A 60,948-nucleotide genomic window follows, 5' to 3' on the forward strand; every position below is an offset into this window, starting at 1 on the left:
CTGAATCAAAATATGTTCTACTGAAAAATGACATTAGGGTATACAAAGCAACATCATAAATCAAGAAATTAAATATGAATATATATGAATATGAAATGTAATTAGAAGAAAATAGACTTCAAAGAAAATTAAAAGTTTTACCATGAAAAAAAAAATGAATGTAGAAAAATAACATTGAGAAGGATACAATAAATTTGTCTTAGTCATATGTTAAAGTATTTAATTTATTTTCTGTACCTCATACCAAACACAATTTATTACATATTGTACTTTATCATATTCCTACATATTGAGTACTTTGTGGTCAGTTAAAGATAAGACTCTTCTGTAGCACAGCACATGATCACCAGGGCTAAGCTAACTTTAGCTGTTGATGGTCATTAAGTATTTATAAATCTTAGAGCGGATTCTTATTAAACCAAAATGTAATGTTTTCTGCAGTGGTGGCAAGTCAGTTTACTCAGTGAATTCCTTAGGTGGTGTGTATGGGCCTTTAAACTATTAGTTTTGGTGACTGTGAATGGGTTGAGGCAGTTTTAGGTTCATTATCCGTTACTGCTTATCCTCTGGGTGGTTGCGGGGGTCTTGAGCCTATCCCTGCTGTCATGGGGCGAAGAGCAGGGTATGTGCTGGATAGGTCGCCAGCCTGTCACAGGGCTAAGGTTACGTTAAGTGCTAAAAGTAAAGAACAGGTAATGTGGCAATTGGTCAGATGCAATCAGCGATGCAAGCAACTGAATTTAACAAACACCAGTTTGACACATATTTCAGCCGAGACAGCGGTAAGAAAAACGGATGATACAAGACCTGAGACAGACCAAACAATGCAAAAACAACAGAAAAATCTTGTCACAGTATTCTTTACCTCAGATGCAACCCGAGATCTTTTGCGGTTCAGCGCAACACAAAAACCACAAGGCAATGTCTATGGTGCATGCAGTGTCACATCTCTACACACACGCTGAAACATGGATTGTGTTGCTGGTGATCCCTTGAACTATGTAAAAATCACAAATGCTGATATAACACCTGGCAGCCGTTCACGCCCCGCAGGCAGAGCCACGGAAAACAGTGTTCATGCCTCAGCTGGAATGTAGGTTCTTCTGCAACGTATTAAAACAACTTCATACACCACTTAGATAGATGTCAACAGCAGCTCAGATTCCTGCACCGGCAAGATTTTTATCACAAATATTACCCGACTTGGGTTCAAGAAGTCCTCCTCTATAATGTACACACTCGCCTTGGATTCTCATGAAGCATACACTATGTGTGACAATATGCAGCCAGGGCTCATTGTTTAGTTCCTTTTAGAAATCTGGACAGTGAGGAATGTATCTTTGCAGAAGCTGAAGGCCCGGCTTCTCAGAAAATCTGCCGTGTCTTTGCTGAATAGATAAGTTGTCGTGAAGGGACAAACTTTACTTGGACTCATCAGAATGATCCTTTTCTATTTGACCTCTGCCAAGTCACTTTAAAAAAGAACCTTTATATCAAGTCAGACTGCAGAGTGAAGGCCAGAGAACCAACGTCCTGGCTTCAAATGGAAGGAAAGTCAGACAGGACAGCTTCTTTTGACTCCACTGAGCTGACAGCTGAACACCTTACAAACTTTCCCTCAAACTCCTAAGCAGGCCTTGCCATTAAAGCTCCAGATTGAATGAGAGGTAGATAATGTAGGTATGAAAGGACACTGAATGGAGTATGATTAAAAATGGGAAAATGTTTAATTTTTTCAATGGGCTTCAGAATATCTTCACAGGAGGAAACTCTGTGACTTTGAAGCTCCCAATCAGTGTTTGAATAGAGGAGCAAATTAAACATTTTCATTATATACCATCAAACGAATTACATTTCTAATTTTTTTTTATGGGTATATAACTAAGATAAGAGCTTTCAATTCTGATAAGTCTGACCCAACAATCATTACATTGTCTGTGCTCCAAGTCACTAAATTGACTTGACAGGTCAAATATTCAATAGGAAGAAGTCATTGTAAAGCTGCAATAAACTTGTATGCATGAAACTTTCACCCAGTGAATGGCAAACTTGACAGAAGTTATTTTTATCTCTTTAATACACATGTTCTAAAATATGACTAAGGTGGGTAGTAGTGAATTTGTCAGTTTATAAAAGGGGATAAGGATTTGTTTTAAAGCCATTCACTTACTGAAAGAAAAGGAACACATGAAGCACCATTTAAGCCAATTCTTTTTGTAAGATTTCCCTCCACACCTCATGTGTGGGTGGCAGATGGTGGCTCTCTGGTTGTCACAGAGATAGTAGACGGAAATACAGGCAACTGATTTAAAGCAAGCAAACAACTCCTCTGTGAAAGACTCTCTTTGCACCATAGCCGCTGTAGATGGGATAGGAGACCTGACACAGAGCCTGGTAATGTATAGATTCACACAGTTTTTTTTTCTTCCCTCTTTTAGCAGTTTGCATCAAAGCATGAATTGTTATTTTCTGAATAATAATGAATGTATACATATCAGTATAAGCAGCAATAGCACAAAAATGGATTTGTTTTGCAAGTTGCAACTGCTGGTGCAACTGCCAATACTTTAATTAAAAAATATATATTTCTGTCACCTCTCAACTTTGTTCACTCAAGAAAGTTGATATCATTTACATTTTTTGTGAAATGACTGTGTTGTGTGCAGTGACAATCCATAGAGAATGGATTCCCACCTTCTTCCAACTCATTTGTTTAATCTTATGACCTGCGACAAGTGTTGCCAAATTTGAAGGATATCCAATAGACTAGACAGCATGGCCAAACATGACAAACATGGCAAATTGTCACAAACTTTTCAAAGGCACCTCCAGATGTTTGTTTTCTCTTGCGATCAGTTGGACCCCTGTGTTGCTTTCAGGACTTTAAACTGCCCTCTCGGGTGCTAAGGACCTTACACAAATGCATCATTGACAAGAAGCATCACATTGTGGAACAACACTAAGCAAGAAAGGCAACTTGTCTGGAGAGTGGTGCAATCTAACTGAGATTACCCACAAAACTGAATTCCTAAGGTCAGTCTACACAGCAAGGGATGCTGGACCAAGACAAGGAAGATAGCAAAGCATCACTTTTCTCTGTTGAGAGATCATGGAACCATTTCCGCTTCTTGAAGGCAAACACAGAGAAAGTGAGGAGGAGCTTCTTCCTGCAGGCCATTTGGACCCAGGGAACACCTGGTACCTGGACTCTTTCTAGACTCGAGATGTAACACTCAATACCTCAGCTGGACTCTTTGCACATCCAATATAATTCTATATTTTTTTACATTTCTTCTATGTCCGTATTATAAATGGTAAAAAACCTTTCACTGCATGTCGTACTGTGTCTGAATGTTGTGTACTTTGACTTTGAAATTCGAATATCTCAGTTAAAATTAGGGTGTTTTGGATAGCAATAATAGTAAGATACAAATCTCCAATGAATGCCCATGGTGCGCTTTTGGTATTTGATGAAGTTTACTTCATTGAAGTATCATTCATTTATTTTATTTTATAGAAGCAAGAAGAATGTACAGCAAGTGGGTTATATATGCTGTGTCAGACCTCCTTGGTGGGTAAATAGACAACCTTTTTCACTGCTGGCAAAAGGCAAATGGCAAAAGCCTCTGTCTAGAGCCAGTATTTGGTGTGTACACCCAGGGCTACCGTGGAAACAGGGTGGTGCAACATGTGGTGGCCTCCACCATCTACAGGTAATTATACACTAATGAAAACATGACAATGGGTACGATAGTGTTATTAGATTCTGCTAAATCCAACACACTGGACCGTCAACATGCCATATCAGTGTTGTGTTTAGATTTTGTTTCCATAGTGCAGTTAGTGCAGTTTAAGATGTCATATAGCCAAGGAGCTCACAGAAAGCATTTTAAATCATCACTTTTTAATAATTTGTTTCAGTGATTGATTAGAATATCCTTTATGTTGTCAAGTTGTGAAAATCCCTCTGGTTGGTTACGTTATCTGTATGCCTATTAAACCACAAGCTTCATTATTAAAATCACAAAAATCACTTATTGATGTTTTAGAAAATGAGAAACCAGTGGAAGAGCAAAGTATTCAAACATAAAGCAGACAATGACATTTCTAATAAATTGACCTGAAATGTGTATTTATATTTGGGTAAATAATAAGGTTGTCTCATTAAAACTTGCCCTCACTTTTTATCCTCTGCACAGTATGAATGTAATGAAGCAGCCTAAATCTGAAGCAGGAGGTAGACAACCTGTGCATTCTTTTCTCTCTGACAGCATGCTGTGGTATAATACGGTAGTAAATCATGCCTCCCCCCGGCTGGCTGATGGGCGGCTCGGCTCGTTGTTGCCCGCCCTGTGGGTGTGTTTAAGGCAAATGGGCCTCTGCATCCACCTGCTAGCGCCCTGCCTCCCTACAGTCAGGAGCTCCCAACTTTCCTGCGGAGCACACGCTGCGCGCCTGGACCTCTCCACACCGCAGGGACTTTTTATTTCCAACTGCTTTAATTTTTTTTTATGTCTCCCACGAGATGTTGATTGCTGTCTGGGACGGCGGCATGTCCTCCTCTCGCGGTTGAATTAGATAAACGTTTTGTCTCATTTTTTGAACTGTGATTTTCTTTATTGTTCACTGGCAACTCCGGGGCCAATACACGCGCAGTGCGCACAGGTACAAACCTCACCCGCCTCACCCGACCCCACTGAGCAGGGACTGTCCGGGATTTTCTATTGTCGTTATTGATTTCAACTTGGAGAGAGAGAGAGTGATCGATCTGTTGGAATTGGTTTGTTCAATGACTTGCAAGGCTGGATCTGAACTTATAATCGGAGAGCTTTAAGGTAAGCCAGATTCTGTTGTTTCTCTTTGATTATAATTTAGCCTGCTTCATCAGTAATATTTTATTAAATGTTTCCTGATTTGGATTCGCGTTTTTATATCTTAATGTATTAATGGCTTTATTGATAAAGGCTTTACTGACAGCGTCATTTTTTAAACATGAAATTACAAATTCGTCAGTTTCATTTTCGAATGATTATAACCGTCCTACATTGCTCATTATTAATGTTTATTTAATGGCAGTTCCGTTTACCGTGCGCTCTAATACCACCCCAGACTGTTTACAGTTCTGTCCTCCATGTGTAGCCAAGACAGCCAGTCTGTTACGCACAGATTTCTATCAACCTATAGCACGTTTCAGCAACACTGAACATCCTTGTATACATTTTGTTTTATTCTTTAATGCTGGCGGACATAGTCATAAATTTATTTCAAATCAGTTTTATGAAGCTTTTATTTTCATATCCCCATACTTAACCATGGCTCTTCATGTGTCTTGATAGTGTAAATGGCTTGTGGTCTCCAAATGCAAGTGGATGTTTTATTGACAGCCAAATTAAGTCATCATTTTATCCACTTGGTCTAGAAGTTTTAATGAAGCATTATATTTGTGCAAATGTGTCAGTTATGAGCATCAGCGGTTCTGACTGGCCTTGGACTAATGTGAAAATGCTTACGGGTTCCTGTAAATGCTCCCACGGTAAACGTTATTCATAATTCCTCCACATGACTATACAGTATATATATTTAACGTCATGGCACTGTATAATGTGAGTGTGTGTCCTTTCACAATCCTCAGTGTCATTTGTGAGCAGTGCCTTGTTTGATTTCATGTGCCAGTGTGAAGGACTTGGCCTCTGTCTCAGAATAAACAGCTGGATGGTTAACAAATTGTCAGTAAACAGCCGAGGTTTAAACAGCTGCTTATGCTCATAAATCCACTCCAGCCAACTTTTCTGAGGCCTGCGTGGATCTGCTGGGGGTTGCGATGGTGTTTTTGAGGTGGAGACCTGGTCCAAAGGTAGAAACGTAAGGGCGAAGAGCTTTGCAGACTGACTGTCCACCCAGATAGTTCAGGGTGCTGCATGGGAATGGAGAGCTGAGAAAAAGTTGAGCAGGAGGTGGCCTGTTAGAGCAGTCTTTCTGATGATCCATGATGTATAATTGGTTGCTCCCTGGTGTCTGTCATTTATTAACTTAGGTCTTAATTGATAGCCAGCATTACTTTGTTTGGGAGACTTGTTAAGCTGCTCCATAGGTTGTCATCATTTGTAACCCCTTTTAGCCTTTTAGCAACACGTAAGTCTTGTGCTTTCAATTGCACCAATCACAATGTTATTTTTGTTTATTCTCTCCAGTCAGACAAGGTAGAACCAGGTATTAGGTGAACCCATAATTACAGAGCAGCAGCACACACGTGTGGTGTCATGACACAGGAATGTGTTCAGTGTGCGTGGAGAGGAGTAGAAGTAAAGCTGCTCTCAGCAGAGTCTAGAGTCGATCTTTCCATCAGTTTGTCGCTCTCTGGAAAACAAACATAATTTTTACCAAATGGAAGTGTGCACACATCTCCGAAAGCTTGGCTCCTCTCCATCGGGACTCATCAGTTTTATGAAGCTCCCACAAATCTGGGTGTAATCTCCACACCTCAGCGCTGCGCCGCCCAAAACTCTCAGGGATGGGGCCCTCGGGAGCCGCAGATTTGACATGTCACATAAATTAATAAATGAAAACAGATTCTTTTAGTTTTCTTTGCAGTGTAAAGTTGAGACAGCATTTTCTCTTCTCACGAGTTTCTCTTTGTCCCTGCAGATCTATTTTTATTTAAAAAAGAAAAATCACTCATTGGTGCTATAAGAGGTTGTTCCACCATGCAGCTGGACGCTCTGTGGACGGTCCATGCCCTCCTGGCACTGTCCAGCTTGGCTTTTGGGAACCAGTTGAGCAACGACCCATTGGCTGCACCCCGCGTCTTCATCTCCTTCAAAGGTAAGAAACTGAACCTCCTCCTCACCTCTGTTCTTTCCTCCCGAGCTTCCCTGTTGGCTTTCTGCTGGTTTTCTTAAATTTCCAACTGTTTAGATTCAGTGCTGGTTTCTTACACCCTGCCATGTGTTTGCTCATCCACTCGCTGATGACATGTCAGTTGTGTAACTGGAGCGATTGCGGCTTTGATAAGTGCTGAAGGGTTTTGCAGAGGAAGAACTTACAGCATCACCAGAGCCGACTGAGCAGACCGCAAACAAATCATGCAGTCCTCATATGCTGCCCCCTCCTCAGACCTCCAGGCCCTGTAATAACCACCAGATGCTTCCACTAGCCTATATTGCAAAAAACAATTAAAAACACAAACGGCGACTGAACCGATGCACATATTGGAGATTGTGCATGTCTTGTTCGTACTCATTTTGAAACAATATACATGATTATTGTTTTAGTTAATCAAATGCAGCCTCGTTATCTTCAATCATCTTTATTGTAGAATCCCTAAATTGGAGCCACAAAGAGAGACGGGATAATAAGGAGCATGTAATAACTCTATGGCCATTATGTGATTATTCCCTGGTGAGGCAGATGTGTACTTTAGGGGGCTACATTTGTGTGCTTCAGCAGCCGTACAGATTTGGTGAGATGGGTTGCCGGGTTCTCCGGGGTGCAGAGTGAGAGAGAGGGTATTATCGAGAGCAAATTGCCAGGATCAGCCAAGCAGAGCGACGTCCCCGGGGCCTGTCCTGCTTGGAGATCCAGCCTTTGATTAGCATCCAGAGAAAAGCCGAGGGAGCGAGCAGCAGCGCCCCTGTTTGCTTTGCTTTCCGTTTCCCAGCGCTCCCTCATAGTACAAGTTGACTTAATTAAGTGGACTGGCACAGTTCATTGTTGAAGGCGTTTTCCTGCTTTAATCAAGTGGGATTTAACACATCACTGAGCACACATCCAGAGCTCAGCAGTTTTTTTTCTCTTTTCATTTTCCAGATATCTTTTTAGTCAAAGGCAGTGTTGTTTTTAGAGAACTGTGCAAATTGTGCATGTGCTTGTTTTTTTTTTCTTTTTTTTTCTCTGAGTAGACAGGCTTGTGTGTTGGTGCATCTCTGGATGGCTGAACTCACTGGAAATCTATCTGAAAGCGGTGGACTACAGACGCCGTTCTTCGGCTGACGAGGAAAAAGCTTGGCTCTGCTGCTTACCTGTGTGTGTTTGCCTCTCTAGTCAATATGAATTTCACAGTCTACTGCTGCTGCCTCTCTCGGAGGAATGCATCCCCCTCTCCATTCAATATTATGACTCTCGCTGCCTTAATTGCTTTTTGAGAGGCCCATGTAGTCCTTACCTTGGCAAGCTGGCTGCACTTCCCCTGGCGCAACGTGATGTGTTAAGTTTGTGCCCGAGCTGTTAGGGAGGGCATTTTGCCTCTGAGCAGCAGCTTTAATGGAACACAGCACGGAGACAAGTGTGGACAATATGCAGCTTTTTATTGTGCAGGAATGAATGGGTTAATTATCAGGTCCCACTTTTTAATTATTGATCATTACGCCAGCGAATCACACTGTGAAGAAAAACTTAAAATGCGGCTATAAAGCTCCATGTTTCCCTCAGTGTTGAACCAAACACATGTTCCACACTGATTAACTCGGTAGCTGAGGAGTGAGGTTAAGAACCATGACCTCCATCTGGGAGGCCCGCATTTCCCTATTAAAGCAGGTAGAGTAAATCATGGGACCTAATTGCATTGCTTTTACTCCATGTCGTGTGCACGGCTTTTATGACAGGAAAGCACATTCTGTTATGTTGAAAAAAAAAAAAAAAGTCTCCAAATACTCAGAGCACAGGAAGCTGAAAATGCACTTGGCTAAAACACATTTCAATAAGATTTGTGTTTGTAAAGTCTTGATGGGTAGGCCTTGGAAGCAGACTTTGTTCAGGCTTATCGTGTCTTCTGTGCTAGTAAGCTGAGGAGAAAGGGCAGCGTGAGCAAAACAAAAGGAGCATGCGTCCGTTTAAACAGCAAGCTGTTGTAATCACTGTCAGATGAGCAAACGGAGTGTTTCAAAGAATGAGGAGAGGGAGCAAAGTAAATCCACCGTACATAATCAATTGACATTTTAAGGTTAGCTCAGACAAGACCGGTGTCGCCAGCAACCCCCAAGAGACGCTCACATCAGACAGTCTACCTGGAGCTGCTGTGAAGAAGTTAGTTCACAGTTTTCTGCAGTGAGACATTTCATGTAAAATGTTTCTGTTTGCTGACAGACTCATTTATGTTTTTCTTCAAGGTTTTGCCCAAGGCATTACTTTGCAAAATTGCAGCATTTAATAAGAACACCTTTTGACAGTGATTCCATTGAAAATAAAAAGACTCAAGTGGAAATAAAGAAAAACAATATCTCAAAATATCACAAAGAGCGGAGGAAACATAACAATACACTGTAGGACTTAAATGTCTACTGAAGCTTCCAAGTGAGTGTGGAGTGATGAAGATACCTTTCTCAAATAAATGCTGGAAGCTCTGGAAGCTCACATAAATATCATATTTCTTTCATGTTTTTTGTTTTACATCGTTTTCCACTTGGGCTATTTTAATGATATTATTTCCATATGCAATGAACAGTTTAATGGCAGCTTAGACGGCACATTGTCCTGTATTGTGAAGCTGTCCATCGATGAAGGGAAACACTGAATTAACATGTGAAAGGCTTGTGTGAGTGCTTATCCGTGAGAAGTCACGCAGGCGCCATTGTAGCATGAATCCATCAAGAGGTCAACCGATTTACATGTGTGGTAGATTTTCCAACATTTCTGTATCACACATTTTCTAAATAGACGACACTCATGGGAAGTTTCATGTCTTGCCATGTTTTGTTAAAAGTGTAACGTTACTGCTGTTGGCTCACAATCTCGGAATGGCATAGCCTATTTGAGTTCATGCATTAAGCAGATCCAAATCTAAATCCATACTTACGGCCCTGCTATTTCAAGCCTTATACCTCACATGAAGCTCTGCCTCGACTGAGCTGCCGTGACTTCATTCACTTAAAATAATGACAGAACATCACTGTCTTTGCTATGTCCTGTCAATGCCTCATACGCAGTTGTTTACGATGGGTGTGACTGGTCACTAAAAGCCTTTAGCGTGGAGTTTGCCTGGGTACACAGGTAAAGTTCAGAATAAACCAAGGCACATGGTCAGGATTGTCCATAACTGTAAATTTCCACTTTGAAAAGCCTTTAAGACACAATGTACAGCTGAGGGTGGAGACATTTCTTGCATATCCTGTGAGAATTAACACATTACACTTCTCACCTTTTCTCAGTTTGGCGTCAATGAAATTTGACGACGGTGGCTTTGACAACTACAGCTGCAGACTTATGGTGTGTCAGTACAAAGGAAAAGTCCTAAATGCCATAACATCGCCAGGATTACAGCACGCTCCTCCCTCCTCCCTCTGAGTAACGCACGAGGCCAAATCCACAGGGATGACACCAGAATGTGGGTCAGCTTTGCTACAGTGCAGGTGGCAGTAAGAGAAAGCTGCTCTGGCCCATCATTATTCCAAATATTTCTCATCTGCACGCCCTCGTGTGAATGGCTAACAGCAGGCTACTATTTTTACTCCTCGGTGAAGTCTTTCGTCTATATCGGGTGTGAGTGTGTTTGCGTGGGTGGATGGCGGTGCAGAGGGTCAGAAAGTCCCCTTTGGGGTTAAATGCCGTGCATTCTAGGGCGTCGGACCTTATTATGTTGGGTTTTTGAAGTGTGTGTTTGTGTCTTTTAATTCCTTGGAATAACAAGGATTAAATCTGAAAATATGATGTAAAAAAAAGAGGATTAGGAAGGAGGAGGTTTTGTTTTGAAAAGTCAACTTTGTAGTTCAGCTCTGGGCTTGCCCTTTCACTGCCACCCTGTCACTTCTACTAGTAAATGTTTAAACTGTTATTACTGTTGTTCACACTATGCGTTCAAGTGGTCACTGTCTTCTTTGCACTCCAGAGGTACATAACCATTAGCAGTCAGAATTTATCTTTTGCTCTTATCACTGCTGACCTGATCGGCTATGACAGAAAGACTTTTTTTAGGTTGGAGCCTTGAGTATTTACACTGTATTGACTGCATGAGTGAGCAACCTCATTGGCTAATTTACATTCAGACTCCTTTTGCCGCTCTGTGAGGTAAATATAAAGTGTGTTGTATATTAGCTCGAAGCGATCATACTTGATAATCCGAAGCTCTGCCACATCATTCCAGTTTCTAGCTGCTGGTCTAATTTACCTCAAGCGCACTGGCATCCCTTCACCCTAACCCTAACTCGTATTATTGCAGTGTTCTCCAACCACGTGTAGAAACCACGAAACCACTGCTCCAGTAGTCTGGCACCACTGCTGATGTTCGGCTGTAATCTCTAATTACTGTTTGTGTGAGTCGAGTCCATATATCCCCTCAGCAGCAAAGTAATGACCGACAAAGCATTGAAAACCACTATTTCTTGGCCATGCCCCAGACCTCAGCTTGTCTGCACAGCAGCTAAGCCCAGTTATATTTAGTGTAAAACTCTCTTCTCCTTTAGCGGGCACACTCAAGTCATTTGTAGCGCCACGGTTAACCACTGAACGCAATCGGCACGGTGGTGATGGTTGTTTAAGAGCAAACGCCATTAGGTCCAGAGCAACTTGCACTCTGCTGCGATCCAGCTGTCAAGACAGTCACAGGTCATGGTTGCCCAGAAGCTCTTCTTAACTGTGTGAAACATCTTAAATTTGATTGAATGCGTGTAGTGTAGAGCCTGCATATTAAAGCAAAGTGAGGCTGCGGTATGAGGTCTAGGCTGAGCCCAGTGTTAATCCTCCTTTGTAGCGCATATGGTTCAAGAATGGACATTTTACATAATGAATGTGGAGATGTGCATTTGTATCTGTAACAGCGACTCTCTCGATGCAGAACCACAACTACGCAACATTTAAATCCATACATTGACGTGGAAGAAATAAAAAAGTTCATGCATGCAACACAGGATTTTACTTGAGTTTATTGGAAAATAATAAAACAGTTTCTTACATAAATGCTGTTGCTTTATCACAACAACAAGTGGGAATTTATTTAGAATTAAACGCTGAATTCATGTTGGAATGCGATGCTGCCCATCAAAAAGCGCATTTATCTCTTTGACAAGGCTAATTCCTGTGTATTTTCGCCTCGTTGAATTTCACTGAAGGCCATAGCAATCAAAAATGAAATGTGATTGCTGGAAGGGTACAGTCGTCGTCCCACTTAATGACTATCTAGTCTAGGCAATCACTGAACGGTATATATGTCCAATAGGCTCAGACCGACAGGTCAGGACTCAGATCGATTACCTGTCTGTCTCTGAGCCCCTGTACCCTTAACTCTGGCTCCTGTTAGGTGGATGACTGATAGCACCATGATTACATTTTATTTCCAGACCGGTTAGTCTTATTTCCAGAAAACTTTCTGTGTCAAATGTGTTCTCTCTACTAGAAATACTGGTCAATTTAGGCAGCGAATAGTGCCTGGGTAGAACTTGCACGAAACAGGATGTGATTCTAAAACACAATGTGGAAATTGTTGTTTTGTTTACAGCCTGGAACCAGTTGGGAATTTGTTCAGAAACCGTCAGGTCTCTTGCTGTTGAATGTGACTGACTATTTTGGTGTGGACCCATGGCAACAGAAGTTCCTGAATCTTGATGCTTCTCCTGAATCTTCTCCTTCACCCACAGATATTTCTACCCCTCCAGTTTTGCACCAGTCTCATGACAGAAACATCATCAACATTCACACTTTTCTGCTGTAAGTTCCCTGGAAAATAAGCTGCTCTATTGGACACACAGATTTTGTACTAAGGGAGTTGTCAGGCTGTCAGATGTTTGTGTTGTCTAATACAGCTCCTCTGGGTGATCTCTTTTTTTTTTTTTTTTTTTTTAGTTTTTGCTTTATTGGTTTAGAAATTACTCATAATAAAGACAGCAAGTTTTGACATTTTATTTATGTATAGTTTGTTGTGGCACAAATTCATATGCATAAATCTTTGCAATTAAATGTTAAATATGTTACTCTGTTGCTCAACAGCAGCATTACTGAAGACAATACTGCTGCCATTCTCGCCCCTCTGCCTGTCAGGTATACTGTCTGTGTGGGACAGACGTGTGATATTCCCTGAGAAGACGAGTATGTTGGCACCTCTCCACACACTGCCCCTGAATCCAGCAGTAATCTCATGTCCCGTCACTAATAGTGCCAATTTCCCTCTGCAAATAAAATGGCGGTCACAGTGTCATTTCATAGCTGTGTCAGCCAACCATCAGCCTGCGCCTCCCACCCAGTTTCTGGAATATCGTTTTTTTTTCTCTTCTTGCCACAGTTGTTAAATGCACACAAGCCTTTCTTTATGATGCTCCATGAATTGAGTCATTGTCCTTCACTGTTATAGAATATAGCCACTTGGCACCTTGCTCTATTTGATTCTCATGCCATATGGCTGAAAGGTTGTAAAGTGTATCGTGTGCTGCTTGGGTGGTCCTAGTGTTTGATAAAAGAGGAAGTAGCATCAATGCTCAGATTCTCTTTCTCCAACATATGGCGTACGGTTCCTGGATATATTGCGTGTGTGCAGGTGCAGAAATGTGAGTAGATGTCAAGGTTCTGTCTAAACATAGTCTAACTAGAGCTGCAACTAAAAAGGATTAATCAATTTGTCCTCTGATTATTAATATTTAAAATAAATTATGAAAATATTCTTTCTCTGTCAACTGATGGTCTAACACACCAAAGTAAAGCTGATTTCTGTCATATAAGACAAATAAAGGCATTGGATTCTTTGATTTTAGAAGTCGGAGTTATTACAATTACTGGATTATCAGAAAACTTGCAGATTAATTTTGGTATGATGACTAATGACTAATTACAGTTTTGTCTATCTTCCCTCTTCTACTAATTTCTCTTCCTCTGACATGGGAACAGCAGTAAATGTATGGGGACAAGGCTGTTTGGGATTCCTGGCGTGGCAGCGTCGCTCTCTTTTAGCATCTGCAGAAAGAGGGATATGTTATGTCCAGAGCGTGGCGTTCCCACTTTAGTCAGGGTTTCACCCTTGGAGCAGCCTCCTGAGTCGGGTTACGGGCTCTGTGAGTGGCCTCCCAGCAAAAGCGAGATTGCCTATCAAAAAGACCGAAGGCCCAGTGTTGTCTCTGCGTCTTCTCTTTCACAGGCATCTGTTGCTCCTGCCTTGAAACCCCTCTACTCATCAGACTGGAAAATACCAACCAAAGTGTCCAGACAGTGTGAATGACTTTCTCTTCACCAGTGCAGCATATTTTTTTGCATGTTTTTATTCATATTTGTAGGATTTTTTTCCAGCTTTACGAGACATAGCCAAAAATACAGTTAGATGCTGATGCTGTTATGTCTTTTATGCCAGAATATGGGCAAACCTGACAGAGACGTAAATGATTCCATATGTTACTGCTAAGTAACATACAGTACTAGGTTGTTTTCTGAATTTGAAAAGCTGCTAGGCTGCTTTTTTTCTCACTATAATAGCTGGAGACCATGTCAGTCACACCGTGGGAGCCTTGTCAGATGTGATTGTTTTTCTCAATGATGTGGAGAATACTACTATCTTTTGTTATCGCACTACCTCTTCAGGAATCTCTTTATAGATAATGATGTTGTTTGACTTGACATACTGGCACATACTAGCACACCTGCTGAGCTTCAAGGTTGGTCTTTTATCTAGGTGGCACAATTAAGACTTCCTTTGGGACTTTGTGTCTTTTCTAACCTGTGAAAACAGGGCATTAGTGTAGACTGGATGAACAGGTTGAGGACCCAGGCTAGCTTTGTCTCTACACCACCACTCTGGCATTGTGTATTCTTAGCACTAGTGTTTCTCTTGAGGCAGATTAAGGTGTCAGGTAGAATAATGGTCCAGACGGATTAGACGACTTCTTGGATCCAGCTCAAACCTGCGCCCAAATTTCACAAAAGGTTTATTCTTCAGAATGTGATGCTGTGTGATTTCTTTTATCAGAGCGTTACTCAAGAGAAATGGGATGTATTAGTGGAAAAGAAAAGAAGCAGTGTGTAAATGTGTGGGGTAAGAATATATGAAGGTGAGAATACAGTGGCTGCAGGTGAATGACTTTGAATTGAGCCCTAACAATGAAGTGCTTCTTTGTCTTGTCATCTGGCTGACAAGGTCTCTGTTATGATTCAGAAACTCTCGAAGAAGTTGTGTCTTCTTAGATCATTCCAAAAGAACTTGCTCAGGCTTTTTGGTGCATGAAATTAGGATGATATCCAAGTTTTGGTCATTTTCTTTCTGGGTTTCAACACTTCCCCAGCCTGTCATAGCACTCCCTTCAGCCACTGCACAACTCAGAACACTGCAAGACACCTTGTCTCCAACCTCCGCAAATTTGGCTCCCTCTTTGCTACAAAAAGCCAAGTCATCACTTGTTCTCTCTTGTTCCTTCCTTCCGGCTCTCGGATGGTTACCTTGCTCCAGTCTGAACAGAGGAGTCACTCCCTTTTTTGTGGTTGTAGGCTTAAAGTCATCAGTTGAAGAAGAACTCATATCACGCTCATATCTCTGAATCATATCCACTCTCAGTTCTTTTGCCCACACTAACTCTTTCTTTGTGTAGTTAGATTGGATTTATTTATCTTGTATCACTCTGTGGTCACATGGTGATCGTTTGATCCTACTGGTTGGTTGTAAGTTTGTTGATTTTAAAAGAAAGGTTATTGTATCACCCTGCCTTTCTGGATGAGTTGATTTAAATTGTCTATAGGTTCTCAGTAATAAGGCTTTGTCAGTTTCAGGTCTTGTGCCTGGGGCTGGTGTACTTCCTGGCCAATAAGAGTGTTCATAGAGCTTTGTTCAAAGTCTGTATCCATGCGTTGATCCCTGAAGACGTTAAGTATGTGGGAGCTTCTCAGAAAAGGTCAAGTGGGAGGGCGTAACCCTGACTGGGGGGGTCAAGGCCACTGCTCCCCTCTGATCTACAACCTCAACATAATTTCTCACTCTCTGTCAGTGGGATTGCATTTCAGATGAGTCTTGCTGCCTGCACTTCTCAGACCAACTGATATGACCTCTTGTCTTTGAGCTCTACAGTAAACACACCATTGCAGAGATGCTGTAATGTACTGCAACCTCAGAATGAAGCAGAACATAATTGTGATGAACAAATCACTTATTTACTGTAACTAATGGGATCCTTGAATGGTTGGTTGCTGCAATTGGCATGTGAGTGTCTGTGAATGGATGGCGAATAGTTAAGTACTTTAGATACAAGCACTATATAAATGCAGCATTTAGATGGAAAATTTTTGCGTAACCAGACACAAGTTAGTACTTTAATAAAAGTGTCAACTCATGATCAGGAAAATCTACTATAAACATTCAGAAAAATGGTTTGTTATATTATTAATATTATATACTACAATAATACAATAATACATATATGTTTGTGTTTAAGCAGCATTTTACTCTCATAGCTGGTTGAGAAGAAGCAGACAGTAATAATAGTTGACACCTTTACACTGCTTGTTTTATGTCAAAAATCTTTGCATTTGTTTGACGTGTTTATTCCTTTCAATTGATTCTTAACTGACAAGCAGCTCGATTTGGAAAGTCATTTAAATGTAAAACAACGCATTATATAATGCATGGTTGTCATATGTTTTGTGTGTAAGTGATGTGGTCTGTGATGCCAGCTAAAGAACAGTAATTTGCATCTTCACTCCAGTAGAAACTACCTCATGTTCCTACTCACCACCAATTAGTGTTATAATAAATCTCTGCAACATGTTTATTCCATCATATCAGGAGAGGTTTGAAAAAGGAAAAAGCTTGGAAACATAGAAAATGGAAAAGTAACAGTATTTACCGGATAAAATAGCTTATAAATAAATGACTACAGTTAAGTGCTGCTTAATCTTTGTCCTGATAGAGTCTTCAAAACATAATTATTACAAAAGTTACACAAACATTATGTCATGCGAGTGACGGTGAAGTCATTTGTGGACGTGTGGATTAAGTATTGAAAACACAGAGCTATGAATGCATGAAAGAATGGGAGCTGTGCCTAAATAAAGCTTTCAGCTGCAGCTTACCCTCCATGTATGGCTGCGGTTCATCAGTGGTTAATCAGTGCTGTTGGTTGCATTGATTAGGTTGGATTACGGATCAGTTCAAGAAGTAAAACTGAGACTAACTGGAGTCAGGCTTAGTGGAATTTGTCTTTATGCTATACTTTCTGATAAGTTAAGTGCTTATGATTACAGACACAGAGCAACATTTGCCCTCTACCGCATGGGAAGAGTTTACTGATTTAGTGTTGTGATTTACACCAGGCTCAAGAGCACCCATGAGGTTTTATTGGAAAGTCAGAGCGAAGGCAGTTTTAGAACAGAGAAACTGCTATACAGATCATTGTTTTAGGATTCACTGAAGCACTTTAAGAGTAAACTGCGTTCAGTGTTTCACATCCCATCCAAATCATTCAGCATGTTTGCTCCCTGCTTCCCACCTCCTCATCTGGTCACTGATGAGGTCATACATTATTCCACTTTGGTGAGGGGAAATGAGGCTGTTTAGAAGACACACTGAAGAGTTTTAGCCCATAAGAGCACTCAGGCATAATACAATGCATGCACTTTGATGCCTTTGTAGTGGCGTGGTTTTGAAATGCTGATTTGGAGATTTTTCTATTGGTGCCTCCTACATGTTGGTGGAGTAGGTGTTAATTGCAGTGTGTGGGGATGGACTCTTGATCACACCCATTGAGGCCTGGCCGAGGCCAGCCATGACCCCCAACTGGCTGTTTTTGTCAACGACCCATCCTTTCAGGACCCCTCCTGCGGTGGTGCCTCCTCTTGACTGGAGAAGGAGTAAAAAAAAAAGGGAACCCTGGCATGCAATTCCACTTGTTGTTGTTGTTGTTTGGCGTCGCCCACACACACTTCCCCCTGTGAAGGTCCTATAGCTACTGGGGCGTTTGTGTAGGTTTGCCTCTTATTCACAGAAGTTCATTCACATTCTGGGAGACCTGGGGGTGGGAGTCAAACTCACATCAGACCTTTTTTTGTCAATGAATGCAGCGCACAGCATCCCGCAGGCCTTTCTCTGTGCTGCCTATAGATTCCACAGCCCAGGTCCAAGGAGCACCGCTGTGGAACTGCAAAGGGAGGACAGCAGTTTAGAGTGGAGGTGAAAAATGAGGTCCTCGGATGGAGGGAAAATGAAAAGTCAAGAAGAGCAAAGGGGACTGTTTACATCCTCCATTCAAGCCTGGCATGCTGCCACACCAATAGTGGGCCATGTGTTGCAATATGAAAGCCCTGAGGATTATGGGCATCAGGGGGAATGTTTTGTTAAACTATTTGGTAATGCATTATGTTGCTTACTTTGTTCAATAACTCACATCCCTTCTTTGATTCCCTGATCTCCCTGCTTGTCTGAGCGAGATGTACATGCTCGTGAGCTCTCTGCCTTTCATTGTTTTGTAAATCTTCAGATGAGAGGGGGCGTTGTTACTATGTGTGCTAAGTCCCTGTTTGACTTCTTAACTCAGTTGCTTGTTTTCCTGCTTAGCTCTTCAATGGAGGGTTAATGAATACTTTATTGCCACTTTACTGTGTGGATCTTAGTGGCTGTATTTAATTTTCCCCCCTTAGGGACGTCCCGTGGCGTTTCCCAGAGTTTCGGCACAGACTACTTTGCATTTCCTTTCTGTGAGAAGACAAACGAAGCCAGGGTCCAAGATGAAGCGCTCTGACAGAAGGAGGGTGAGACAGAGAAAGTTGGACGGAGAGAGAAAGACAGGCAGCCAGAGTGCAGTGTAGAATTTCACTCCTACTTCTTTCCCTCCAAGCTCTGCATCAGTCCAAAGTCTTTCTCATGGGCTATAGTGTAGACACCCCCCCCCCCCCCCCCCATCTCCCCACGTTTCGACATGTTTCATCTTCCATGGTGCAAATAAAAGACAGGAAGAGAGGGTGCACATTGCAAAAAAAGTGAAAGAAGTGTGAAAGTTTGTTGGAGGAGCTTTGCAGTGCAAGTACACTCAGTTTTGCACACAGAAAGTCCTCTCAGTAACTTCCCACTTTTGGACACATCCATACTCCGTCACTTAACTGGAGTTTGGCTCCACTTGTGTGTAATCAGGCAGCCATCCATATATTTGTCACCATTGTGGTTGTAATGCTGCAAGAACAAACTTCCCAACTCTACCTCTACCTGGGTAATGACTGATATAGTCACCCAAAGCCCTTTTCCTTCTCTTCTGCTCATAACTCTGTCAGACAGAGCTCAGTAATGCAGCTCAACTGTGACGAGTGTTTGCTGTTTTAAGGCCTGTAATTAAGTCAGTTAAGCTCCCCTTTTTCCGTCACAGCGCACAACCAGAGAGAGGTTCCAGGGGGTCCCAGCGCCCACCTCTGTCACGTGCTGGACCTCATAGTGAGCGATGGCTTTTTAATAGAGGCCTCCCAGCAAAAAAAAAAAAAAAAAAAAGCCAGTGGAACCAACCCGAGGGAATATTTAAAAGATCGGCCAAAAGAGCAGTAATGAATAAGCAGCCCTTCCTGTTTTCTTAAATGTGGAAGCCACATTGAGTAAAGGTAATTGATCGGAACTAATTAGCGATGGAGAGATAAACGATGGTTAGGTGAGATGCTGCGCTTTTAATGACACGCTGTGGGGATGAAGGCCCTGTGGATTTAACTCTTGAGCGACTGCGTTGACGTTGCTAGACTATGGCAAAGCTTGGTCACGTGTTTGTGGTTTAATCTCTAAGGCACTGGCAGCGATGGAGTGTGTGGATGTCGTCATAATTCCATATTATTTGAGAGTTGCAGTTAGATTTTTATTGTAGTAGTATCAGAATTAAACCTACTGTTGTGTAATGTTGGAGGTTTGGTGCAGTGTAGCAGAAGGTGCTGTCTGTTTAAATTCAGACACATGTTGCATGTGACAGTTTATGATCCTGCAGGCTGAAGTATCAGTATTTACACAGGGTCCATGGTCTGGCATCAGCAAGAATGCGCATTCATTTGTTCTACCATGTTAGAACAATTACTTCATTTATCATGTATCGCATGGTTGAATGAGAAGCAGGAGTGTTTTGGGGCTGGAATTATACCCAGTTTGCGTTGCACGATATCAGTTTGCTATTTTCACCTTGTCAAAACATGACAGAAGGAAGATAATCTTTTGTAGAATCCAGCAACCAAGTTGTGTCAAGTCTTGAAATAGCTTTTAACATGCTGACACCGGAGTCGCTGATAGATGCAGCGATGAGTCTTTTCACAGCTGGGGCCAACCTCTGTCTCTACATCATTCCAGGTTTAACACATCCGCAGCTCGCTCTCTTAGCAACGTGCCTTAGCTGTGTGGCAAGGGTTGCCTCTTGAGATGTCAAGAAAATTCACTTTCATAAGTTAATCAGAGGGCAAAGACTGAGCTTGCGCTGAAAAGAGCTGTCACGACCCAGGACAGTCTCTGACACACCTAATCGTTTAACCATCAAAGAGTTTCCTCTACTTTTTAATTCTCCTTTAGGATTTCTGAGTTTATCGTTACAAAGCACTGTCACGAATTGAATGTTATGAAGGGATGTGTTCCTGTTAAATGTTCTATTTCAACATGATTCCACGGCCTTGGTTCCGACTCATTCCCTCGTATGCTTGTTAAGAAATAAAAAGGCCTTGAGGTTGATTGTGATAAATATCTTGTGAAAAAAAAAAACGAGTCCCTGCCAGCAATACATCATTGTTATCCTCAGTGGGCCGAGGAGTGAGGAGATATTTATGGCTTATCTCTCCATGGTGTCAGGAAATCCACTTGGAAAAACCACTGCCATAAAATACATGTCCTATCTTATCTTGGGAATATAAAGCAAAACGAATATGTAAAAATATGCAGAATTTTTTTTTTTAACTCAATGTCTGCAAGTATGGTTTACTCGGAGAGTGAAATGGATATTACGCTGCTATCAGTGTTTTCGATATTGCATGACTGAGTGTCCTAAATGACAAATATCATGCACTTTACTGCAGATCACAGATTGTCGTTGTATTTGTCAGACTGTACTATACCAGACAATGTATTGCCTGTAGTAGTGAAAGTTAACTTGCAGAGACGTAAGTTTATTAAGATCATGTCAGTTTCAATTATTGCAGTGTGTAAATGCATTTGCAAGTAAAGAATTAACTTCTGAATAACAACTTATTGTCTAAAAGTTTCAAATTTTCTAAAACTAAACAGAACATGTTGATTTAAAGTTACTTAAGTTACTGAAAATCTTTTTTTAGAGGACAAAACAACAACAAAAAACCTGTTTGTTAATTTGGACAAATTGCCAGTTATGTGACACGCAGTATACGTCATTTGTTTTAAACCGGTTAAAATAACGCATGACCCTTTAATGGGGATGCACCCTAATTAATCTCCTGCTACTCCCAGTGGTGATGTACTGCAGTTAATCACGCATTAATCCCCAAATATTTTCTCTGCAGTGAACTCTCTCTGGCTGAGATACAAGCCATACATCTCAGATGAATGCCCCACATTCTCAAGATAAACTTGCCTGGGGAAGCTGATTACTCTTTCCTCACACGGAGGTTCTAGAAGAGCTCTGTTTTGACTTGTCTGCCTTAATTGCTGTGTCAATTAAAATGTGGCAGGGCAGGGCAGGGAGAACGGCAAGAGGCTCCAGCTTGTTCACAGCTGTGCATTGCCTGCAGTGTTGATGAAGAGAGAAAGTGAGGTTGGGTTGCTGGGGAGCTAATACAGTGCGCCAAACAAAAGCAAGGTGTGTGTTCCTGTCCACTTGGTGACAGCAATAAACAAGGGGCATCTTTATCTTGATATATAAAGAGAGTAGATCTCCACTCGCGACAGCCTTTTTGGGAAAATATCTGAGAGTGAGCAATTTGGAATTCATTTATAATGTAATGAATGGAGGCAGTGCCGTAAACACAAGGAAAGCATGTGTCTGTTTCTTTTACAATCAACTAACTGTGAGGCCTCTGATGGAAAGGGATGTCAAGTTACATTAATATTATTGCCCTGAATTTATTAGACATTAGTGGGGCCAACGATAACATGCCAGATTAACCGCTTTCACATTGGAGCTGAGTTTTGTTCTCTTTGGCAAGGTACAATCTACAGTATTACTGTGGACCCTTTGGGACATGAGGGGACATGGTTGGTTTCATACCAAACTGGTGGTTAATTGCTGGGTGCTGCTGGGCCACGGGAGAGTGTGAGAACAAGGCATCTGCTTCCACAGATGATTGTCCTGCTGCAACAGAATCGGTTGTATCAGCAAGACTTCCAAAAAAAGTAAAAAAAAAAAAGGCCTCCAGTGGTCATATTAATTATGACTGAAGCAGTGAAGAACGTCTGGTTACGTTATTGAAGAGAGATTACATTTGTGTAGGAAGGAGGTCAAGGCGGATTGATGGGCCAGTTTTAAGTCTTGGTTCATCCATTCAAGGTTTGTTCATTTCCTGGATCCAGCAGCGAGTGTGTTTTTTTTTTTTTTTTTTTTTTTAAAAGCTTGACTGAGATCATTCCCTAATCTTAACCACATGTTTATTATTGCAACCACAATGATAAAGGTCCCAAGACCTTAACAAAGTACTCATTTTAATGTAAACCAAGATGTTAACCAAGACAAAGTGAATTCTGCCTTGGGGGATAACATGATAGCTGTTCTTCTGCTGATGAGCTTTCAGACTCTTACATCTATCACTCATACTGAATCCGGGATCATATTGAACTTTGCCCATACCCATAGTCCCCACCAACACAGACATTTTAACACTCTACTGAACACTTACTAAGGTCCTAGCTCCCAAGAAGAGCCCTCAAGCACTGTCAAAGCAGATATTGCCTCAAACTGGGATAAGCTACAATTATTGCAGTTACGTGGGGCCCCAAAAGGCTTCCTTTCACCTGAACATTTTTTTCAATTTCCTCTTCCGACACTTGTTTGTCTGTTATTTGTGTCTCAGCGCTTTTTAAAAAATTACTTAAGCTCAGTCCTGCGGTCTTTCTCATGGTAAGAAAGTGAATACCTTCTCACTTGGGTGCCTCCTCCCCTCTGGTTTCTTGTCTGCACCATCTAGGAATTCTCTCCGAACAAAAGCTGTATTTTAGCCACTTTGCAATCTATACTTCCGACCTCTCCTGTAGCTCATTACCTGCTGCCAGAACTGCTCAAGAGGAGGGCTGCAGGGTCATAGAGTAGGATATCCTGCCTGTCAGTCAAACGTCAGCTCTGTCAGGTGTGTCGGATTTAAACCCAAGCGGGGGAAGACTGACTGGTCATTAAAATCTCTCAGGGAGGCCGAGTTTTGATTTTTGCCAAAGCTCGGTCTGTTTCCACTGCTGTCAGTGTGTCTGTGTGTCTGCTGCCGTGTGTGAATGTCACCTGAGGCATGAGAGAGACAGGTTCCACTAGATTAATGAGGAATGGAGATAATGACGGGGGGCAGAGATGAGGAGTTGTGGTGGGATTGGGTGTTGGGCTCTTGTTTTTGTGTTTTTTTTTTTTTCCTTTTCTCTGTCTCTCTCGGGCTTGTGTCCCAGTGCTGATCTTTGGTCACATGGGACGGATATATCCACTGACCTGTGTATGGACGCAGAGAAATTTGACTAAAGGAGCTCCTTGACCAGAGATGCACAACAGGATTTATTGATCGTAAAGGGAAGGAATTCTGGAGTTATACTAATATTCCTCCCAGTCAAGTGACACTGGAGGAATATGGTATGGAAATGAAAGAATCAAACAAATGAACACTTATTTCAGCAGATTGAAAAAAATCTATGACAATTTATATATGGATATCTCTAGTCATTGTTTTTTGATAAAGAAAATCTAGTCTCAGTAGTACAGTGGGCTTGTTTGCTCCATGAAGACCTTTCATTTACTCTCCTCCTCCCCTCACACCTACTCCCTGCTGCGTTCTGCTGTCATGCCAGCCTCTGAAGCTATAAATCACAGTGGATTTCGGGGCCTTTTCATGGTTTTGTGTAGGCGAGTCCCATTGTAAGCTTCAAATGTTTGGGGTCAGAGGCAGGCTATCATGCACCCAGAAGAATTATGGATGTGCGAAGTGCGAGTTTGTTATTGAAATGATAAAAGGAAGTCCTATAGGGATAGTATATCAACCCTAACCCCCACAAAAAGACAACAGAATGGTTGTCAGAAGGAGTGTGGACTTGTCAAATAAGGAGGGCAGAAAGATACACAATTTTTTCTCCACCTGGTCATAGTGCAACTCTACAGAAGAGCAACAGTGTTGACCCCTACATGCACTCTGTCTCTTAGAGAGATTGCAGCCCGTGACAGACCATGATGCCAAACCATTAGCTGAGTTAAGGCGGCCAGGGATTGAGAAGCTCAGATCAATGAATCATTATGGGGAGTGTTCGCAGCCCGAGCGGGTTGCTTACAGTCGTAGCTAAGCGGCAACGCAGCAATCCCTCAGCCACTTCCCACCAACACACAGAGAGGCCGTCCTGGTAGAATAACCCAGCAGGATTTTCTCCGGATTAACAGCTGAGTCCATGTCAAATACGCTATCCAGGAATCATGAGGCAGGGCACGACCTTTTCACTTGACACTTTTTAGATTTCCGCAGTGGGCAGGTTTATTAACATTGTGTGGTTTACAATATTTCCCATTTATGGATTCTACTTTCTGCGGAATGAAAGATTGGCTTTCTGTTCTGCTAAATGGTCTCAGGTGTTCTTTCACGTGAAGAGGATTTAGCTTCGGTTGAAAAGAAAACTGGCTGATACTTAACAGGTGTTTTCAGACGGCGGAGACTGAAGGAGATTTTACCAGTAACTACAACCACAGCTCTATTTTTGTATTTCTGGCCATTAAGTGATCATTATCATTAAGTGATTACATTATCTGACAGTAAAACCCAAGGTGAACACACCCATGGTTTTGCACAGAAGACCCTCCCATAAGCTTTGGCTGTCCAGGAGGTTTGGTTGAAGCCTGTATTACTGTGATTGCCACCTTTACTTGCTATACTCTTCCAACAAAACTCTTATACCATTTAGAGACACTAAATCTGCCACAAAATTCAGAAGATCTGTATCAGACACAATTATTGCTGAAGTTAAGAGGTATCCTTGTGTTGGCAGATGACAGCAAGGCAGATGCAGTAAACACTCTTATAATAACTCTCTTTTTGTCCATCTGTACTGTGAACTGAGACCCTCACCGCTCCCATTCTCCTGCATAGCCCTCCGCATTTAAAATGCCCAGCCTTTCCTGAGGCACAGTGTTCCCTTAATAGCCACCCATCCTGTGTTACTCTCTGACTACATTTCGGGTGATATTGATCAATCTTGAAAGAGGAGCCCTTAAGTGAAAGTGTAAAAAGTCCTGGTAATCAATGATTGACAGTTGGCATTTCTCTCATCAAGGTCACCTCGCCAATTTCAGCGTGTAGCAGAGCTCCAGGGCAATCAAGTGATGAGCGAGAAAGAGGGTTTGTTTTGTCTCTTCAGATTTGGCTCTACTAGAGGGAGGTTGAACTGAGAGAACAACTTTCAATCACAGCAGTACTTCAGCTCCAAGACCTCGATAGAACATGGCTGAATGGAAAAAAAAGGGGAAATCGATCTTTCTGCCACTAGTGTATTTGCACCCGGCCTGTCAGGCTTTTTCGGTCTGCAATCACAGCTGCAGCTAATTCAACTGGGACACAACCACAGGGCCACTTTACTGTTAAATTTAGTCAGAATTAGTAAATTACTCTGTTGGAGTATGGTTTTCTCAGCCATTTGATTCTTGTAATATACACGAGTTGTTGAAAAGAAGATGTATGACCATGTAGTTTGAGCTCAGCCAAGACAACCTTTGGACTTGAATTTCTCCCCCAATAAGTTGCTGCATGTCACTGTTTAACCTGGCTGCACCTGAATTCACTAAATACATTTTGACAAGCACATTTCCGCCTCACACATTTAAATCAGGTCCTGCTGGGCTGTGAGCGTAGACCCGTCATGTTAACCACTTAGAGTTCTGTTCATAAACATCCCATATCTTCAAATGAATTCTCTTTGGCTGTGAGAAAAACACAAGAAGGCTCTCCTGATTTAGAAAGCATGTTTCCTCAATTGAGAAGTGTTCATGGTGGGGCAAAAAGAGGCCATACCGAAGGGGCTATAATGGAGGAGAATGAGGATGCTTTGGCTGCGTGTCTCTCTGTTCTCCTCTGTGGACTGAGGTTTTGATCCATGCTGCCAAAGCAAACACCTCCATATTCCACCTCAGAGAAAGCAATATGAACCTTTCACATGCTTCTTTCTTTCACCTTTTCTGTATTTTCCATCATTTCTACTAGGTTTGCATGGTAGTTTTACACATGTAGAGGCACTGCTGTTACGCACACTTCCAGTTTTGTCTTTATTCTGGCATTGTTTTATTTTTCTACTGCTATGTCTGACCCATTACACTTGTATTTGAGGTAATTCACTTGCATGTGTACAGAACATGAGTGATGTGCATGTTATCTAAGTGTGTGAGAGAGACAGAGGGATGAGATCTAAAAAGGCATGCACCCAAACACATCTCTGTCTCACCCACTCTGTCCATCGCCTGCCCTTATCATCCTGATTTTATCACCCTGTTAGCTGCCGGGAGATTACCAGTGACAAACTGGGATGGCTAAATCGGCTTCGTAAACTCGCTGACCCTTCAAACCACCACCCACCCCCTGAGCCGCTATCTCCTTAACACCACCTTACATGGGCATAGAGCATGGTCTGCCAAAATAACAGTCTTAACTCAGATAAAGCTCTGATTTCCTATCTAGGAGAAGACGTGGACAAACAAATCAGGCCCAATGACAGAACTAATTAATTTGTTGCAAAGAGGAAATTAAATGGGCAGTAAAACATTAAAAACAAAAAATACCATGCGATTAGAATCATCAACTTTTAAACACCTGTAAGTTCTCAGTTTTTTCTTTTGTCTTCGTTTACACATTTTTTTTTTTTTTTCAAACCCTCACCTTTAAACAAAACCTTGAAAAGACTCAAAACAATCAGTCAGTTTGGGACAGTTTATCTTCCAAGATTGATTCTTAGGTTCTTAAGAGAACCTATTATCTCGTTCGGACTCAGAAAGAGGATAAGATTGCACAGACTTAGAAGGCCCTTTAAAACAACCGTGGTTTAAGAGCAGCAGGCTTACAGCATCAGAGAACACGATGGAATCAGTGACTTTGCTCTTCGCTGTCTTCCAGATGTCTTTCCTTTAGTAACAACAGAACTGTATTAGTTAAGTTCAGGAGGAGTTAGCCCCGTGACCCTTGATTCCCATGGGTGGATGTGTTAGGCCTGAAGCCCATTTTGGGTTTACCCTGGCTGACAGGCTGAGCAAGGCAGCAGCAGCCGAAAATACAAAGCTGTTTATAAAAGGCTAATCGCCTTCATTTCAGATGAGTGAGCTCTGAATAGAGAAAGTAAGTGATGAAGCAAAATGCAAAGAAGTTGCTGACATACACAGGAAAAATGGGATTTGCATTCTAATCCCACTTCCTGTCCACAAGGCCTGGGAAACAGAGGTGCATCGGAACTCAGCTGATGAGCGGCCTGCGTTCAAAGAGGGAATGTAGAGAATGGGGATCTCCCACCAGCCTTCTGTTTCTATCTACATCATCTGTCTCATGTGGAACTGACAACCACTTTGGGTCCACACAGCAAAACAAACTAAACAACTAAAACAGTAAAGGCTCTTCCTCTCGCAACTTTTCCCTAACCCTGCCCACCCATGGAACAGGGAGATGAGCGCTGAGGTGGCACCGTGTGCACTTACCCAGGATGAGGGAGCAGCGGGAGACTGGTGGGAGGAAGGGACCTGGAGCAGAGCCACAATGGTTGCTGTCACAATCTGTCCAGCCTCCGTGTCATTCTCAGGAAGGGGCTGGAACAACTGGCCTCCCACACTGTGACCCCACACTGGCATAACAAATAAGGCATTCATAACCATGGGGCATGATAGTGGGCCACTGGTGTCAGATACCTAACTTGCTGTATCCTGTGTCTGTTCAACTGTAAATCTTCCTGCCTGTCAGGATGTACCTGAGAGACACAAAGATATATTGTAGCAAAGAGACATTGTCTGACATAGTTTTCTCAGTGGTCTATTCATGCTGCCAAGAAAGCTCTTCTCAGTAAATTCACTACTTTTAAGAGAAAGATGTTGCCCTATTGATACGAATAAAATAATCAGTTACCTTTCTTCACTGGATAGAAACTACTTGGAAATACTTATTTGTAAGACTGCAGAGGACAAAGACTCACTTCCTCAGAGCACAGCATGGAAAACAGTCAACATGCAGTTACTAACACATACAGTATAAGAAAACTGAAACCCTGAGCTGAAGTCAGCCCGAGGCTGCTTCAATCTGATCTGTCTTCTAGATGCCCTTTGAGGCAATTGTTTGTGTTTATCGTACCAGAAATACCACAAAGATAAGAATTTAGTAATATTTATGAGCGTCATTCATGATGAGAAGTAAATACTTTTCACGGGAAGCCCTGAGCACAAATGACAGATCCAGCTATTAAAAGTCACTTTCTTCCAAAAATTTGACAACCACTTTCTGTAAGTTTGAATAAAACTGAACTTAGGCACTAAATGTGTGCAACTGTGTCGTTGACTCATTTATGGTGTATTTCTTCACCTTTAAAAGGGTACCTGGTTTTAACAAGCTTTCGATCCGTCTCTTGTATCTGTTCTTGTTCTGTTTCTGTAAAAGTACAGCCCAGTCTCAGTAAACAAAAGTCTTCCAGCATTCTCGCAGAGAGCGAGACTGAGAGGGATCCATCTTCATTACAATAAGTCTTCTGGCCTGGTTTGGCCTGTTTCTCCCTGTTGCACAAACCTTCAGGAGTGAGACAGCAGAACCAGAGATGCTGGAGCGTGTTTCTGACTGTGTCCAGTATGAGGGGATTATTGTCTGACATGAAGCTGAGGCATGCCAGGTTAAGATATGGGAAGCTAGCAGGGCTCCTTCAGTTAAGGTTTTATGTTTAGTCTTTATGGCATGGCTGCTGCTCCTCAAAGCACCTCTGGAAAGTGCTCTGTCATTGTTGCTCTGATATAAGTGTTCTGTTGCCTCCTCCTAGGACTCTGTGCTAAATCAGCATTGAAATGAATTGACCACACTAAATGTACTCAGGAAACCAGAAGGTATGCACATAACTGCGTCGAGACAGATACCATATACTAGTGATTCATTGGTTCTCGGGGTGTAGTAATTCATGGTCTTAGTGTATTCTCATCTGCAATGAGCTGAAACTCTGGGCTGGGAAGTGTTAGACTGATGGCAGAGAGGTTACAACCCTGAACCCAGTGAGGCATGTTTGTCACACACTCCCTTTTTATTTACCCCTGCTTGCTCATTGCGATTCTGGACAGGCCATCCAGTAATGCCACTTTACCCCAGGCAATCCCTGTTTCTTGATTCCTCTCAGGCTGAGGAGAGATAACCCTGACCCTGAGCTAATCCCAGATTAAACCAGAAAATAAAGCACTGCCACTGGTGCCCAGTGACCTCTGACCTCCCTGTGTCTGCTGGCTGAGGCTGCAGCAACCCTGTTGACAAGCCCTCGCAAAGGCAGGTTTTATCCAAGAGTTGTCCAGAGAAGGTTACTCCATCTGAGAGCTCAGGTTACTTTATACAACAGCAACAACCAGTTTCGACTAGGTTCTCCTGTGACTGACAATGCAGTTGATTCACAACAACAGTAGGTATAAAAAGATTGCCAGGGGATTGCAGGAGCTGACACGTGCAATGGGAACAGGGCAAGACGTGTCAGTGCTGAGGTGGAGACTGTTAATAAAACACATGTTGGTTAAAACAGAGCCATGTTTGTGCAGATGTGTAAGATTAGATCAAGACTCTCATGGGAGGATCTCCTTCCCTACTTGGTCTCCATGTTTCACATCCTCCTCAGCTGGCTCTCTACTTTCATATGTTTTCTACTAGATCGAGGGGAGAGAATGTCCATCTGTTTGGAGAGAGATTGCAGGTCCGACAGGTTATTGACTTAAAATATGTTGAGGGGTTCTAGTTTTGGAGGGATGCAGCAATGCAAAGATTAATACATTTTCTACTTTGGTCATGGATTCTTTATCACCTCTTGTACTGGAGCATATCTGTGCTGTTATGAGAGTTTACATGAAAGTGGAGATAAATATGTACCTCCCCCTACCTCTCACTCTCTCCGCCTGTCCATCAGTGTGCTGGGTTTGGCAGGCAACAGGAGAGGGGCTTAGGTGATGGGAGCCAGAGGCCCTGTGATAAGGCCGTCTCTCCGCATGAGAGCTCATCAGAGCTGACAGTGAATACAAATTGGTGCCATTAGTGAGGAGGGGGAGTGGATGTTGGAGGGGTGGGGCACTACAGTGGCTCCTAATTATAGAGCGGGTGAGCCCCCAGGTCGGCAAGGGGGAGTGGCAGGGTGCAGAGTGCAGTAGTAACGAGGTGGCGACGCGGTAAACAGCAAGGTGTCACGTCTCCCGCTGACACAGAGCATCATTCTGGATACTGCGAGGACAGACGCGGTGGTTAATGATGTGTGATATCGGAGCGCTTTTAGCGCGTATCCATTATGACGGATCACATTCAACGTGTGTCGAGACAAGAGAGGGTCAGAGCTTTTCCCCAGAGAGGGATTGCACAGCAACAGAACACAAACAGCATGCCATGAAAAGCCAAGCAGATTCTCTTTATTGCGGTTTAATGGCTGGTAAAGCCTTACAGGGAATCACATGAAATTTCTTGTCTACGCAAGAAATAATGATTGGATGTAGTGTCAGTTATTTATTTTCAGGATTCATTTTGCTATATCAAAATGCAAGAGGCCAAAGTGATGTCTTTGCACAATGAGTCATAAATTCAAAGGTTGACAAAGGAATCCAACTAGATGTCCACATGTAATGATAGACTGTTTGCATCAGTTTTCTTCAGTGATCTAACATCATTTTATAAATATTTTAGCTGGTTTGCTAGGAGGATTGGACTTCTTTCTCAAGCCTTGTCTTTTTATTCTGAATGCTTATGGAGCTGATGAATTTGTTTACAATAAATTAGCTCTAATTGGTTGTAGGACTATCCAGTTGGGTGTAGAGTTTTCTGTATCATTTGAAACACGACCTATAATGAAAACTAATTCATATTCAACTATGTTTTCTGCAGAATTTACAATAAAATAATTTTACAGTTTGCAGAACAAGATAACAACAGGAAACAGGAGTTTTTTGCAGACATGATGTTATGTCTATGTTTTCTTACAAAGCCACAAGCTGCAGAGTCTGCCCCTCCACCACACTGCAGTCATATACTCAAAGGATGCAGCGAAGCTTGGAGCACGTCACAGAGATTACCATTCCTCTGTGGGTCAGGCTCTTTGGCATTAACAGCAGGTCAGATCATATCTCTGGATCCTGTGCCCTTGCATAGTTATCTGCTCAATGACACGTCCTATCTGATGTGACACAGCGGCCGAGCCTGTGGCCACTGTTCTCGTCCACCGCCCCACAGAGTGACTAAGCTCGTGCGAGCAGCTGCTGCGTTCTCATGCTGTTAACGTTGGTTTTCATTCAGCAGCCAGGCTAACCTCATACCCACTCTCCAGTAATCACATTGGCATTCTTTAACAACTGTGTCACCTCTCTACTGGCTTTGAAGCGTGCAGCTTACACAAACCCAAATAAATCATGTACATGTTTGACATGAAGACAAGTTGTGTTGAAAAAAGCAGGTGAGGAGCGAGGGAAAGGGCTGTGGTCCCAATAGTCGCTGATTAGAAGTGGCTCTGCTAACAAGATAGCAGCGCAGGTGGTAGTCCAGGCCTCCAGCGGCAGGAAAGGGTTCTTTAATCTCCATCTTCATGTTAGTGTTCTCAGTGACTGCCCCTATATATTAGGTGCTTCCTTATCCTGCAGATACAGGAAATAGGCGTGAGAAGGTTTTTCTAGATTAAGATAAGAGAGAGAACACAACCAGTGTCAGATAGAGGCATGTGGATATATGCCAAACATTACTTTATAAGTTCAGTAATGTCTTCGACTTTACACAAAGTGTACTCATCTAAAAGTACACAATTACATTTTATGAAAGGTATACATACAAAAAAATATATACAAGAAGACGTGTGTGTTGTTTTTTATTATGCTTTGTATAATATTCTCCGACTGAGAAGGATTGGCAGGTTTATAACAGATAAATAAACAGAAATCTGCAAGAGGGCTCTTAGGCTAGGTAAGTCCTTCTAGATAACACTGCAGATAGCAGCAGTCTATGTGTTCGAACTCAGCCCTGATTCTCAGGTTTGTCTCTACTTCACTGGCAAACATAACAAACAAGGTAAGCAACTGTGCCCAAGACAATAAATGCACCCTCATACAGGTCCACATGTGACACTTATGAATATTTCAGTGACTGAGACACGTAGAAAGGAATAAGAATTGTGTCAAGACGAGCATGTCTCTTAAACCTGTGGCACACCGTCTCTGCTTATTATTGCACCTTGTTAAAAGTTGACCCAACTAACTGCCAGCTAGGCAACCAATTTTCCCCCAGAAAACCTTCTCTGAAGCTCTTTTGTGCAGCTCCATCCTCGCTGTTGCACTGAGGCGTGCCTTCTGAGAAGTAATAAGACTGTCTTAACAGGAGTTTTTCTCCTCTGCATTGACAGCATTCAAAATATTTGGCCAGGATTCCTGACAAGTGCTGCCTTTGATGTGAGAGGGCGCGCTACCTCTCCCGCCCCCTCTTAAACACCCTAATTATCACTCCTGCCACTCCGGTGTGTGTGTGAACTAACACACCTCTTTCTGACGGGTTGGAAACTGCCTCAGGACTCTGCTCAGGTAGTGCAGCTTGTTTGTGATGTGCCACAGGCTAATAGGGTATTTCTGTCACTTTATTACACTTCCTTAGAACACTGAATTAAACACTACATATTTTCGTGTAGAGTTGTTTCTGTTAAATCGATCATAGCTTGAATTTTCTATCTCTAACACTTCACGTGGATCTTGCTGCAATCCTTGGACAGAAGGACAGGTTGATGCAGTGGCTGCACTTTCTAATTATCAGCCACACTTTCCACAATTGAAAACCACAGAGCCGTGAACTGAGCGGATCATTGCTGCACACTGCTGCTCATCCACGCTGCTCACCACCGCCTGCCTGTTCACTGTTAAAGAAACAGACCACAAACTTTTGTTTCTTGCCATCACCATCCCCCATCCTCCGTTCCTACTTCTGCACAGGGAATACTGCAGGTTTCAAGCAGCGACACGCTCTGCACTGACACTGGCATTGGCCTGCACTTTTAATTTACCCAATTTGAAACCAGAGAAATATGCAGCGGGGTGGAACACCCGTATCAGTGTCATGCAGCGAGCGCGCACCACGCTGTCAAGTGCCAGGATGTGTTTTTACCCCCTCTTAATTCTCTCTCTGTCAGTGTTTTGTTTAACCACACTGTCTGAATTTTTCCATGATCCAATCACTTAGCCGATGCTCCTTGTGAATTTGCCAGGAAAAGTTATGAGTGGGATGGGCAGCGTACTGCAAACTGGATGCACTAATCGTTCCTTAATGAGAGGAAGTTCTAATGTTACCTAAGCAAACTGCGGGGTAGGACGCATTAACAGCTGAATATGATACATAAAATCCAGTCTCCTCTTTCCCTTGTGTGACAGCATGGTGGGAAATCATTTCATATAAGGCAGCATCAACCAATGTGCTTTCTGGAGATGTGATCTTGTGAGTGAACTCCATGCCACTTTCCTGTTCAAACGTATTTCGAAAGTAAACTCGGCCCGTTGGCTATTAATTTGAGGCAAGGAGATATGCTATAACATGCAGGACTGCAGCAGTGGATATCACCGTCAGAAGACAAGTATTCTTTCAAGGAGGAGGAGGAGGAGGAAGAGGAGGAAGAGGAGGAGGAGGGCTGGCTCAGCTTGACAGTGAGGCATGTCTCTCCCCTCTCTTTTTATACCTCATTTAACCAGGCAAGCTTATAAAAATACATTTATGCTACTAATAATTGCCTCAGGAAAGGGATGCAATAGAATGGTGGAACACATCCAGGACTTTTCAGCACAACACTTGTATTGTACTACAAGCTACTGACCATCTAAAATACTAAATTTGCAAACATGCATGCGTGGCGTTGATTGCACACAAGAAGACAATTTTGCATTTTGCAGTCCAGTCCAGGTCAAACGTTAGTCTTTCACTTGTGTTTAATCTCAGGAAGTAAATCTAATGGTTGCAATGAAACTATATCTGCCAATAAATACAATAAACCATCCATGTACCTTTGCTATTTGGCTCATGTTTCAGTGCTGACTCAGCTTCAGTGCTACCGGATGCACTACCCTGATCAACCAATCCCTTTTTTGTCTTGCAAGGATCATGTTTGTTGAGTTTTATCAGTTGTGTCTGCAAGTAGAGAAATAATAGAGGAAACAGCCTCCCAGCCTCAAGTTGGTACTGTTACACTGGTGGAACAGGTAATAATGGTGTGTGAGAGGATTATGTGCTTTGTTGAGGTTGAAGTCGGCAGAGCGTGACATCAGGATTCTCTGGGACTACCTGCATGCATATCTATGTGTGTGACCAATTACATGAAAATAGCTCCATCCCAATAGCAGAAAAGACACATAAATCTGTCACCAAAACAACCAGACAGTGAGCATATTATGGTCCTATGAATTTGGCTTTGACAATGAAAATATTGTCCTTGGCTCCAGCTTGCCACAACCCCATTTTTACACTTAGAAATAGTGCACATGCATGTTCTGCACCTGAGGGTTGTAGCTTGTGGCTATATTTATATTTCATTCTTTCACTGATTTCCAACTGCTAACTGAGACAGCTGAGATATGACAGTTTTTGATGGATTCATGTCAAATCTCACTGAGTAAAGTAACTGTCAAATAGAGTCCTTGGAGTAAAAAGAACAACACTTCCTTCTGTTGAAAACTTTCAATTACCGCACAGTACCTACAAACCCAATGACCTGGTGATGACATTAAACTAGGATGCCTTCAGTACTCATCCAGCTCTGTTCTCAAACACCGGCGAAGACCTTTCCTGCGGTCAGAGTGGAGTGTTGAGTTGTGGGAACAGGCAGTGGGCTGTGTCAGCCAACAGCACCTTGAGATGCTGGGAGAGAGGAGAGGATTGTCTGTGTTCAGCAGACTGGAGAAAGTGGACCGGATCGCCACTCATAAGTAGACTGAGAGGTCCGAGTTCACTCCTGTGTAATCACTTAACTTTCTGTGTACTGCTACCCCTGCAGTATATGAACAGGAAATAATGAATAGAAGAAAAACTATGATAAAACCACTTCTGTTTGTTTTGAATGCAGGTGATGGCGTGATACTGTAAAAGTGAATGAGGAGTAGGAGAGACATTGAGTGTGAGGATCAGGTTCCCTCTCTGGCTTACTTTCACCTCTAATAGAGCCATTGCCATTCCACAGGAGGGAAGCTGTGTGTTCCTGAAACAAAGCCCCCGCTGTGTGTGTGCAGACCCCCCAGAGTGAACCTAAGCCATACATGCAGTAATGGGCTACTTTAAGAGTTTATCTGGCTCGGATAGACACACTCATACTCTGCTCCCAGCCTTTAAATCTCCAGGATAAGTCTGTGTGTGGAAAATGCTGTCATGCCCTAATGTGGCTGACAAAGAGCACACTAGTTCAGCCTTTCCTGTTTGAAATTGTACTCTCCTCCTGCAAATTTGTAGCCGAGTCAGGAAAACAGTGGCTTCCGTGTGCAGTCTAATATATCTGAGCTTACTATAATGTGTCAGGTTGAATAGATCAGGGATCATTTGCAAATTTGATTTACCTTTGTTATTGCTTTGAAACTTAGTGCCAGCTCTTCCAATAATGAATGTAGCAAACGCATGCTTCTGCTTCCATCTGGGAATTACAACAAACCTGAACAAAGTCCTCGTCCATTCTTTCCATCCTGGCCATCTTTCGAATGGGCATCAAATAAAGCCTCTCCACTGCGTCATTCTTGAGCTGTATAGCCTCTCTGCATGCCTTTCCAAGCTGATTGTGTCTGGGTGTTTGCCTGGCACCAGCCTCAGCCCAGCGACCTGCTGGGCAGCCTGACCTCCGGGGTTTGGTAGCAGCAGAGCACAGTCTGCTGCCATTATACTTCCTCATTCAACATTTCACACAAACACAGTGCCATGTCCAAATGCCTGAGGCAATGACTGACTCTGGGACTGATAAAATAGGGAATCATGTCACCAGTCTAATAGCTGGTAGTTTTGGTACCAGATTTCCTACAGTTTTACTCTCCTACTGCTGAGTGGCATGGACTGTAGGTCCTGAGCAGCAATACTTCAACAGGGAGCTTGTAAGCTGATTTAGTCATAGCGAATGACCTGTGGGATAAAGAAAGGTATTCCATTAGAGCTCATTATTCATGTTTTAGCTGTGACAAAGAATTCAGACACGCTGTGGAGTACATTTAGACCAGGCTGCGTGCGTATCATCAGAAGAGATTAGATTACACATGTGTTTGTTTCTTAATGTGCAGCTCTCCGTAGGGCGTGTTGTTGCTTTGCGCCGTTCACATTCCCTCTTCAGCTGACAGATGGTCCTATCCAGCTTTCTCTCTGACAACAAACACACAGGCCGAGGAGTTGCTGACAACCTGCTTCAGGAAGAGCTTCGACTGGCCCTGGGAATGTGTATTTGTGTGTGTGTGTGTGTGTGTGTGTGTACAATGCATTTTTGTCTAGTGTGTTTCACTCTGTCTGTGCACAGACACACAGCTAGAGTGTACAGGGACTCATCATTCAACTTAAGACTCCAACACAAATAATCTCAGGGCCCGACCACATGTTGCAGCTCCTCCGCGCAGGAGTCTGACAGCTGCCAATCACTTTGCTGACCTGTAAACATTCCTTTGGTGGGCACATTTATTAAATCAAACTATACAAATATAGCAAATCTAACGCTATTAATCTTTGCTTATTGACGTAACCCCTTGTTAAATTTAGATCTGGCTGGAAAGACTGGTAATATCAGATTCCACAGGGAGACTGTTTGAAAAGGTCTCTAGATGGTGTTTATTTTAAGGCCCAGTGGTGGACATGTTGATGGCTTTGCATGCTTGGGTGTCCAGACCTCTTCCTCAGAAACACCTAACAACCACACAGGAATGTTTCTCAGTAACTTCAAACTCACGGAACATGACTGCACAAACAGAGCTTGCCCAAAAACATGTTCAAACCTTGAAATGGTCTGACACCCCACCTTGACTACATTTCATGCTTTGCTCCTAATAATTGTAATTATACACTGGCATCTGATATGATGTATGTAAATAGTCCAATGTAGCTAACATATACATAACAGTTTATCTTCAGGTTTTCCTTCACCACTTTTCGGCTGCTAAACCAACATGTAAGAACTCAGAGTAACCTCAAAGTTTGGCTCTCATTTCCATTTTTCTGTGGTCTATCGGTTGTAGAATCAACAACAACATTGCTGGGGCTTTCCTACTGTTTGAGTGAAACCTCTGTGTTTGTCCAGCAATATGTGAATGCCACCCTCTAATGCCTCTCCCCTATAGATTGCGAAGGAGTGTGTTTGTCTATGGTGGGGCATGGGGCCGTTGCTGTCTTAGCAGTGGCCTCTTTCTTCTGCCTGTACGTGGTTGCTGAACCCAGAAGAACATATCAAACAAACACTCCAACACATAGCTGTGGGGAGATTGGGTTTCTCTCAACATGAGAGGACGTGTCGACTTCATTGTGTGACCAAAGGCTCACACTCATTTGACCTTCAGAGAATGGTGTCCAAGCAGGGATGGAAGAGTTTACAGGCATCAATACTCTGTATGCCCTCTTTATCCTACTATGTATGTGGTATGCATTTGGACTAAACTATCTAGCCGTCAAACTAGTGTGTCTAAGTTCTCTGTCTTCTGAGTAGAAGTCAATGTAAGTAGTAGTCAAAGACTGCCACTGACGAGAGACTTCCCAAATCTTTTGATCTACTCAGGCGGTATTAAGCCATCAACACTGTGTGACAGACACTCAGTAGCACTTGTCTCTAATGTGCGGTGTTACGTTACAGCAGTGTTGGTGGAAAACCATCAGATAAGTCCACACGGGTATGCAGTAGTAGTGCGAGGAACGTTGCGCATGGATGTGTGTGTCTAAATGTGCATATGTGACTGCAGCTGTCATTAATGGGTAAATTTGTCTCCATGCAGAACTGAGATCCACTGGCACTGCACATCACTTCGCCTACCTCCTCAACACATCGGACTACAGGATCCTTCGCATGGATGAGGACCATGATCGCATGTACGTTGGCAGCAAGGACCACATCCTGTCCCTGGACCTCCATGACATCAACAAAGATCCGCATATTGTAAGACCTTTCCCATGCCTCCACTCACCCTGAACCCTTACCACTAAAACGGGCTGTTACACTGGGAAGAAGCAAGCGTCTTTACCTCAGCGCTCACAGCAGTTGCCCCTTGGGCAAAATGTTCTGTTCTATTGCCCCAACAGCCATTTTAGTTCATCCACATCTAGTTTTTGTTGGAGTGCAGTTTTTCTGCTTGCAGTCCATTAAAACACTGGAACTGGGTTATGGCAATCCCAACAGGACTCATTTTAGTCTGGGTGGATATCCCCTTTGCATTTTTAGGCCAAAGAATCCAATAAATGCCAGTGATGTATAACAGGTTGGACTGTAGCTGTAAAATGTCCCGTTTCCCCCTTGCAGATCCACTGGCCAGTGTCCGAACGAAGAAGGATGGAGTGCCTCGTGAGTGGGAAAGATGCCAATGTAAGTATGCCTGCTGACAACACTCATAACCACAGCAGGCATGTTCAGCTGAGGTGATTTTATCAACTTGATAGCTTGATAAAAGAGTCTCTTTTTAAATGGATTGCATTGAAAACACTCCCTCCATTGTTCTTACTGATTTAATGCGGGAAACCCAGCAAAATGGCATTCACCTGTACTTGGCGCAGTTAAACACTGATTCCCTTCTGTCTAGCCACAAAGACAGGAATGGATTTGAGCAGAAAAGCCTCAATTTCACCATCCTTCTGTCTGCCAGGCTGGGGTGGAGAACACAATACTAGAGGCTGAGATTGGCTTTATTACCCAAATATATATAGAAGCACAGTATTACTGGCATATACAGTATTTAAATGAGAGTCATTCAGCATTCGGGAAATCTGCAGGAGGTGCAAAGTTGAACAATGAATTGCTTTTTATTTGGATGTTTATTGCTGTTTTATTAACTTCAATCTTTGTGTTTCCAGGAGGAGTGTGCAAACTTCATCCGTCTGATCGAACCATGGAACCGAACTCAACTCTATGTCTGTGGGACTGGAGCTTACAATCCAGTCTGCACCTTTGTCAACCGCGGACGCAAACCTCAGGTTAGGATGGAATATTAAGAATGTGGAGGAGGTCATAGCAGACTCAAAGAGCTTTCTCCATCTGCATCATGAATGGCACAGCTTGCAGCTCCCTTTTCTTTCTCTTACCCAAGTTCTTACCCTCAATCCACCTTACTCCAGGCTCCATTTATGATGATTTTCCTCCATCATTAAGCCTGCTCATGGTGCCATGCGTCCCCATATGGCAAAGCAGCCAGCACACCAGCCTCAGCAGCACACAGCTGTTGTCCCCAGTGTGCTGTTAAAGCTACTCTGTTTAGTCTCAAACTTTAATGGGACCTCTTGAATTTCCTAAACCAAGCCAGGCATCACTACCTTGCCATACTCCCCTTTAACACCTCACTCTTCTTTAAATATCACACTTGTTCCCTAATTATGACCTGGGGACTTTTATAGAAGGCAATAAATAAAAAGTAAATTTCCCATTGGAGTCTCCCTCAAGAACATAGAAAACTTGCAATGGCAGGCATGGCTAGCACGAGTCCCTTGTTGCATACGGTTCCTACATGACCCCTTACTAACGAAGGGCTTCCATCCCGTCACTCACCTATCCATCCACCCCTTCATGCATCCATCCAGGCCACCCGCCAAACTCTACCATGTGAGACGTTGGGTAATTGGAAGAGGGAGCTCCCATTATGGGGTGCAAGTGGAATGTTCCAGTTCTAGTCCATTAATGAGAGGGTTGTTATTTTCTCAGTCACGCTGAACAGACAGGTCCGAGTTGTACCCCCGTGAACACGTTTCTCAGCTGGACTGGGGAGTTAACCGTGGTTGCAAAAGCATGAAATGATACACTCTACACTGATGCTTGCATACGCATATCATGACACACATATGGAAACTTTTTTTTGGTTATTATTTATTCAGAGAGACTGTCATCTGATAACACCGCTGCAGGATATATTCCTAATATGTCTCCTACTTAAAGAATGAGCCTTGTAGCTTTTGTAAACTGTAATAACTAAATGTTTTGCTTTGGCAGCAGCTTTTAGGGTATTTGCAGTATGTATCATGCTGTGAGAGCCTTTATTGACTCAGCCACAGGATAGAGTACTATTATTGTTGCCTTTTCCACCATCTGGTCAAATAAAGCTACGCACATTCCCTGCAAAGTCTTTCACACACACACATCTATACATATTTTCCTCATGCTCTTGCATCATATTGACTTCCAAAGATTTGGTTTGAGGAGCTTCTCATGTCTGGAATTCAAGACGTGCTCAGGCAATCTGCAGCAAGGTCAGGAAGGGCCTTGATCCTTCGTCATCAGTGGCGTAACATCCAGACTGTATTGCTGTTTCCTGTTTTAGACATCCATGTATCTGCAGATGGCCCAGGCCAGAGGAAGGGCTAGCCGCGCAGCTGAAGCCAGCGCGGTGCACGAGACACTTGGACTTAAGGTGCGATGTGGGCCCTGTCTGCACCACAGCCCTGCATACTGCCTGGGCTTGCGGTCACCAGCAGCATGCTCCCTGTTTTTGTGTCAGAGCACATTTTACCACCACCTTCTTTAACTTGACCTTCATTTATTTATCTGCCTAACATTTGGCATGCCTCTTTGTCAGCCCATGCACGACCTTGGAGGTTTAGTTTGGAAATGCATTTAATTTCACGTCATTTTGTCTCTTCCATGTTTCATTCATATTTTCCTTGTGTAAGCCTCACTGTCTGAGCACCTTTTCTTATTCATCATTGTCCTTGTGGCGCTTTGCATCTGTGCTAAATGCCATGTTTTGCATGAGAGCTAGGTTACCAAGCGGAAATGGCTTATCAGGCTGCTAAAACATCACAAGGCACAAATTTAATTAAACAGGCTTTCACTGCTGCTCAGTGCATGACATATTCATTTTAATTTTGCATGCATTTAGCTGTGCCCACGAACAACAGACCTGAACCATTCATCTTGCTTATCTGAGCCAATGCAGTATGTCTCACCCATCAGCCCTTCACTACACAAAGTCCTCTATCGTCTGTAGGAATGTGGTACAGGCTCTCCCACACTGGCGGCAGGACTAGTCAGCATCTGACCCACTCCCACAGCAGGCTCTGTTAGCCCAGAGCAAACACCAGCCATCTGTAGTCAACTAGCTATGTCGCAAAGGAAATAAAAGAGCCACATACTTGAACATGTCTTCACTGTTTGAGCTCTCTAAGCACTCTAAAACACAGCAATGGCCCTTTGAAGGACATTAGGGCTTTATATGAAGTGGGACACTTTGAAAATGTTTCAACAGTTTTAGCCTGGTGGGGTTTTGTTTTCTACAGATGTTGAAATTTTTTAGAAGGGTCATATTTTATGGTAGGGTTGTAAAAACCCATTCAGGGCACAGCTTCCCTCTGGTACACATAAATGTTTGTGACCTTTTTTTTTATACATCACTGTCTGGCATAGCTGCGAGTGAGCTGCCAGCACCTTCTTATTTTCACGAGTGGTGATTTTAATCAGAGATGAGCAGGGAATAGCAAAGGGGTGTGTGAATGATCCAGTGAAGTGAGTTTGGCAGAGTGCCATAGTTTCTATGCTGCTTTAGTGCTGATGGACAGTGACAGAGATGACTCCATCTGAGTGAAAAATGGGGAATGGACATGCTATGGTCTGTGAGGCGGAGCTACAGGACATGTCATTACATGCCACTGTTTCATTTTCCCCACTCTCATACGCAAATTCCTGCCAATCACCGTTCAGTGCTTGCGTGCTGCGGTGCCATGAGCAGTGAGCATCAGTCATCCAGCCTCCATTCTAGACTTGTTTTTTTAACTGTGCTAGATTACAGGTGTCAGCCGTCGACTTGAACACCCATAGGCACCAAGAAGCTGAGAGATATTTGGCATGCAGCTTATTATGGCAAGAGAAGCGGCCCACGACACATTGTTTTCTGCAGCAGAATGGCATGGAGATGGATTAGAAATTCCTTACCTTCCCTGCATATATTTTTCCATATGAACATATGCTCATTATTCTAATTCTTCATCCCCCCATCAGGCCCTATAGGTCCCACTGGAGTCAGAGGCAGCACACATGCTTCCTCATTTTCCCTCCACTAGGGAATCACAGTGACAAGATGAAGAGTGCTGAATTTATTGCCATCTCCATATGATTCTTCCATTTCAGGAAGAAATCTTCCATTTGGAGCCGGGCAAGGTGGAATCTGGGAAAGGGAAGTGCTCCTATGACCCGAAACTCAACAGCGTGTCAGCTTTGATCAGTGAGTATCATCTGGGTTTGGTCACGTGAGGTGCTGCTTACAGCAGTCTCATCTCATATGGAATCTTCATCTTTTACAGTATCTCCACTTTACATGCAGTATATGTTCCTGTTTCTGCTGCACAGTTTATATCTTTGGCATACTTGTCTAAAATTATTTATTGTTAGTCAGTGATGCATGGAAGGTCAGGCCAAGTGTCTGTTCAATTCTGTGCCTATTTCCCACAGTCAGCGGCTTAGCCTAATGAGCCTAATCATTAGATCCTAAGGAATTTTTCCTTGTTAGGGTGGAAACGGGCTCAATAATATGTGCCTATTAATATGTCAGTCGTACCCTAAGAAATTGATGGCTTTGAATCAAAACACTTAGGACATGTTAGAAGAAATTGTTCTCATATTACCATTTGACACCTAAGATTTGCTCTAGTAAATATGGGAATTTACCAGGACTTGACTGTGGTTAGAATGGATCAAAGAAAGTCAGTGGACCAGCATATCACCTAAAGGATTATCTGCTTTTGCCTGTTCAGTGTGAACACAGAATCTTATAATCTGTTGTAGCACTCATGAACTCAGTGTCCTCTGTCCCTTTGCCCAAGGTCACTTCGTTAGGTCTAGGCCACACAGTTGCCACCAGTGAAAGGCGATCTTTTCTCTGCGGGGCAAGACAGCGGGTGTAAATCACTGCCACTGCTTTCCCACATTAGCGCAGTGCCAGCTGACCAGTATGGAGCCAGCACTGTCATCCAAGATGGATTTACCTCCCACCTCCGCCAGTTAGCATCATACAAGGGATGCTGTTGTTAGTATTGATAAGGATTAAGAACCCTGTACCACAACAATAGATTTACCATTGACCACAGGCTGCTCAGCTCTCCACCACATTAGACGTCTCATCATCCGTGGACATTTTAATGATATATCATCAATCTCGCTATAGCACTGCCGGCGACCATAACATTGAGCATAATGGTGGTCGAACTGTGTTTCTATTGCCTGCTGTGCCTTTACTCCATCTCTGAGAGCTCTGACAGTCACACCTGCTCTCCAGTGGGGCCCATACAGCAGCTGGAAGACCAACACCTTGCCTTCCTGTGGTTTAACAATTCTGTTGTGTACATTTGTCAGTCTGCACACATGGATGTGCTCATACTTTATGCCTTTATGAAGTGTGTGTGAAGGCTTGTTCAAGAGGACCGAGTGCTGTTGGTATTTTATGTGCTCCTTAATTTCCTTAACAGAGACGCATAGTTCAGGAGAATAAAGTGAATACACTGTGGGGATTTATTTGAGAATCAGAAACTAAGTAGGAATTAGTTAGAACTTTTAAAGTCTTAATGAAAAAGTAGTATTGCTCCAGTTAAACACAATATTCAATGTGGTGCATCAATATATTATCAAACGTGTATTAATCAACAGCAGAAAATTGTCCCCAGCAAATGTATTTGTTATTCATATCTGAGTATTCTTTGCAAAAGAAAATAAATAATAATAATTACAGTACCCACCTGTTTTAGGTCAAACTGAATTTTATATTTGTCACCTGCTTCTAAAGTTCTGGATCTTCTGTAGCAGGGTTGGGTCTGAGTACAACATGCAGGAAGTCTGAAAAGATAAAAAATAATATTAAAATAGATATAAATAAAATAGAATAAAGCTGATGCAAATAATGCAAACCACATCCTTAAACAGTGTAAAAGAATTATAAAGAATTATAATCAGAAAATTATTACAACAAATGAGACCAGTAAAGTAATGTGTTACCTTGTTTCCAGTCATTTAAATGTCTTTCATCTTGTCCTGATCCCTTGCATAAATGAACACAAATGTGTAGGTGATGATTTTGTTTAAGCTGTTGAACTGTGGAACAAAGAACCCTGAGATGTTTCTAAATATACTCTGTTAAATAAAAGCCTGAGTTTTGTGCCAAGGGTGGTGCTGGAATAATGTCACATTGAAGGAATTTGACTAAACTGAAGTGTTTTCTCTCTTTCTCAGATGGTGAACTGTATGCTGGGGTCTATGTTGACTTTATGGGAACAGACTCTGCCATTTTCCGTACTTTGGGGACAAAGACTGCCATGCGAACCGATCAGTACAACTCCAGATGGTTGAACGGTAACGGTCCTATGTAGCCTGTGAATGATGACTAAAGCTTCCTTGCATGACTTCTCGATATACAACTCAAACAGGGACACGAATGAAAAATGAAGTAGAAATGTAAAAATCCTTGTGTTTGTATATGTTTAGAAACCCCCCAGCGAGTGATAAACAGGAAGCACCGAAAGTTTAGAAAATATTTCAGCCAGATGTTTCTTCGCTCACCTAAACACCTCACCATCTTTTCTCCCTCACAGATCCCACTTTCATCCATGTACACCTCATCCCCGATAGCGCGGAAAGAAATGACGACAAGCTGTATTTCTTCTTCCGGGAGAAGTCCTCTGAGATGGGCCAGAGTCCCGTGACCCAGTCCCGTATAGGACGCATCTGCCTGGTGTGTACCCAGTATGAAGCATGTTTGTTTTGTTTCATCATAATGAAAAGAAAACCTGCAGCATCGACACAAAAAGGCTGGAAGTGTCCCAAGTCAAATCACCCACTGTGTTTGGGCTCAGGAGTAGTATTTGGTTAACGCTAACTTGCTGGAATCCACATGTGTCTTTAACCTTCCTGTCTACAATGCATCCCTCTGTCTGTGAGACTGCCCTCTGACCTCTGACCTGTAAACTCCTGGCTTCCTCTTCATGGTAGTTCAAAAAACACTTGGAGATTTTAGTGTAGAAGCAAAAATAAAACTGCCTTTTTAAATTAACTCATTTAAACTTGACTTCCTGCAAAAAGCCTGCCTACTGTGCAGAATGATGTGAACCTGAAAAACAAATAGCACGCAGTCAGAAAACTAGTGGTGCATCTTTCTGCTTATACTGTTCATTCAGTGTGCAGTTCCCTTACAGCTTTGCGTGCATGTGGGAGCATTGCAGTGGGGACATGAGAATGGTTTTAAGTGAGAAAATGTGGCGTACGTGCGCTCCTCGCCTCAGCTGTTCAACGCTGTATTTATTTGAGGGGTCAGGTGCTGACCCGGCACACAAACACTCATCCCCCTCTGAGTGGGCTCTGGCATGGCCTCCAGAGACCAGGTCCTGTCTTTCTTAACTTCGCCACACATCTGGATGCTCTTACTGCCATTCTTTGCACCCTGCACAACATGAAAAATACACTCACTGTAATTACACTGGAAACTGTGAAAACATTTAAAGAATGTGAAGCCTCTGACTACCGTTTGAAAGGAAATAATAAATTAATTCAAATGATTTCTCCTCAAAGTGCAATACATTCTCTAAAGATAGCTGGTTATGGAGAAGGCCTCTATAGCACATACTGGTCTCAGCTCTTTCTTACTGGGATGAATTCTGGCCTCACTCCACCACAGATGGAGTAGTCTAAATAGGAGGAAACAGTGTTTACCACCCCTATCCCTACTCCTCCTTTAGCTTCCTGGCTTTGCAAACCAATGTGTACCGTATAGAGTGTGTTTGTGTGGGTGGCTCCACCTGGGTTTGCTTTCAGGAGGGAGGATGGCGCAGGATGAAACTGATGGAGAATCTGTGTTTTGTGTCCGCCCACCCTCTCAAAAACAGAACGACGATGGAGGTCACTGCTGCCTGGTCAACAAGTGGAGCACCTTCCTGAAGGCCAGGCTCATCTGCTCCGTGCCCGGGGCTGACGGCATGGAGACGCACTTTGACGAGCTCCGTGAGTACAAAGACTTCACACCTGCAAGCTGGCACCATGCTGTGGCTCCTTCCTCTGTTTTCAGTTCATATGTTAATGGTCATTATTTGGACCAAGCAGTTCTTGGGACTTCCTGAGGGTAACTACCCAGTGGGGAGCTTGCGCGAGAATTACATACCTTCAAGGGCAATTTCTGTTAGCACTAGCACCACCAATAGGCTGCCAGCTGGTATAGCCATGTCTCTTTGTTCTGTGGCACATTGAATGTTAAAGGGCTGATAAAGCCTGTCAGCTTATTTCTCCACATTTTGTTCCATTTTTTCAAGGCTAACATCAAGAGCGTTGAGTGTTTTGTTAAGTGCTGCAATCATGTGTTTGATTGATTGGTGTTCACTGAGATTCCTCTTGTGCAGGGAAAATACCGACCATGAAGTACAGTATGAGCTAAAAAAACAAACAAACACCCAAAACATGTAGTTCTAAGAACTACAGTCATCCTCAGGTCCTGCAGTGTTGCCAACAAATAAAGGGCATATTTTCTTCCTACAGTTATAGGAACAGGCTAGGGTGATGTTACTTTACGATAGTGCCAGGGCTGTGATACATTTTTTGTAGCATAACTGCTCTTTTACCAGGAAACACCCTGCATATCTGTGGGTGGAACTAAACGACTGTTTGACACAAAGAGCATAAATAAATAAATATATACTGTATTGTAGTGCATTAAATATATTAAAACATTTGTGTCAGTCAGTGACCTGGTGTTGTAAAATAGAACATAAAATATAAGTATTAGTGATACATCCGCAGACAAGAGCTTTTGTTACACCCTTTTTTGACAGAAACTGTATCTTTACTTTTCGTAGTTAATCATTTTGATAGTGCGTATTGAATAGCAAAGAAAAAAAAATGACATGCCTGGATTTATTTGACACATATTCATTTTCAGGTTTCTGTCATGTATGATCACATATGAAATATTAAGCAGAGAAAGTCTACTGCAGCACCTGCCAAGAGTGCTCTTGTGCAAACACAGAGTAAAGTTCACTCCTTGACCCATATGGCAGCCCACTCCCATCACAGTGCCTGTGCACCATACAGTAATGTGAACGACACACATAATCACAGCGCTGTACTTGTCATTTTCTTTCAAAATGTCTTAAACAAAAGTTCCTGTGTTTATGGAGGTGATCTGATGGAGGGTAGATCAGATCACCAAGCAGGAATGTCTGTGACTGGGAGACCATTAGGCTCTCCAGGGGGAATCTATTTCTCTGTCTGTCTGGTTTAAAATAGAGCCAAAGAGTGATAGGGGACTGATGCATGAGGCTACTGTTGCTCTTGAACTAATCTCAAGAATGAAAAGTGCCATGCCATGATAGTTTTGTTGTCTCTTTATCTCTCTGGCACAATCCTTGTTTTTTTCTCCACCTGCCAGCAGTTCTAAAAGCACTACAGGAAGCACTGGTTTATGGAAGTGACATTTATTTGATCCGTCTTTGAACAACTGCAAATGCGACCCTAATCCTGAAAACCCCGTGGCCTTTTCATGTGTTCGTCCTGAGTGGGAACGATCAGGCTTTGCCTTTACAAATGATGGTTCTGTCTGTGCTGGTTAGGCCAGTGTTGACACAGACACAGCGTGCAGTGCCGAGCGGTTCAGTGGGAAGGCTGGAGCGCTGTCAGCCTTTGGCGCTGATGATGAATTTTAGGATACTGCTCGAATAAGTGAATGTGTAGTGGAACAGGCTGGTGAATGAACAAGGACAGGCATGCCAGGGTAGACGTGCCCAGAGAGAGGGAAGGACTACACATGTCAGTTTGCAAAGCAGTCATTCCTGCCAAGGACTCCTAGCGGGGACAGTAAATTGAATATGATTGAGTTTCATGTTAATGGGCTCACATTTACTGTCTAGTTTTGAATTTTTACAAAGTTCTCTAGTTGGAGGGATTGTCGATACAGAGAAAAGTGGAGAATTTAGACTTGTATAATGAGTAGTTGGTCTTTAACTACTACACAATGAATTTAGCTTATCTGGCAAATACTGTAATTAGTTTTCTTGCTGAAAGTTAGATGAGAGCATTGATGCAAATAGCTCATGTCTGTCCATCCAATACGAAGGGACAGGCAGAAGCTCTTAACAACTTAAAATACTCATGTTTAGATGCGAAAATGCCGTCCTTAGTTAAGCTCAGTGGCTGCTGGCTAAAGCCTCACATCTACTGTATATATTTGAGAATGCCATCAATCTCCTCATCTACTGTATCTCATGAGGAAAGCTGATAAAAAATATTTTCAAAAATGTACATACTTCGTCATGTAGTGAGGAGGCACACAGGCCTTTAGCAAGTACAGTTGTAGATTATTTCAAGCCAGGACATGTTTTTGGATTCTTAGACACCCCTCTATTCTGCAAGCGTTTTAATAAAAGTGTCTATGCAAGTAATTTCTCAGAAGTCTGTCGAAAGTCTGTCTAGAGCAGCTGTAGTCTTTTGTGGTTGTCTTATGTAGAGAGACACTTTGGCAAAGCACGACTGAGACCCGGGGAGTTTTTCCTCTAACATTATTGGCTGTATCGGGCAGCTTGTTCTTGAATGACCCACGGTGATTTAAAACAGTGTTAAAGTGCTTTTTGCAAAGAAATGCAAAGAAAGGAGCCTTCATTTTATGTGTATGATGCTTTAAAATACATATCTGATATGGAACAGAAGAATCCAAAACCCAAAGGCTGATCAAGTGGAAAATGAAATCTTTTTTTCTGAGGAAATGGGATATATGCCGACTGAGATTTTATTACCCATACAAACATAGGAAAGATGGTTGTGGAATCTGGATCCCTCCCTAGTCGCTATTAACACGAAAGATCCCCTGGAGCGAAGTCATCTCTGCCCTGTCAGGACAGCTTTTATTGCAAATCACGTAGCACTTTTTTTTTTTTTATTCCTGAAGCATTTCCTGATCTTGTTTTGGTCGTTCTGTCTCGGCCTCAGAGGTATCTTGTCTAAATATGCGTGCACTTGTGTTTTTTTTTTTTTCATTCTTTCTTTCTTCTTTCCTTTTTCCGTGCAAATTGCTCATCTCTGCAGTACAGCAGCTGTATGTGATGACAAAGATCACCTGTTGTGTGACACCCATGACAGCCCGTTGTGCTGCAGCCATGCTTAAACCATGACCGTTCCACTGCTCTGGCTGCAGCAGCTGTGGACCATGGCAAGGTGGTGCATGTATGGGAACGGCCGTGAATCTGATCACCACTTAAGAATAAGGGCGACGTGTGTGCTATCTCTGAGATGTATCCCTTTCTCCAGTCCCCAGAGGACGGCCCGACAGTTCAGCCTCACTAGTGTGTATGGCACCAGAACCCAGTAGTTCAAATTCAAAGACAATGACCACACCATCCATGTATTATTCTATCTGCATAGCAGCCTGACAGCTAATTTCTCATGCTGGTCCATACGGGACTGTGAGCACATAAATCTTGATTGGTATACTTTCTCTTTTACAGCATGTAATCAGTTTGCCTTTTGTTTCCACACTTTCCAAGCTGTAAAAGTCATATTTTTAGCTTTATTCTCTCCATCTCTCACTTCTTGACTTTCTCACTGATTTCATTGTCACTCCCAGGCGTTTCCTTGCACATCTAGGTTGGAAAAATTCTCAGTTTCATGCGAAAGGCCCTTTTCCTATTGCAGATAGTGAATGTGTCTCCTGGGATGAGTATTTAGGTCAGGTACTGAGCAGCAGAGAGACTTTATCACCTATCATGTGCTTAGCTCCTCTTTTATTTGTTACTGTGGCCCTTTGCTGAACAAAAGCATCAACAAAAGCATAATCTAAATCAGGCAGTGTCCAATGTCAGAGGCCTGTAAGACAGCTAATGTGCGGGTTTGTGATTTAAAGGCCTCCAGAAGTGGTTTAAGAATATGCGATGCACTTCTCCTCTGGGAGAGAAGAGATATTTCCTTTCCCTCAAAGTGGAAGACATGAACTATGGACGCAGGAAGAAGAGAATCCATGCACATCTTGTTTGAATTTACTGAGAAATCCCAAGCGGTTTACCAACCGTGGTGCTCCAGTCTAGACTGTAGAGGACCAGACTGATTTCACAGCTTGACTTTTAAATATCTGTTTGGTGCTGGTACTTATTTGTTTAGGGTGGTTTAGTGATAGGTTATTATACTAGTGGCTCTCAAACATATCCTGAAAAACAGTCCATTCCCAACATGGACAACATTCAGAGTCTTTTCATTTGAATGATTAACTCTACTGGGGGTGCAACTAATGAAAACAAACCACATTTAAGTCATATATAGTTTTTTTTTCTGTCCTGAGATTGTGCACTGTTTACTGACTATCATTTTAATATAGGATGAAAGTTCTGGTTGTGTAAATGTGTATATTTTTAAATGCCCACAATAATTCTACTAACAAGAAGACATAGTATAGTTAGTATAAATTACTAACCTGCAACATGTAGCATTTTATAGATGTCAAAATCACAGTTGTATTATAAATTGCAGTGATAATACAATATGGGAATTACTGCTTTTCTGTTCTAGTGATTTAGTGAACACCGACTTTTATACTTTTGTTGCAATTATGGCTAAAGACCTAACACAATGTTCCATTTTGTTCATTATCCGGTTCAGTAGTGTGTATGAGGGTTCATCTTTTTGTGTGCTGAGAGTGGTTGGATTGACTGAAACCTATGTAAATATTAGTAGAGTGCTTGTGCTGTAGAGCATGATGTTTTTTTCACCCGTTCTCTTTACCTGACTTCTCTCTTTTCTCTCACAGGAGATGTTTACATACAGCCAACACAGGATATAAAAAATCCTGTGATATATGGAGTCTTCTCTGTCTCTGGGTGAGTACGCTTTAACGCGCCTTGTGTAATCTTTGTTTTTGTTGTATTCTTTCTCAGATAAATTTACCAGATCTTGTCCTGTCCCTTGCTTTGCTTTTATTCAACAGCTCCGTGTTCAAAGGCTCAGCGGTTTGCGTGTACTCCATGGCTGACATCCGCATGGTCTTCAACGGCCCCTTCGCCCACAAGGAGGGTCCCAATTACCAGTGGGTGGCCTACACTGGGAAGATCCCATACCCTCGACCCGGGACGGTGAGCCTCACCTCACACTGACCCTGCTCATGAATTCCACAACAGGCTGGCATAACAGGAACTTCTTTCTGACTTAGACCTTAAATAGAAACCACATGAACAAGAACCAGGCAGCAGCATAACCAAACTCAAAATATTACTCCAGGACACGCTCTTTTTTACGTGATTAAGTCCATACTCACAATGTTGATGTTTCTCTCCCAGTGCCCTGGAGGTACGTTCACCCCCAACATGAAGTCCACTAAGGACTATCCAGATGAAGTGATTAACTTCATGAGGAATCACCCTGCAATGCACAATGCTGTGTACCCTGTACACAAGCGCCCCCTGGTGGTCCGGACCAACGTGGACTACGAGTTCACCACCATCACAGTGGACCAAGTGACGGCTGCAGATGGCAACTATGAAGTGCTCTTCTTAGGAACTGGTGAGTGTTTTTGAAACTTTTCTGATAAAAATGAGGGATGGGGCTAACCCTTTTCTTTACTTATTAAATCATCACAGCTTTGCTGGGGTTATTTTTAACTGACAAAGGTGTGAAGTCAGTCTGAACCCATGAACCCTTAGATGGTAGTCAGAACAATGAATGACAGTGCCATTTGGAGGTTGAATAATAGAGAGCAAAATTCCCCCATGGAAATAAATCCCATGTAAGTGGAGGACTTGTCTCCACTGCTGTCATTTATCACTAAAAGAAAAGCATTCCTGTCCTTTGTACTCAAGTGGAAATTTAACCAATCAAAGGGTTTGTAATTCTGTCAGCTCACATGACGTAAACAACAGGAGATTTGTACCTGGAGGGCAGGGGTGGATCAGCAGCAGGGGGGAGAGAGGAGAAACAAAAGAGGAAGAAAGAGGGGGTGTAGTTAGCATCCATCACCTTAATCTAGCGCAGTGGTATAAGAAGATAATGTGTTTGTCTGCATATCTGGAACCTCTAATAAGGCGCCTGTGTGACAGCAGCTACCACACAGAAAGAGAGCCTTACACGTTGCACGTGATGCCTCTTAACTGCCGTCTTTGTTCATCTGTGCGTTACGGGGGGACTAATGGGCTTGTGAGCGATGGCGGCCACAGTGGAGGAATGTGTGTCTTTTCAGCTGCTGTCAGAGGCAGCCATTCAGCCCTGGGTTCCTGGGACTCAGTGTAGAAGTCATAATAAATCTCAGGTATCCTGCTCATAGGAACTCTTCACAGAAATCAGACATGGCCCGGGATAGGCCAAAGAATGTGTTAAGGCACCTAAATGAAAAGGTCGAGGCAAGTATGACAGAACAGGTTTGTCATGGTAAGCACACCAAGTGGAGCAGAGCTTCACGTCATTGAGCAAAGGTTAAACCGAAGAGAACCATGAGACAGAGATTAAGAGTACAGTGCAGGCTGTTGATATGAGGATTATCCATTGTAGAGGGTGCTGTGAGAATAAAATGGGAATCCAAGGGGGTGTTGACAGGAGGAGGGGTGTGAGGTTGCAGGTGTGTGGCTTACAGGTGTGTGTTGCGGTCCACAGACAAGGGGACAGTTCAGAAAGTCATTGTGCTGCCCAGAGATGACCTGCAGACTGAGGAGCTGGTCCTGGAGGAGGTCGAGGTTTTCAAGGTCAGCTGTTATTACTTCTTCTACCTCCCTGTCTCTCTCTCTCTCTAATACATTTCTTGCCACCCATGCCTTTTTCCTATTTTGCTAGTTTGTCTATGTCATTGGCCTTGACTATGAAGACTGTGCTCACTATTATTATTTCCTCCATCAAGGTCCCTACTCCTATAACGACAATGAAGATCTCCTCCAAAAGGGTAAGTGTGTCTGCACAACCTTTTCTTAACCTGTGTTCACATAAAGAGGAAAGAAATCGTCCTTTAAAGAAACAAATGATAATTCGGAAAGGTCCCAAGCTACATGCGCACAGCTGTATTTCCTTGTTATGTCCTTCCTCATAATTCACAGAAAAGCGGTATGTCTGGGAAACGATGGAGAAAGAAATATGGAAAAGACATTAAACGTTTTAGTGTTTTCTTTCAAAGAGATTAAAATACTTGGCCTCTTCTGCATGAAATGACATCACTCTGCAGACAGAGAGTTAGGATTACACACGGCCTGCCAGATTGATGAATTTCAAACAGCTGATCATAAAATTATGTATGCAACCTGATAGAAATGAGTTCAAATTTTCTTAGATTATCCCAAGGCGGCTGCTTTTTCAGTGCAAGACTAGATTTTAGCTACATGTAGGCCATACAGTCTTTGTATGGAAGCAGATAATGGCCATGCTTTTTTTCTTTCTTTTTTTTTTAAATCAAACTTTTCATCTAAATATTAAATTTAATCAGTAATGACCACTGACTACAGTGTCCAGTAAAGTAAAACAACTAACCACCAAATGAATGACGACTCTTCTTTGAAATAGCCATATTGAAAGCTTTATTCACATCATATTATTTTTGTGGGGACAGAAAATCCAAGCTCACTTGCTCATGTCCAGGTCTGAACATCAAACTTTGAGTTTTAGTGTAAAACAGTGATGATTTATTTTATTTTTTTATCTCAAGCATGCCGATCGTTACTGAAATCAAGCAGAAAAGCTTTTCAAATTGCAACGTCAGACTGACTATGAAAATGTTCTGCTTGCCTCCATGTATCTGGCTCTGCCCAGTGCAGCTGTCCTAATAAAACTCTTTCATCTCAGTTTTCAAAGTGTCCAACACTGTGTTTAACACCACTCCGTCCTCTTTTGTCTCAACAGCAACAGCTGTATGTGTCCTCCGCGGTGGGGCTGACGCAGCTGGCTCTTCACCGGTGCGACGTGTACGGCGAGGCCTGCGCTGACTGCTGCCTGGCCAGAGATCCTTACTGTGCCTGGGATGGCAAGTCCTGCTCCCGTTACTCCGCCTCGCAGAAGAGGTGAGCACCAACAGCAGTGTTAGCATGAGCCAGCTCCCTCCATAACTAACTGACTCACTCATCTGGTGTGTTGAATGATGCTTGTGTCAGACTGCGTGGATGGCTGAATGGCTGTTGTAATGGCCTTTTTAATCTGTTACATTCATCGTAGTCTTTGGGTAAACGGTGGCTAATGACACTAATAAATGATGTACTTACAACTAAATAATAAAATAATGATACGACATAGTATAACAGGGTGGTGGCCTGAGGTTAGATCCATATGTATTGAATACTTTGATGGCTTTATGTATTGTTGAACGGCTTTGAATGGCTTGCGGTTGCTTTATGATTTTTTTTCTCTCCTTATTCGGCAATACTGGTCTGACCCCTTTAGACGTAGCCGGAGGCAGGACGTCAAGTACGGGAACCCCATCCGTCAGTGCAGAGGCTTCAACTCGAATGGTAAGACGCGTACGCCTCAGGCGGCTGAGTTTCTGTCTGTTTATTAGGAACACAGGATGTTGGCATGTGTCACTGTTGCTACTACAAACAGCTCAAGGTGCTTGTTTTAATGGGCTCTAATGACTGTATTCTGGCAGATTTATAGTAATCTTTGATTGTATTGCTAAATGGCCTTTGATTTGCCACAACTGAGATTCTAAGGAGCTCATGGTATTGAGTACTTTGGTTGCCATGGAAATCTCTCTCTGCCCCGCAGCCAATAAGAACACCCTGGAGATGGTGCAGTATGGGGTGGAGGGGAGCAGCACCTTCCTGGAGTGTCAGGCCCGCTCACCACATGCTGTCATCAAATGGCATCTGCAGAGAGATAACAGCGACCGCAGAAAAGAGGTGGGTTGCCTGATCATGTATTTTAAGTTATATAAGTATATTATTTTACTGAGGAGGTCACTCAGATGCATAATTATCCAATAGGAAATGTCACATAAACACTTCCTCAAGTATTGAATGTGCTTGGATTTCTCTGTCAGAGATTTGTAAAAGATGAGCATTTTTACAGATGAGCATTAATCATTTCTTTTGGATATATCCACCAGAATGTTTCATTTCATTTTGTTACTTTGAAAGAGATTTATATGGAATATGTCACACTGAAAAATAACCCCGGTGTCATTTCTTCTTTCTGATTATCTGTTAACATGATTAAGTGATTCAGGCTCTCAGTGAATTATGCCTGATTTCTCGCACAGACCTCTGACTGTCCTCCGGCCCAAGGGAAGGACGCGTAAAGGGGAGCTGTGAAAAAGCCCTCTGCTATGATATACAGCCCTGAGGCACTGGTTAAAGTTTTATTGTGAAGCTATGTAACGTCGCTGCTTCTCTTTTATTGACTATTCTGTTGGATGGTCTCTATTCCCGCAGGGAGGGTCAGTTTTCCCGCTGCCTGGTGCTTCTGATTCTGAGCAAAAAAAATAAAAAAAAGCTGTCATCACCTAATCAGATTTTTGAGTCTAGATGGAAGAAGGAGATGGGATGATAGAATTACATTACATCAGTTACTTTTGTTTACATTTGGAGTGAATGTTCATTCAGCTGGGTTCTTTCACAAAAACTCTTCCCGTTCGTTTTTGTTGTAGTTGTTCAGTGACGGAGGATAAACTTGGACTAATCCTGCACATGTTATTAAATTGGGGGCCTGCCCACACACCCACAGCATTTGAAAGTAGTAATGTGCCTGTTTTGTGTGACCTATTTTCAGTTAGAAGCACAGGGAACTTGGTGCGCTGCGATAGCCTACCTCAGAGATAGAGTCCTCCCTCTCTCACCTCCTCTATCACTTCCTGTCTGTTTCCACTACTACCTGTCAAAATGAAAAGGCAAAAATTGCAAAAGCTTGGGGAAGTTCTTCAAGAAAACTTGACTGATAAGAGCATTCTGTCATTGGTGAAATACTGGCCAAAGTCAGACGATTAGTTGGAATACATCAAAGATGTTTAGATGAAATTAAAATATATCAAGTGAAAGCTAGGGACATTAATTGAAATATTGTCTGTCTATAAATGGTTGCTCAAAACTTTAGCTAAAGGCATATATTTAATATTAACGTTGGCGGTATCAAATATATAATATTTATTCTGATTAATCAAAAGAACAACATGTCATTAACTTAATGTTCTCCATATCTTCTTATTGGTGTTAACCACAAAATCTAAAGCATAGTTCACTCCACCACCCACAGCCAGACAGTGTGGGGCACTAGGCCAAGAGGAACTGTGGGATATGCAAAGCACTGAATGCAACTTCATAGAGCTATTAGAAAACAATATGTGCACCAAGTGTGGGTAAAGTGTAACATGTGTTGGCATTCTTTTCATCACATCAGCGTGTACATAAAGGAAGTCCTTAATGCTGCACATGTGAACACTTGAACCTTTTATCTGGGCCTTGCAATGTTGTGCAATTTAGTTCTGTTCTATTCAGTGATATCTGGTTGCCATTTAAAATAGAAAATAATTGAACAGGGAAAATGATACTGAATTATAATGAATGAATCCAAATGAAAATGCTGAAATGTAATCTCTGCACAGGGATGCTGTATAAATACAGATATTTTAGTAAAATGATCAGATACCCAGACATGAGGTTGTCACGTTACAGATGACTGATGGGCTGTTCTTCTCTCTCTGCAGATGCGTTCTGATGGTCGGATACTGAAGACGGAGCAGGGTCTCCTCCTGCGATCTCTGCAGCCCTCCGACTCTGGCATGTACCAGTGCACCGCCACAGAGAAGAACTTCAAACACACGCTGGTCAAGCTGCAGCTGGTGGTGCTGTCGAGCCGGGCCGTCAACAACGCACTGGTGGAGGGCGCCGGAGGACTGGTGCCGTCTTCCCTCCACTCCGGCACCCAGTGGACCCCCAGCGCAGGCCAGTACAAGGACCTGCTGACCATCCTGAGCCAGCCAGAGATGAGCCTGATCAACCAGTACTGCCAGGACTACTGGCAGTTTGGAGACCCGCTGTTGGGCGCCCTCAAGGCCAAAGACCTGAAGGAGCTGAAGGAGCAGAAGAAGCCCCGCAACCGCCGGCATCATGGGGACGGGGATGAGGAGGAGGAGCAGGAGGAAGTAGAGACATGAGAAGCCCGACTCTACGTCTGAAACACCCTCAACATAACCCTCCCCTATCCCTACCCTTGTGAAAACTGGGAGAGACTCAATGAGAGTAGCAACGTGAAAAAAAAAAATCCACAAACCGGAAAAAAGCAAACTGAGAAAAAAAAGAGGCTTTCAAACAAAACCCCACATACTTCCACTCAAACAGTAAGATATATGATACACAGTATTTATTGTAGGTTGTATATAGAATCATTGCGTGGATTCCTTTGTACTTATAGAAAAAAAAAACATGCTCTTTGTGTATAGGTACCTTTGGGGCAAATATTGTTATTATTGATGTTAATTTTATTGTTGCTGTTACTGTCGTTACAAAACTCATCTGTCAGCATCACATGACCTTAGTGACTGTTTGGAATGTGTTGTCAGGCGTGTAAGCTGTTAGGAGGGAGCTACATGAAGCTCTCTGTAACGGGGAAATGAGTTGTTGATAAGAGGTGGTGGGATATCTCTTGTTTCTTGCTTGGTCTGACTCGACGCCAGGACTCTTTTTATTTCTGGACACTCCAGGAGCGCCTGTGATGCAACCTCTTCGTGGCCGTATGTGGACAGAGACTTCATGTCTCAAAGGGACCATTGATGCACGGTCCTAGTTATTGTGGGGAAACAATCCTTTCTCCATGGGAACCCAGACTTACAGAAGACTGTTCAAATATTTTCACAGTTATAATTGGATCCTTCAACGGGAAACTGGTGCTTGCCCTCAGTTTTTTTTTTTTTCTTTTTCTGTTTCCTTTCCTTTCTGTTTGTGGGACAGATCGTAAAGTGATGCAGCATCATTGCTACACGTTGGCCCAGATACGTGCTTCACAAAAGCATGACAAAATTCTTAATTGTACTGGCCTACTCTGAGTAACCTGCAGCTTCTTCTTGACACAAACTCAAGTTAAACCATGAGACACAGATGAACAAACCAAGCGTCAGATAAATTTTTATAAAAAATACAATGAAACCATAATTTGAAGTGAGACTAAGGTGAGATAAGGGTCATGGTTTTGCACAAAGGGCATTATTCTTTTACTTTCAAGGGACATTGGCTGGGGCCAAATACAACAAGCACACTTGGGCAAGGCATGGCTGACTGTGAAGAAACAAATCCAGTTTACGACAAAAGAAGAGCCCAGATCAGGCAGCAGTTGTTAGCAGTTAGCAGTGAGCACACACGACACATTTTGTTATTTCCTCTTTTTGACATTCATGTGTGGGAAAAAAATGCCCATATACACAACAGAGCATTGTAACACTGTTGTGACACTAACCAAAATATTGAATATTGGGAAGCTGGCTTTCATTGTGTGCATGAACCTGTATTTGTACTGTATTTCTGATAGTGCGTGGTTGTTGTTTTTTTCTGTTTTTCACCTCTGTGGGTTGTACAGTACAGTCTGATGGACTTTCTCAGTACAGCAAGATGGAGAAAACAAATGCTTTAAAGATGCCGTCATTTCAAATACTCCCTGTATAAAGCATGATACATATTTTCATTGACATCGACATAAATGTAGATTTTGTCGAAGTATAATGTGAACTAATCTTGCATATGTGTTTGGTTAGGACATAATGTGGGAAGTTTAAGTATAAACACATGGAATATTCATTTTATAGAGAGGGCCGTTAGTGAAAATATAGTGATTGTCCTATTGGATTTGTTATGCTCACCCTCTTGTAGATCATCATGCTATTAAAACTTTAATAATTAAAAGCAGTTTTCACAACCCTGTGAGCACCTTTGAGGGTTGTTAATCAGGCCTTCAGGAAGTAAAAAAAAACTTGGAATAAGGTGAAAATTGATTTCCATTACATTTTGATGTTAAGATGCTTGTAATACACTTTCCCAGGTTTATTTTCAGGCTGTATAGATGCCTCTGAGGAGATGCATCTGTAAATCATACAGGGTCGTCTGTATCTGCTCCTCCTGCATTCCTCAGAATCCAACAAAGCTCCTGATTGTCTTGTTAAAATGACACCATGGACCTTCAGCAAAAGTTAAAAATAAAAACACAAAGAAAGGTTGTACAATTTGTTGGTATTGTTTTATTTTTTAAACAAATGTGTCTTTAGTTTTTGAGTGTTTCGTTTTGTTCATTGTCTTTGCATCGTCAGACTTTATTTCAGAAAAAAAGAAAAAAAGAAAATGCACAGAGGTGATGTTATTGTAATGACTTGTGTAAATTACTCTATCTTCCCTTTCCATTGTTGTTGCTGACTAATAAATTAAAGCTCTATATTTTATAAGAATGGAATGCTCCCCCCCTTCATTGTGATTCAACTGATGCTGGATGTTTTCCGTGTTCTGCCCAGAACCCTCTGGATCCTTGGAATAAAGTTGTACCTGATAAAGAGATATGTATGCACATTTGTATAAAATATGCACACTGCATTTAAGTTGGCAATGAAGCAGCGGGAAGGTAAAAACAACTCGCACTTGAACCAATCTGTATCTTACCAAAGAAAATACACAGATTTGTTCTTTGTTTAAACGTGAGCCTCATTTAACCCACAAGTTCAGTATGACACTTGAAAAAAACAGAGCCATCGTTCAGATGCAGAGTATTTCTTAATGTGACAAGTCGAAACATCTACATTGATCAAAACTTGGCTTCAGACCTCATGTCTGATCTGCTACCCAACAGGAGGACAGTACCGTCTCCAGGTACAATGCATGTCACTTCATTTAGAGAAATTAAATGTATCATTAGTGGTCTTTCTATTATAATGAAGAAGGCAGGCCTTTTTCCTCAATAATTTTTTCTGTGCAAGTTGCCACAGACACCCAGTGAATAATAAAGTTTCCATGGAAATTAGCTGCACCGGTTTCTGGTTGGTAACATAACAAGTAAGTTTCAGGAGGAGTTCCTATTTAAACCTCAGACTTCCCACCAGTCCCCTAGAACTGAAGAAGCTACTCGGGTGAGTGGTGAAACGTCTTCTCAAAAAACGTCCAGTTGCCTTTTTTGAACCTTTTTTGGATTTGACACCTTGCTCTTCCAGTTAGTTTCTGCCTACTTTATATCATGTACTCTATCACTGGATTTCCACACTCCACCATATAATCATACAATAACTCAGATGAAATGGCTAATGGAAGTTCATGAAGCCAAACTCTGGCTCACAGCACCCGTGGGGAACATGCTGTTGTTAGGTCAGAGTAGTGTCAGTCGAGCCAACTAGAGATTCTGCACCTCATAAAAGCTGTGATGGCACAGATGACCCCTGAACACCGATCAGCCCAAGAGTGACTCCCACAGCAATCTGGTTCAGGACTAAAGTGCAGAGAAGAAGGGAGAGAAATTTAAAGAGAGAGAGAGAGGGAGAGAGGGGGAAAGCCACTTGAGAAAAGTAGGGGCAGGGAAGTAAATCAAAGACAACAGTATGGGCTCATAAATAATGAAGGGGGGGTCGTCAGATGATTACCTGGTTAAAAATCAAAATGAATGAAGATAAGACAAAATTAACAAAACATTAACTTGATAGGCTTTGTCTCTATACTTTTAAA

At 42.5% G+C, this 60,948-nt stretch overlaps 1 protein-coding gene across 4 annotated transcripts; it reads left to right on the top strand.

The window, feature by feature from the left end:
• The first annotated feature begins 4,433 nt into the window (after nucleotides 1–4,433).
• Nucleotides 4,434–60,011, top strand: LOC311486656 (semaphorin-3F-like). 4 transcript variants are annotated; one of them, XM_084542584.1, is made up of 19 exons: nucleotides 4,434–4,835; nucleotides 6,646–6,822; nucleotides 38,160–38,320; nucleotides 38,681–38,743; nucleotides 39,229–39,348; nucleotides 40,683–40,772; nucleotides 42,485–42,578; nucleotides 44,576–44,695; nucleotides 44,935–45,074; nucleotides 46,222–46,336; nucleotides 51,114–51,183; nucleotides 51,291–51,435; nucleotides 51,640–51,862; nucleotides 52,946–53,034; nucleotides 53,187–53,228; nucleotides 54,176–54,333; nucleotides 54,710–54,777; nucleotides 55,034–55,167; nucleotides 56,967–60,011. In XM_084542584.1, exons 2-19 carry the CDS (start codon nucleotides 6,705–6,707, stop codon nucleotides 57,414–57,416), a joined length of 2,400 nt encoding a protein of 799 aa, XP_084398710.1. In that variant the 5' UTR covers nucleotides 4,434–4,835; nucleotides 6,646–6,704; the 3' UTR covers nucleotides 57,417–60,011. The 4 variants fall into 4 exon arrangements, with proteins under 4 accessions (XP_084398710.1, XP_084398709.1, XP_084398712.1 ...); XM_084542583.1 differs by having other exon boundaries at nucleotides 54,176–54,332; nucleotides 54,694–54,777; XM_084542586.1 differs by lacking the exon at nucleotides 40,683–40,772.
• Nucleotides 60,012–60,948: the final 937 nt, after the last annotated feature.

This window comes from Chelon labrosus, assembly GCF_963514085.1.
Source record: "Chelon labrosus genome assembly, chromosome: 4".
Taxonomy (NCBI): Eukaryota; Metazoa; Chordata; class Actinopteri; order Mugiliformes; family Mugilidae; genus Chelon; species Chelon labrosus.

Bases quoted from the DNA above. Each gene is read 5' to 3' on its own strand.
- LOC311486656 (XM_084542583.1), top strand. From the start codon at position 6,705: ATGCAGCTGGACGCTCTGTGGACGGTCCATGCCCTCCTGGCACTGTCC. The intron at 44,696-44,934 runs GTAACGGTCCTA...TCTCCCTCACAG, and splicing joins CAACTCCAGATGGTTGAACG to ATCCCACTTTCATCCATGTA. The intron at 51,863-52,945 runs GTGAGTGTTTTT...TGCGGTCCACAG, and splicing joins AGTGCTCTTCTTAGGAACTG to ACAAGGGGACAGTTCAGAAA.